The 72089-nt window shown below is 42.3% G+C and overlaps 3 protein-coding genes across 3 annotated transcripts; 1 reads left to right on the top strand and 2 right to left on the bottom strand.

Moving 5' to 3' along the window:
* Positions 1-1391: 1391 nt before the first annotated feature.
* On the bottom strand, positions 1392-39173 carry cfap221 (cilia and flagella associated protein 221; the record flags this gene model as incomplete). Its single annotated transcript, XM_080720347.1, has 19 exons — positions 1392-1481; positions 3145-3342; positions 6561-6668; positions 7602-7682; positions 9908-10041; positions 11592-11682; positions 13837-13935; positions 14619-14702; positions 20189-20276; positions 20749-20860; positions 22882-22999; positions 23476-23596; positions 27595-27754; positions 32472-32575; positions 33347-33447; positions 35399-35494; positions 36128-36214; positions 37782-37882; positions 39047-39173. The coding sequence occupies 19 exons, from the start codon at positions 39171-39173 to the stop codon at positions 1392-1394; spliced, it is 2100 nt and encodes a 699-aa protein (XP_080576473.1).
* A 5584-nt stretch (positions 39174-44757) lies between these two features.
* LOC308280087 (secretin receptor-like) lies at positions 44758-55762 on the top strand (the record flags this gene model as incomplete). Its single annotated transcript, XM_080720349.1, has 11 exons — positions 44758-44848; positions 46519-46625; positions 47229-47335; positions 47741-47873; positions 49225-49378; positions 50066-50126; positions 50334-50403; positions 50522-50613; positions 51721-51859; positions 53738-53779; positions 55562-55762. The coding sequence occupies 11 exons, from the start codon at positions 44758-44760 to the stop codon at positions 55760-55762; spliced, it is 1197 nt and encodes a 398-aa protein (XP_080576475.1).
* A 2794-nt stretch (positions 55763-58556) lies between these two features.
* On the bottom strand, positions 58557-62595 carry LOC308280592 (acyl-CoA-binding protein-like). Its single transcript, XM_080720922.1, has 4 exons — positions 62495-62595; positions 60390-60510; positions 59183-59245; positions 58557-58673 (listed from the first exon to the last, which is right to left on the bottom strand). The coding sequence occupies exons 1-4, from the start codon at positions 62498-62500 to the stop codon at positions 58597-58599; spliced, it is 267 nt and encodes an 88-aa protein (XP_080577048.1). The 5' UTR covers positions 62501-62595; the 3' UTR covers positions 58557-58596.
* Positions 62596-72089: the final 9494 nt, after the last annotated feature.

The raw sequence follows: 72089 nt of genomic DNA on the forward strand, positions 1-72089 counted from the left end.
CAAGCCCAAATCCCCAAATTTACAAAACATAGCGACTAAAAATGTATGAAATTTAAATTCAAGGCAATTTATTGTTTCACTGTAGTACTAGGCTCTGTCTAACAACCCAACATAGGCCTATAGTATTCTGGGAGAACACAAAGCTGCTGGCTATTGTAGAATTGTTTGATAACTAATCATATAGAAGGCCTATGTCATTATTAGTAGGCCTATATGTCTTCAACTGGGAGTCAGGGACCCCAATCCAGGGTAATTACAGGGGGCCTGCCAAATATTTGTGTGATACAGTAGGCTATAATGCCTAGCCTACAGCGAGGGTCCCTGCTTGATCTCTGTCTGAGCGGGGTCCTTGACCTGAAAAACAATAAAGTCCCTCCCTGGTTTGTATTATTATATTATATTATATTATATTATATTATATTATATTATATTATATTATATTATATTTAATCCAGGATTATGCAATTTTTATAGCCAAAATGTTTTAAAACAGACCTACAAGCTCACAGCGCGTCGCATCCACGACGCATTGTGAGCTTGTAGGTCTGCTATTTTAGGTGCGACACCCTTGTACTGCGATGTATAAATTAGGCTTCTTTCCCAGAGCAGAACTAGCAGCAGAGAAAGTGAGAGAGTTGCTTGCATCAACAGGAAAGTTGTAGAACAGTGACAAATACTTTCTTTTAAACGCAAGCAGTAGTCCTACAACACCCAGCAACATCGTTGTTGTGTGTGCAGTTAATATAGCGCAGAAGATGATCTCAATCAATTGTCCGTCGGAGATTCGCTAAGAAACGGCTGTTGATTACATATCACTCGATCAGCCTGTGCTACTCTGTGACAACAATCAGCGCAGCGGACTTGGATGTTATAAAGCTAAGTACTGTACGACTAATCTTGCAAATTTTTAACCCGTGGGGCTGCTAGTTCGTCTGTGTTGATTCACTGGCATTTCGCTGCACTGTCTGTCTCCCTGGTTGCCTGCATGCAGAGTGCAGATGTTGTCCGTCTGTCCGAGTCGCAGCTCGCGTTAAAGACTGGCTTTTGGGGAGGGGGTTGAACGGCTGATGATGGTGCATTCATGGCGCCTCGGAAACACAGGATAGAATGAAATACTATATGGAAGAACCGATACAATCGCGGAATTTACCGATCCAGACACTAACGGTACGATCCATCACGATTTCGGCCGTCTATTGTACCGGTACACACTGAATGAACCGATTCAACCGTATCGCGGATGTTTGTATCGCGATTACGATCCGTACCGGTATATCTTCGCATCCCTAGTATACAGTGATACAGTGCATACTTTATGGATACACGGATAAAGCAACATTATAGATAAGGGACAGCCTAGAAAGAGAGGGATTGCGTGGAACATTTGACTGTTACCTGGGCAGTGGACACAGGTGATACTCCAGGTCGCTCTCTAGGTATTTAGGGGCGAGCTTGTAGGTTCGGAGGCCTGGAGCTGGGTTCTATTTAAAAAAGAAAAAAGAAAAGAAGAGAGAAGAAATCACCCCGAGAAGTAAGCAGTGCTATTTATGAGTTAATTAAAATTTAGGCCTAGAATTATTGAATGCTTTAACCAGTGAAAAATAGCAGATATACAAGCTCACAGTGCGGCACCGAGTGCCGCGTCGAAAAAGTCGTGAAAATGTATACAAATCTTTATGTATTTTCAAAGCGAACGTTTGTAACACAAATTTTGCTTCTGGGTGGTCCCTGGAACTAAATATTTTGAGATGCAGGTCCGTGGCCAAATAAATATCATTTTGTGGGTCCTTCACATGAAAAGGTTTGAGAACCACTGACATAGTAGTCTCTCAAGAACAGACTAACTGAGCTCCATTTAAGTGAAAAACACCTTTTCTTTGACGATGGCCAGCCAGACTGCTGACATAGAAACATAGGTTTTTCAAAAAATCTTAGAAGGATTCAAAAGACACTAATAGAATTGTGTCAAAATGATAATTTTCAAGATTTTTCAAAAATAGCAGATCTACAAGCTCGCAGCGCGGCACTCGGTGCCGCGCTGTGAGCTTGTATATCTGCTGTTTTTCAATAGCTAAAGCATAAAATAATGATACACAATATGTGTACCCGTTCTAAATGGGTTAAGCGTCTCGCGAAGCTTGGCCAATGTGACCCTGGGCGTACAACACACTTTGTGCCAGGATGTAGGCCAGATGTAGGCCACGCTTCAGAGCTTAGTTCCTTCCAGCACCTCTCAAAAAGCACAGCCTAAACCTTTTAGCCATTTCCAATTCGTACTATTTTTAATAACATTTTAAAACAATGAAACTAGACCGATCTGCAACCCAACATTGTGTGCTAGTAGATTACTATTTTAACTATTCAACTATTCAAATATTATACAATACAGTCAAAAATGCCCAAAACATTTAGGCATAAGGGGTAAGGCAAGATACTATTCAACTCACTGACCAGTGAACACTACATTTCTCTAGTTGTTTTGTTATTTCTTTTGAATTTTTTCACGTACAGTAGCACGAGTAAGTAAACATAAAGAGCGAGTGAAAAGAAAACCCGGGGCACAAGTTTATGTTGGTGCCCCGGGGTCAACCAGTGTTGATTTTGTCGACTAAAACTATGACGAAAAATGTTTGTTGACTGTGTATTTTTCACTGACGAAAACAAAATAAAAACGAAATAAAAACTAAGCTGTGATGACTAAAACTAAGACTAAATATATTGACAATTTTGTCAACAAAATAAAAACTAGACTAAAACGTTAGGGAGGAACTCGTGGAGAAGAGAGTCATTTTATGTTTGGTTGCTCTCAGGTGTTGCATGCTGAAAATAGCAGATCTACAGGCTCACAACGCGTCGCAGCGCGACACGTTGTGAGCTTGTAGATCTGCTATTTTCAGCACAGAGCCAAGTGTGTCATTATGATGCCATCAAGGCCTGCCAAAATACATTTCAGTTGACTAAATCAACTGTAGATTTAGTCGCCTAAAATCTTATGATATTCAGTCGACTAAAATTTTACTAAAACTAAAACTTTTCAGGTGACTAAATTATGACTAAAACTAAATGACAATTTGTTCAAAAGACTATGACTAAAACTAAATCAAAATCTGCTGTCAAAAACAACACTGGGGTCAACCCCCTTACAAAGATCCTGAGTGGGTTTGCGGGAGCTGCTTGGCGGAGGAGGAGAGCTTGGGCGGAGAAGCTCAGGGTGACGTGGTCTTCTGGCTCCACCTTTGTCCCCTCTTCCTCCTCCTCCTCCTCCTGGCCCTCCGCCGTCTCAGGCTTGGTCTCCGCCGAGGCCAGAGACCCCCCAGAGGTCACCTCCGGCAGCAGCTCGTCCTGGAAAAGAAAGAGCAATGTGCAGTGAGGCTGAAGAGCGGGTAGATGGACGCATGAGAGAACGGGTACACATTATTGTGTATCATTATTTTATGCTTTAACTATAAAAAAATCACACCCAATGTGAAGTGAGCGGTGGTCGTGCTTGCATAAAATCTTCAGACTAGGATTTAAGTCTAGGATGTACAGGCTATGCTACACACACACATTTTGCTATGGCAAAACGCTGAGGAAAAAGGCTACAGACATACGACATATGACATCACTAGACAAACATGATGCTACGCACACACATTTTACTATGCCAAAACGCTGAGGAAAAAGGCTACGGACAGACGCACAACTACGGACACACACACATTTTGCTATGGCAAAACGCTGAGGAAAAAGGCTACAGACATACGACATCACTAGACAAACATGATGCTACGCACACACATTTTACTATGGCAAAACGCTGAGGAAAAAGGCTACGGACACACGCACAACTACGGACACACACATATTTTGCTATGGCAAAAAGCGGGCGCATTATTAGCAATAATGTCATAAAATGATGTCATCATACAACATCGTTATTAGCCAATTACATCAGATGTAATTGTCCTTTTAAATGCTGTTATTGTATTTTCAAACACAACACCATTCGGCAACTTCTGGAGAAAAACAACAACAACGAAAAACTACCTTCTAATAGCCTCTATTGTAAATGAGTTGGCTGGTTCACAGTGGTGCTGGTGCGTGAAATGATTCGCTGGACGATACATCTGGAAGGGGGACCTATAGAGTTCTGGCATGCTGCTGTGGTAGTCGGACACAAGCTGTACATATTTGGAGGATTCAACAGCAACCCGGACAACAGTGGTCAGATTGAAGTCCACATCTTCAACACAGTGTCTTTGCGTTGGAAGACGTTGCCCCCAGTGACAAATGGAAGAGGACAAAGTCCCATTGAGGTTCCCCCCAGACGCTGGGGCCACACAGCTGTGCTGGTAGAAGACATTGTCTACATCTGGGGAGGATGCTATCCTTACTGCGATGTGCTTTATGCCTTGGTTGTCGACACCCACAGCTGGTTCAAACCCAACATTTCTGGGACTATTCCAGGAGCAAGGAGGTTCCACTCAGCCTGTGTCCTGGAGAAGGTCATGTATGTTTATGGAGGAATCACCCAGCTGGCTGGATGGACTAATGACTTGTACAAGTTGGACACCATCATCATGGTCTGGTCTTTAATTAACACCAGAGGAACTCCACCACCTGTTTCAGAAGGTCAATCTGCCACCATCATTGGGACAAAGATGTTTGTATTTGGGGGGCGTGGGGTCGGATACTACAACAGCATCAGGGTGTTTGACACAGAGACCAACCGCTGGCTGAACAAGTCTTCTGGACACCTCATCCCAGAAGAGCGTTCATGTCATTCAGCCTTTGTCTACAATGGAGAGCTGTACATATTTGGTGGCGCGAACACAAACAATTACTTCAATGATCTGTGGAAATTCAGTCCAGAGACTTTCTCCTGGAGGCAGGTTGAGCCCAAAGGCAAAGACCCCTGTAGGATGTATGAGATGTGCTGTTCCATGGTGGGAGATTGTATTGCCATCCATGGAGGTCAATTCACTTCTGGTGACCTGTACATCCTAGACTTAAATCCCAGCCTGAAGATGTTATGCAAGCTAGCAGTCACTCAGCATGGTCTGGAGCAGTCTGAACTCCCACATGACATCAGGTGGGAACTGGCAACCATGACTACTAACAGTAACAGAAACAAATGATGACCCCAGGACCTTCCAGGACTCTTGATCAATTCCAAAACTTTTCCAGTACTGGATTTTTTTTTTTCTAATTTCAAAATATTTCCAGGAATTTCATGACTGTGAAAACCCTGTAAATAACACAAGTGCCAACAGGGTCCAAGCATAGAAGATGGTTATGAGATGATGATGATGATGATGATGAGGAAGATGATGATGAAGAAGAAAAGGGTCATGACTTCCAGGAGAATATGCAGATGAAGAAGACACATTAAAAAGATACAGAATATCTTGCATTGTATAAGTGTGTATAAGTGTGTATAAGTGTGTATAAGTGTGTGATGGAGATTCTCATCGATTTCATAGATGGATTCATAGACTTGTTTGACAATTAACCACTTACAATCATACATCGTCAATACTTAGTAAACTTGACCTTTCACTCTGTACTTGGTCTGCTCTTTTTCCCCTCTACACCAAACCTATTTGCCAAAAATAGCCGATCTACAAGCTCTCAACGCCTCGCAAATAATTATCCTATCACACAAGGTTTTGTGTGGCCCCCCTGCAGTAACTCTGAGGAACCCGGACCCCCTGTTGAAGACCCCTGGATTAAAATATCACCGGTAGAAGATTTTTTTTTTTTTACAAAAATAAACCGGTGTATAATTACCCATAAACATGGGTCGGTGTAGATGCCCGGTGCCTGCCCTCTCCCCCCAGCTACCAGGAAGAGGCTCTGACAAACAACATCCACCTTTTATACTCTTCACTCACTGTCTCGGCCGGCCAGTTGTTCTGGCTTGTCTGTCTCTCCCGTTTTCTCTCTCTGTCCGTCGCTCACCTTTCTAACAGCTCTTCCTCAAGTCTCTCAGTCCCCTCATCATGCCCTGTAACCTCCAACTCCATCTCAGTCTACGTCTAATCAATTTCTCTCTGTTTCAGCCAACTCCGCCACCCTCTCACTCCCCGTCTACATCCCTCTTTGGGAAACTGTGCCCTAGAGGGTCCTCAGAGTTTTTTTTTTTAATATTAACCACTTGAACCCTACTAGCGTCCATATTCTGAGAACTTTAGCCAAAAATAGACGATCTACAAGCTCACAACGCCTCGCAGGCGAGGCGTTGTGAGCTTGTAGATCGGCTATTTTCGGCAAAGAGTGTTGGTGTAGAGGGGAAAAAGAGCATACTAAGTACAGAGTGAAAGGTCAAGTGTATTAAGTATTGACGGTTCAAGTGGTTAAATATCTGAAAACACAAATTGACATGAATCCACTGATGATTGTGCTGTCAAAAGATGAAACTACGGTATATGGAATCTATTAACATGCTGTGGGGGTCCTTGCTTCATCTCTCTCAACTAAGGGGTCCTTGGCCTGACAACGTTGAAGACCCCTGCTGTATAGTTACCAGAGCTCCGGTGCGTAGGGTTCGGGCCAGGCTGGTGGGTATGTATAGTTACCAGAGCTCCGGTGCGTAGGGGTCGGGCCAGGCTGGTGGGTATGTAGCTGGTGTACGCCTCGCATGTCGACACTGTCTGGTATCCCATCTGCTTGTAGCGCTGAGGAACCTGCAACACAGCCACAGCCGCGTTGACGCCATGAACAGTGCAACCCACAGAGATGCTTTCATCAAAGTGTTGAAATGCATCACACGCTCCTTCTAAAGCTCTCGGGAAAAGGACACAACAAACTGACGTCATTCAGAACTTTTGATAGGCCGCCTCAGAGCTTTTTTCGCATAACTCGTGCACCCTCCTTAGATGTGACGACTCTCCAAACAAAAAAAAAGTTTGGAGTCAAGTGTGTGTGAATAGAGCAGTGAATCTTAGGACCAAATGGATCCTTGGACCCCAAAACGGGTCTGAGAGTGTACAAATGGAACAAAACGGACTGCCACACACTCTCAGTCATATGGGCAGGGGCGTCATAAGGGGGGGAAGGTGGGACTGAGTTACTAGGGCACAAGGTGGAGGGGGCCTTAATTATTTTATACATCGGCAATTGAAAAATAGCAGATATACAAGTTCACAGCGCGGCAACAAGCTTGTAGATCTCCAATTTTTTTAAAGTCGTGAAAATGTGTGCAAATCTTTGAATATATGTGTTTTTAAGCGAACATTTGTGACTCAAATTTTGCTTCTGGGGGGGTCCCTGGAACAAAATATTTGGAGATAGGGGTCTGTGGCCAAAGTAGAGAGATGCCTGCAACAAAGCAGAAAGCCCACAGCACACCAATTTCGGTGCTGTGGCCAAATACATATCATTTTGGGGGTCCTTCACATGAAAAGGTTTGAGCACCACTAACATAGAAACCTTAGAAGGATTTGAAATATTCAAAGACTTGCACACATTTTCAAGATAAAAAAAAAAAAAAAAAAAAAAAAAAGATCTACAAGCTCACAGTGAGCTTGTATAACTGCTATTTTTCAATAGTTAAAGTACCCAAGGTCTGTGTAATGAAATGAAGAAGAACCACTGGTATAGAGCTGCTTGTACAGTACCTGGAGGTTGAAGTAGGGGATGTTTGGCTTGACGGTCACGTCCATGGGCTCCACAGGAACTGGCCTTAAATTAGAGGGAACCTGGGAGATGAGAGGAAAGGATATTAATGCTACTTGTTGTATACAAGCCTGCAGCCAGGTCTATTGATGAACACTACAAGGGCTCTCAATTCAGTGGGCGTCATTGCATATACATTTCCATTGCCAAAGCAAACATGAAACAAAACAAACATGAATCAAGAATAGTAAATGTACTCTATGTATAAAATCGGCTATTTTAAGAGGTTTGGTGTAGAGGCCGGAAAAAGAGCAGACTACGTACAGAGTAAAAGGTCGAGTTTATTAGGTAATAACGGCTCAAGTGGTTAAATATCTGAAAACACAAATTGACATGAATCCAAAATGCACTGATGATTCTGCTGTCAAAAGCTGAAACTATATGGAATCTACAAAAAGGTTGAAGACCCCTGTACTACAGCGTCACACAAAAGTAGCAGATCCACAAGCTTGAAACACGTCACAAAGCGACACGGTTTGAGCTTGTAGATCGTACTTTAAAAACTGATTATAATTGCATCTAACGATGCTTCTCCTCCATTCACGTTTGGTGAATGTAACCTTGGCCAGGAACATTTGATCCATCAATCATCAGGTGTTTCGACCCTTGAACCGCTACACCCTCCTGATGGCAGGGTCGGCAGTGGAGGCCAAATCACTGCCCATCTCCTCCTCCTGGCCAAGGCTAAACTCCTCTCTCCTGCTCTATTTATTTTTAACCAACAAGAGGCTCCTCTGCATGGGGAGGTATTGGGTGGGTCCCTCCTGAGGTCTTGAGGTGACACAGATGCGTAGAGTTCTCCAGTACTGTGGGGTTATTCCTGCCTGGAGCTCTCCTTCGTCTCACCAGCTCACCAACCAAGCTGTGCGCTGCACCTGTGACCCCTCTTCTCCACACTTGGTCCTGGCTTGATGTATTTTTGCCTTTTGTGTTCCTGCAGATGTTCTCGCAGTGACACATTACTTCCAATTCCTCCCCAGTTGATGTTGTTTAGCCGTCTCGTTAGCTGTGATTAATTCCTGGCTGTTACCGTTATGTTTGTATTGTTGAGTCTCATATACTCTGCCCCTCTCGGGAGACTCTGAGGGTATCTGTATAAATGTCTGTAGCTTGAGTTGGTGCCCTCTCGCGAGCGCTGTGCATGAGGTTGCTAACCTCACACACCCACGCCAGACTTCTCCTGGTCGTTGTCTGTCTCTCCAGCGTCACCAACCTTCCTCGGTTTCCATCCAGACTTTCTCAAATAGTAACAGTTTTTGGACATGTGAGGTTTCCAGCCGCCAGGGACGATAAGATGGTGAAACACGGTCCATTCCCACACATTTCATGCATATTTGATATCTGTGGCTATGTGATGTCTTCTATTTGCACAGGAGACTGAGGTACTCTGCCTTTATTTACACACACACCTTATGTATATTTGATATTGTTTCGTTTTAATATACATTTTTCCCCCCTCTTCTATTTGTATTATTATTTAATGTAACTGCAATTCATGGGTAGCTTGTATAAAAAAATACAAATAAATCTTTTAAGCCCCCCCCCCCCCCCCCCAACAAAATAGAATTGTTGAATGTGCACATTATTGACGAGTCTTCGAGCATACCTTTCGTCCCGGTTAAATAGGTTTTAATCAAGCAAATTGGTCTACCGAGAAACAGCTTCGGTAACCCTTTTTTATTTTTTGCTTCGTTCGCTGCTTAATTACATGCAATTATCACTAAGAGGCAGGTGTGAGAGTACAAGTAATTGTGTGTCGTGACTACAACGCCAGTTGGGGAAAGCTGTAATCTCAGAGAGTTGAGCTCAAACAATGAAGGTCTCCATGATTTTCATTTTGTATTACACTTGTTGTGTTCAGGGGTGTCACCAAATTCTGGGCCCTGGGATTCCCTGGAACAAAATATTTTGAGATGGGGGTCCGTGGCCAAATACATATAATTTTGGGGGTCCTTCACATGAAAAGGTTTGAGCACCACTGACATAGAAACGGGTTTTTCAAAAGACCTTTGAAATATTCAAAGACTTGCACAAAATGTTGAGCCTGTATATCTGCTATTGTATTTTTTAATAGTTAAAGCACAAAATAATGCATAACAATGTGTTCCCAGTCTAAATGGATTAAACCCCCTCCTCCCCCTATGAAGAACATTCATGGGGGGCCCGCAGTGAATCCTTGTACCCAGGGCCCAGAATCTGGTGCGACGCCCCTGCGTGTGGGCAACGCGCCAGCAGCAGCACCACCTACCGGTCGGTCCTCGTCGTCGCGGCAAAAGACAGGAAAGGAGAAAGGAAGCACTCGGCCTGGTGAGACCTCCTTCTTCGGACGGCGCGTCTCCTCTCCCCCCACGCCTGGGAGGGACGTCTCCTCTCCCCCCATGCCTGGGGGAGACACGGCACGGTGAGTCAAAGCAAGCATAATAATGTGGGAAAAGTGCAATAAAAAACAGAACATGTACTTTTGGGGTCAGTGAGCAAATGTCAGCCACGTATACTACTTATGTATGAATACATGCAGCGGTTGCTATAAATAAATAGATGTGTATCCCCCTGCAGGAAGCGTGTCCCATAGGGGTGTAACGATATAGTAACTGCATCGAAATATCCTTTTTAACTTTAAAAATCGAAGTAGATCGAAATGAAAACAGCTAAAATCGAATCGTATCGTTTTATTTTGTATCGTATCGAATCGGCAGTGCAAAGAATAGATTGTATCGATACTACCTACTTGGGCATTGTATTTAGCATTTTTAAGAAGAAAGATGAAAACGAGGGGTTTAATTACTTTACCTTTCCATATAGCCACACTGGTCTATCGATAAATGTGTGTAATCTCTGGGTTCATGTCAAGGTGCAGGTTTGTCAATATACAATGTCCATGTATTTGGCAGATAATCACTTTGTTTACTTATTTATATCCATAATAATACATGTTTCCCTTAAAAACCTGCACTATCCACACCTTTCACACAGATTTAATGTGTTTGTTAAATAGTTACTATATCATTAAATCGTTAAATCATTAAATCGAATCGTATCGTATCTCCGTGAATGAACCAATATCGTCCATGTATCGTATCGTCAACCATGTATCGTGATATGTATCGAATCGCTATTAAAATGTATCGTTACACCCCTAGTGTCCCATGTTCTATGAACCCTCCCGGGGCATCAAAGGGGGTTCCATTAGCATCACGCCGGTGGATAGAAATTCAATACCGGGGCATTGCATGCAGGGGCGTCACACCAAATTCTGGACCCTGGGTACAAGGATTCACTGCGGGCCCCGCCCATGAATGTTAACTATTGAAAAATAGCAGATATACAAGCTCACAGCGCGGCACCGAGTGCCGCGCTGCGAGCTTGCATATCTGCTATTTTTGAAAAATCGTGAAAATGTGTGCGAGAAACCTATGTCAAGGACCCCCAAGATGATATGTATTTGGCCACGGACACCGATCTCAAAATATTTAGTTCCAGGGAACCCCCAGAAGCAAAATTTGAGTTAGAAATGTTCGCTTAAAAAAAGACATATATTCAAAGAATTTCACACATTTTCACAACTTTTCAAAAATAGCAGATCTACAAGCTCGCAGCGCGGCACCGTGAGCTTGTATATCTGCTATTTTTCAATAGATAAAGTTATTAGGGCCCCTCCACCTTGGGCCCCAGTAACTCAGTCCCACTTTCCTACCCCTTGTGACGCCCCTGATTGCATGAACACACTGTAGTCAATTCTGTAAGGACCATGTAGGCATCATGTCAGAGAGTCTGTTTACTCTCTAATCTTTGTGTGATGGGGAACATCAGTTGGTGCAGAGGGGAAAAACAGAACTGTCATATTGTGAATCCAGCATATTCATAGAAAAGATAATACATGTCAAACAAATCTATGAGGCCATCTCTTTCTTATGGCGTTGAAAGACACTTACCACCTGTGTGTGCAGTGGGTAACTTCTTCATATTGACTGCCAGTCTCTTCAAAGAGGCCAGTCTCCGGCTCATACGGCAACGGACTGTCACCTGAAAAGGAACATGAGCTGTGATGTACGTACAGTTACTTAATGTACTTAGTTGCTTTACACCATTGCCAACATGTTACTGTTTTTACAATAGTACTTGTAGTGTTTCTGCTTGTATCCTTGTCAAATTACTAGAATTACGATAGACCACGGGTTCTCAACCTTTTTAGGCAGCGACCCCCCAAAAAACATATTTTAACTGGGGAACCCCCCAGCCACGCGTTGCAAGGCTTTGTGAGCATGTAGAGTAGATTGTCTATTTTCACAATTTATGCCACAAATATTTGACAATTTGGCCAATGTTTAATTTGTCATTTTAGAGGTATTAACTCATACCCTGCCAAACCCGAGGAACCCGAGAATTTCGCGATGTCCCTCCCTGCCACGCCCGAGGAACCCGAGAATTTTCGCCATTTTGAAAAAAAAAAATGTTTTGGGACCCCAAAAACGTTAGTAGGCATGATAGCGATCGCGAAATTGCTTGTTTAACCCCCATACAACCCCCATACAACTCAGGTAGCAGACCTCCAAGCTCACAACAGTGTAAAACATAATGGCTGCTATCTCATGAATGCCTGAACGGATTTCCATTCGGATTTTTTTGTTTGAAAGCTGTGAGCAATGTGGACACACGTGGTGCATTATCTAGGCATGGGTGTGCATGATCCGTGCACTATGAATTACATGGAAGTCTATGGAGACGAATGGCAGTTAAAGAGTACGAAGGTATTGTTAAATGGCAGCATATGAGTTAAAAAGTCCTTAAATTGTCCCTTTAGAAATGTGCAAATACCCTCTGTCTATACGCTTAATCTTCATGTCGGTTTGTTAACTGTTGAGAGAGAAAACAATGTTGCACATTAAGTTAATCATCTGGGGACAATAATTTGGGGACGGGTTGAGAACCACTGCAATAGACAAAATTCAGCCACTAGATGTCATGTCGCACTTAAAATACTTTAAGGTTTATTTACCAGATTCATGTCTATAGTCAGTTTGATTCATAACGCATGTAAAAATAACTAGCACTGACGAAAGAGATGCTCAGCATACAAATATTAAAGACAATGACAGCTAGTTGAAACATGGGAGTTAAGACTGCACAAAAAAAGGCAGAAATCCTGTAGTTTGCAACATTGCTACAGTATGTGGTGGCTGCCTCCAAGCACTTTAGGTTAAAGACCTTACCCAGTGAGAACAGAAGCACACATGGCTAATGTGGTGGTGGTGTAAAGAAAAACATAATTCTGGACCAAAGATTTGGGAAAATCTCACAATCATAATATTTTGGAGCGAGGAAAACCATGACTTTCCTTCCAAGAACACTGGGTATATTTTATAATTATTAGTGTTAGTAGTAGTAGTAGTACTGTGTTTGTATGGGCAGTGGTAGAAAGCAACTAATACAATTTAGGCATTTAGTAGACGCTTTTAATCCAAAGCGACTTAAAATAAGCAGGTAATACATCAATATAATAAGCAAGATAATACTCTATGTCAGTAAATCAACAACAATGTAACAAATGCACAGGAATATCAATCTAGAAAAATAATACACGCACCTAATCAGTAAAAACTAAAAAATATTTCCTAAAAATTTCGATCTAGCTTCATGTATGGTCATTGAGGGAACAGTAGTGCTTACAGTAGTGCTATGGATTTAGGTGGAGTCTGAAGAGGTGAGTCTTCAGTCCACGGCGGAAGCTAGGGAGTGAGTTTACTACACTTACTGTAAGAGCATTTCGGAAAAACTGAAGCGAACGTCAGCTCACGTTCACCTGAAGCTCAGTCGAACCGGAATGCTTGACATGAGCAGTGAAAGTAGAGGAATACATGAGCTGACACCTACGAGGTCAGAGGTTCAGGTCAGTGCTGGGGGGCTCCCTGGCATCAAGCCTACAGTACACACACTGTAAGTAACCTGAATGACTCATGCATTTATCATGGGGTGACTGGAGATGTGTGACAGTGCTGCCTTAACTTAGCCGGGAGGTCAGTCGCCCAGGGTCAATGCACAGCGGGAGCGCGCGTGTGTGTGTGTGTGTGTGTGTGTGTGTGTGTGTGTGTGTGTGTGTGTGCACGCATCCATGTGACATGCTTATTTATGCATGTGCACGTATGAATAAGCATGTTAAATGTGTGTGAATGTGCATACCCTGCGTGCAGCCTGCTGGAACTGCCTCAGCGCCCTGTGCCTGACCTGGAGCAGACCACTGCCGTAGAAGTGGAACGGCGGCGGGGTTCCTGCGGGCTCCTGAGGACAGCAGAAGAAACGGTAAACGCGGTGAGCGGTGAAACCGAGCAATAGTAAATCTGGTGGTGTAAACTAAAGTAACAAAGTACATTTACTTAAGTGCTGCACTTTAGTAACATTTTGAGGTATTTGTATGTAATTGAATATTTCCAATTTCCAATACTACTCCACTACATCTTGGATCCAAATATTGTATTGTACTATTGCTCTACTACATTTAAACTTTAGTTATTAGTTACTTTGTATCTGCAAGCTCACAATGCGTTGCATCGTGACACATTGTGAGCTTGTAGATCTTCTATTTTCCAAAGATTTGTATACATTTGAAAACTTAAAATGGGACATTCTGCATAATGACTACTTTTACTTTTGATACTTTAAGTACATTTCACAGCCAATCACAGCGTGTCCTGGCATACAACAAACTTTTTTACACGTTTTCCCCCCGGTGTTTGGCCGGACAACAAACTTTGCGCTATTTGTGCCAGGATGCAAGCCGGACATTGTAGACTTGCTTCAGTTTAACTAAGCCCGGTACATTTTTTTACGCGTTTTCCCATTGGTTTTTGACCGGACAAAGTCAGATGTTGGAGCTATAGTTCATGTTCCAGGAGCTTCTGGAACAGAAAGAAAAGTAGAGGAGAAGAGAGCATTTTGGAAAAGAAACAGCAGTTCATATTCACCTGTCCAGCTTCACAAAGCACCCTTCTTATGGAGAGTTTAGTCTTGTCCAAGTGCACTTCATCCCTCACGTCTCCTTTCTTTACCTATAGAGACCATTATAACAACAGTTAGTGCTAGGAAATAACAACACTTTAACAAATAAAAAACTGAGTCGCAGCAGGCCTTGCAGAAACACTGACCTATTCACTGACCTATTCCACAAAGAGTAGTTTCACAGTTCACAGTGCAATGTCTGACCTGCTAAGTTAAATGCGTTACGATGCTCTCTCACTAGCGGCGAAAAAGCTATTACACGGCTATGCCTGGCCGCTGCATTGCTGCTATTCTCTGCTATTTTCAAAAGATTTCCAGACATTTGAAAACTTGAAACACGACATTCTGCATAATAGAGTACTTTTACTTTTGGCACTCTAAGTACATTTTAATGCCAATACTTTGGCACTTTTACTCAAGTACATTTTTAATTCCGGAATTCTACTTGTAACAAACTATTTCAAGATGGCAGTATCGATACTTTTACTTAGGGTTGTTCGATGTGGCCTAAAAATAAAATCTCGATTTATTTCTCCGAAAAGTCGATTTTCGATTCCGATTTAGATTTTTTTTGGTAAAAGAATGATACATTGTTTCAACTATGTTGTTTTCTTTTAAAAAATGCAAGGACATGATTTTTTTTATTATTGTTTTATTTAAAAAAAAAATGTATATAGCCAAATAGCAAAATCTAATGTGGTGAGCCCTGCCCAGTCTGACGTGCGCTGCACGTGCATCAAAGAAATTACACATCAGAGATAAAGTAGTATTAATTTGGTGTCGGACCTTGTCGTCCTGCTTTAGGAGGACCGGGCTGTGCACTTTTTGCCCCGTGCAAGGCTCCAATGAGTAAGAATTACCCTAATTAAAGTGAAAATCGATTTTACGATTTCTTATTTTGTAAATCGTCCAAAGGAAAAAATCCAGATTTCGATTAAAAATCGATTAATCGGAAAACCCTACTTTTACTTAAGTAAAACATTTGAGTACATTCTCCAGCACTAGATAATGAGGAGAAAGTTGATCTCTTTTTTGTTTTGGAGGGGGTGGTGGGGGCAATGTGGATTTAGTATTCAGAGACTAATATAAAAGGCAAGAGAACATTTATGATTATGGATGGCTGCTGCATGGCTTCGACGAGTGACCTTGTTCAAACAAAGATGTGTTGTAAAATCCCAAGCGTACATTTTTACTCTGTAACACTGTATGTATCACTGGTGACCGACCGTATATCGCTGTTGCCATGCAGAAACCTCTTATCTCCATATTCTAACTTTCTTTTATTTTGTGTGAATTAATGCCCCTGCTTGATCATACTACATCAGGGCTGGGCAACTTTGATGATGGAGAGAGCCACTAAATTTCACACTCACTCCAGGGGACAACATTGCATAATGTTACGTCCTACTTTGTCATTCTAGTATGTCATACAAAAGAAGCCAAAATAGACAATCTACAAGCTCAAAACGTGTCAAGGAGCAGCTCAACACAACGCGGTTTGTTTTGAGCTTGTAGATCTGTTTTCTTGCACATAAAAAAGACCACTATACAAGTCAACTACTAATATAGACTAAAATAACGGGTCATGTTTGCATGTTTGGAATTGTAACAGCCGAAATAAATAATATACCAGTATTTGGATATTACCCTGCAGGCCGCATTAAGTGAAGGTGGGGGCCGCCAGTTGCCCATGTATGTAGGCCTACTACATCATCACACAAAAGCAGCAAAAGTAGCAGATATACAAGCTTGAGCTTGTTGTTTTATTTGAATCCTGAAAAGAACAGTTTGGACATGAGTATGTCCAAACTGGTATGAGGTTTCCACCCGACAAGAGACGACATCATACGCCTGTTTGTGTCCAACGGTCATACATAAATCATCTCAATGTGCTGCGAGCACCCTTGACATTCATGTTATTAAAACGTACTGAACCACATGAACCCTAGGGCAGTGTTGATTTTGACAGCAAATTTACATTTAGTTTTAGTCATAGTCTTTTGAATAGAATTTCATTTAGTTTTAGTCATAAAGTCATATTTTAGTCGTCTGAAATGTTTTAGTTTAAGTCTAGTTTTAGTCGACTAAATATAGGATTTTAGTCGACTAAATATACAGTTGATTTTGTTGACAAAAGATTATTTTGGCAGGCCTTGATGGTGATTTTACACTTGGTTGCATGCTGATAATAGCCGAGATCGGCTATTTTCAGGATGCAACACCCGAGTGCAACATAAAACGTGTCTTTTAGTTACTGGATCTCTTCTCAATCTCCACCAGTCCCTCCCTAGAATTTTAGTCCAATTTTTATTTGTTGACAAAATTGTCGTCTGTGAAAAAAAGGTAGTCGCCGGACATTTAAAAAAAAAATTGTCATAGTTTTAATCGACGAAATCAACGCTACCCTAGTGTCGCTATTCTGGTCAATAACGAGTTATTTGGAATCCCACGTTAGTTCTAGATTCTCACACACACACACACACACACACACACACACACACACACACACACACACACACACACACACACACACACACACACACACACACACACACACACACACACACACACACACACACACACACACACACACACACACACACACAATATATATATATTTACATCACTTGTAGGGACATTACATAGACTTCCATTCATTTTTATGCAAGTCCTGTGGCCGTACCCTAACCTCTATCCCTAAACCTAAGCCCTAACCCTCACCCTAAACCTAACCCTAAACCTAACCGTTGTGGGGACCTACTATTTTGTCCCCACACTGTCAGAGGTCCCCTGCAGGTGACTGTGTGAACATGCGTTTAGTCCCCATAAGTATAGCTAGACAAGCTCACACTGTGCACAGCCAAATATTCCGCTGATCTTTCTTTATCATAAACAGCACATAATGCATGTTCTTTTGCTATATCTCCACCATTCTCTAACCACTTGACTGGAGATTGCAAATATGTGTTTCGTCTACATGGTTCCACCCACTGTTTAGTACTTTGGGGGCTCCTCTGTTCCCTTCTACGCCAAATCTCTCTGTGCGAAAATAGCCGAAATACAAGCTCACAATGCAATGCGTCACCAAATGTTTGACTGTAGTTGACGCGTTGTTGATGTGTGCGCGCGCGCACGTGCGTATGTGTCATGAGCTGATGTGTGTTTATAAACAGTCGAAGAGGAGAGGAGATGCAGGAGGAAGTGCTGTTAAGTGTCCATGTGACTTTTGTCAACTGTTCCCCCACACACACACACATACACACACACACACACACACACACACACACACACACACACACACACAGTAACAACATTCATTTTCTTAAGTACTGTACATAAGTACATTTTTTGAGTATTTCCAATTTCCAATACTTTTACCTCCACTACATCTCAGATCCAAATATTGTACTTTTACTAAATTAATTATTTGAAAACTTAAGTTACTAAATTACTTGGAAGGATTTGGATTATTATTACAGAACATACATTAACCACTTCAACCCTATGCATTCCGACCATTTGAAAATAGCGATGCATTGACCAGGCTTACTTGCAACAGATCAGTATTTCTGCATTGCAATATTATAGTTTTAGTTAAAGCTATACTGTGTAAGATGCCCAACTAGTGGTCATTAGCCCTATAGCAAACCGCGGTCGCGTCCGCGTCTTTCGGCCGTTTTTCGTACCTTCAGACCCCCGCGTCTGCCTCCACCTCGCTGAGATCTATCTTTTGAGGGGTCCCTTGTTCCTGTGCGTTCAGTAATTCCAGAGATACGGACTCCTTCACCCTGCCTGGTAGGCGAAATTACCTAGAGAAGGGATGGTACAAACGGGCGACAACAAATATGGCTGCCATAGCGACCCCACTTCAAGATGCGCTGTGATTGGCCGGCAGTTGTATAACCCTCGCTGTGATTGGCCGGTAGTGTGATGACGCAATTTTGGCGCGAGATCCGGTCCACGGCAAGGATCGCAGTTTACATATATAGAGAAGGCTTTACAGGCTGAAATTCACGGAGTGGGTGTTCTAAAACTTTAGCGATTTAACAGTTAGGACAATTTTAAGATTTGTTTTATAAAAAAAGTTACATGGTACAACTTTAAGTAACAAATGTAAATACTTTTTTCCACTACTGTACACACACGTACATGCACAAGCACTCACACAAACACGTGCACATGCACATGAGCAGACACAAACACGCACGCATGCATGTGCACACACACACACACACACACACACACACACACAGTCACACACACACACACACACACGAAAAAGCATGCACACACACACAAATATGTTAATATTTCACCCGCAGACATTATTCTGGCTTAAGATGCTAATTTCCATGGCAGATCTCAATAAAGTCAAGTCAGAGGATGAGCCGAGAGGGAGAGCAGACAGGCAGACAGAACCCTGTGCTCAGCGCTCACACACCAATCCTTCTGGTTTCCATAAACTAATAAATACAGTAGCGCCCAGGGGCGTCACAAGGGGGGAGGGAGTGGGACTGAGTTACCAGGGCCCTAATTATTTTATACAGCTATTGAAAAATAGCAGATATACGAGTGCCGTGCTGCGAGCTTGTAGATCTGCTATTTATTTTTTTTAAGACGTGAAAATGTGTGCGAATATATGCATTTTTTAAGCGAAAATGTGTAACTAATATTTTGCTCCTGGGGGGTCCCTGGAACTAAATATTTTGAGATGGGGGTCCGTGGCCAAATACATATCATTTTGGGGGTCCTTCACATGAACATTTTTGAGCACCACTGACATAGAAACATAGGTGTTTTTTGCACACATTTTCACGACTTTGACAAGCTACATCTACAAGCTCGCAGCGCGGCACAGAGCTTGTATATCATAATAGTTTGTATATCATAATAGTTTGTATATCATAATAGTTAATTAAACAGCCCAGGGCCCAGAATTTGGTGCGACAACCCTGGTAGCACCGTGCATGCTCTGCTAGAGGTTCCAGGCAGTGTTCCACCTCGTGTTGCTTCGTCCGAGAACCAGCGCTATTCGTTAACAAGATGTCTTATTTATAGGTCCATTATCTCTGTGGAACAACCTGCCTCGAAAACCTCCACAGCACGTACGGTATACATTAACTCAGCCTATTAAGACTCGAGGCCGGTTCTACCAATGTCTTCTAAATCCTTCCAAGGTTTTTGAAAAAAGAACTCTCAAGCTCATAGCATGGCACTCTATGAGCTTGAGCTTGTATACAGTATCTGCCATTGTTGAATGGCTAAAGTAGGCTATAAAATAATAGTTAAAGTTGTTAAAATCTAACGTGACATGCTTTCCAGGTCGACACACACACACACACACACACACACACACACACACACACACACACACACACACACACACACACACACACACACACACACACACACACACACACACACACACACACACACACACACACACATTCTCTTTTTTTTTCTAAATTCACATTTCACGTTTCACACAGGGAAAAGGCAATAACCGCCCGGAGCAAAAACAACCAACAAGTCTCACCCTGTATTCATGCAGAGCCATCTCTCTCTCCTCCAACACCAGTCTCTTGGTCTCCTCTGCCACGGGGTCTTTGCCCAGACGAACGTGCCTGGATAAGAAACAACAGATGTCTTTAATCTAATGTGTAGGGCAGGGGTCTTTCTATGTTTTCAGGCCAGGGACCCCTTAGCTGTGAGAGAGATGAAGCAGGGACCCCCTCTACATACTGTATAAATGTGTGATGCAGATTTTCATCGATTTCACAGATAGATTCATAGACTTGTTTGACAGCACTTGTCATCAGTCTATGTTGGATTTGTGTTTTTACCGTCAATACTTAAAGGACCACTTCACCTCTGGGACAACCAGATCTTATTTTATTGTTGTTTGGTGCACGATCAACACAATCCCGAGTTTTTTGGTTTTGTTTTCAATCTCTGTTTTGAGATATTTTAGTATTTCAGCATGACTAGTGATGCATTTTGCATTATATGATGAGAGACCTTAGTGTCAACCCCTGTAACTGCATAAAACAAAAAAATAAATAAACTCTTTGCAGCTGTTGTAGAAGTGAAACCCACCATCGGAGGTGGTTGGCTCTCTCCTCCTGGCTGTCCTGCTGGACTCGCTTCATGAACAAAGCCTCCTTCACCTGTCTGTTCTGCATGTCGGCCGTGAGGCCACACGTCATGGCTGAAAACGAGACACATATAGCCATACAATAAACACACACATACTGTACATGGAGGGCAAGGGTATGGAGAGCCATAATCAAACTGATGATCCATAGATGAGAAGTGAAGTAAAGCAACATTTAGCTGGACACTATGAAACAATGGACACAACCGATGTGCATTCCGTAATGTCGGGCAGAAACCTCATATCTCCAAGTTTCAAATTTGAACGTTCTTTCGTAAAGTAAAGCCCTTGTAGGAGCCAAATGGGGGTAAATGGTATTTGGGCACTTGGTTAATTGGTTGATTGGGTAATTGATTGGCTATTGATGGAGGAACCTCATTGGCACCTCGTTTCATGGGAGTGTCTCTGTAGGTGGCCTCAGAGGTAACAAAAGACAGTTCTACCACTTTTTCGAGTCACGTGTTCAAATACTGGATTCTGATTGGCTAAATTCCGGAGGTTATGAGAGAACTACTGCCGCAAAGTTGTGTGAGGACTTGTCCGAGATCAATGAGCCTCAGTGTACATCCGGGGACTTCAGGAGGTAGTCGGAACACCTTTCCCCCAACCAACAAATGACCGTGGCAACGGTCCTATGTTCACTAACGTGCATGCTATAGTCGCCGATTTATTTGGATCCAATGCAATCCGCCAACTTTAAAGCCCCTTTTCTCTGAACCTATGCCTTTCTGGAAGCGAACAGCCTCTATTTACGGCCGGAACGGTACTTCTAACTGACGTTAGCTTAGCTGTAAGCTAGACGCATGGATTAGTATGGAGTTGGCGCCATCTGTTGGTGAGTAGAAGATGTTGTTGGTGGAACTATCTGCTGTCTCGCGGAAGTTTTATAGGCAATAATGATTGTAACTTAAGATCCTTGCAAGTTACAACTATGTGTTTTCTTTCATGTATAAGGGAAAAAGTGGTAGAAAAGCTATTTACCACTCGGGGTCGGACATTATGCTCTGATAATGTCCTGTGTTAGGGTGTTATCGGACTCGGCTTCGCCTCGTCCGATAACACCCTAACACAGGACATTATCAGAGCATAATGTCCTCTCACTCGGGGTAAATTGCTTACTTCTTCCATGCTCACCTTCAAGGCTGGTTGTGTGCCTGGAGGTACAGTAGGGTGAGCTGGGGGACTGAAACTTTTGTTGACCGCACTAGTGCAATTTTCATAGCTAGAAATCACACGTTTATTGTTGTAATCTTGCGCACTGCTATTTAATTTCATACACAGATTTATTGCATTATTTTGATCGCATAACTGTAATAATCGGTGTCACTGAAAATTATGAGTAAAGCATTTTTAAACTTATGAGCGATTTTGTGGATGTGAGTGTTTTAGGGTGCGCGTCATACAGTCTTTTAACCTCCCATGCTTAGCCTACCGGCTGTTTAACTATTGGGGTTACTAGCAGCCGCATCAGCCCTGCTTCATCATACAAAACTGTCGCACAAAACTCGTGAAAATAGCCGATCTTCAAGCACACAACAAGAGGCGGCGCTGTGTGCTTGCCTTGTAGATCGGCCATTTTCACTATTGTAAATCATTTAGATGAATACAAAACAAACTGTTTTGGACAAGCAAGGTTTCCACCCGACAACAACGATTTGCAAATCAAATGATAGTTTTCAAGAGACGATAAAGTGGCTGCACGCACCTGTAAGTGACAATATTTTATTCTGGACGCAGAGAAGCAGGTAACTGCCTTTTTCAGGGTATGAACTGAAGAACCCTGAAGAAGACAGTTAGCTGCCGTAACGTTGGTTTTGTGTTAGGTTATATTTTGTATATTAGGTTAAAACCCCTACAGTGCATTTCAGTACTTTGGTCTTAGGGGCACTTCATCTGGCATTCTGTCAGGGTGTAATAGCCAATATCATTAGTTACAGTGATGTAAGATATTACTTACAAACGGTAAGCCATTCATAATATTACTTTAGATACATACTAGGTCAGATAACTATAGGAGTTAAACAAACGTGTATGAAAGCCAGGAGATGCAGTGGTTCAGTGTGGGAGAGACCGACCTTCCCTCAAGTCTCTGGAGGTCAGTTTATGGGTTGATTTGATCAGCATCTTGGCCACTCCCGCAGGGGTGGAGACATCCACCGGAGGCTTCGGTTCGGCGGCCTGATCTCTCACAGCCTAGAAAACCATGCAAACCCAAGCGTCACCCATTTAGGCCATTTCATATTAGGCAAACGTTCAGCGGAAATGGGCAAGCATTCGATTTTTTTAATAAAATGGCTGTCCCGTAGATTCAATTTGTTTGGCTCGGCGGCGGATTTGAACGGGGAAACAAAGTATTAATCAAGGTTATTGGGTATCCCGAGGGCCTGGATTCAGCAGCCCAAAAATACCCAAATTACACACCTCATACGCTCATATTGGCCATTTTCCCCCCCCCTTTAATCCCAGGCCCTGGGTATCCCGATACCCCCAACTTTGATTGGCTCCCACAAAGTATGTCAAGGGAGTTGGGTTTTACAAAGTTCAGAGGTGATAGTAGACACCTTTATGAACACATTTGTGAAGAAAGCTAGTGATTTAGATTTAGTTCCCAGATTGGTCTAGCAATAGGCTAACTGTCCCTAACAAAGAGAGGATATGTAGATCCGTACCTTCAGTGTGCCTGCCTTCCTGGTGGACCTGCGTTTGTTTGGAACTATGGGAGGCACTTGGGGGGCAGGTGAGGACGCGGAAACCGCTGCGTCTCCTTGACCCGGTCTGCTCTCCAGCTTACTGTGAATGTGACACAAAACGTAAAAGGTACCGTTCACTGTAAATAGAGATGGGACGTGCCACGAACGAATCGAGTCTTTTGAACGGCTCTTTGAAATGAACGGTGGGATCCGGTTCGCAGTAGGGAGCCATTCCTTTCTAATAAACAGTTGTGGACAAAGTACAAACATTCTTTACTTAAGTAAAAGTATCAATGTACTGCAATGTAGAAATGCTCTGCCTCAAGTAGAAGTTTGGAATTAAAATGTAGGCTACTTAAGTATTGGTATCAAAATCCACTTAAAGTACCAATAGTAGAAAGTACTCGTTATGCAGAATGTCCCATTTCACAGGTTTTCCAGTGAATTAAATGTAGAAAAAAAAAAACAAGCTCACAATGTGTCGCGTTGCGACGGATTGTGAGCTTGTAGATCGGCTATTTTCAAATGGACGAAATGTATACGGTATATGGCCGAAATGTATATAGGGTCGAAGTGATTTGTAATTATAAACAAAATCTACAAAGTAACTAAAATGAGCGAGTCTTTTGAACAGCTCTTTGAAAGGAACGGATCCCAAAGATCCGGCTCCGGCTCACTTCATAGAGCCATAAATCCCATCTCTAACAGTAAAAGACGCCAAGGTGAGTAGGATAGAAATACAGGTATGTGCTTTCATGTCCACTCGTAACATGGATAGTATTTTTTTTCTTCGTCTTTTGTCATATATATATGCGGACGTCAATATATACCAGTATACTGCATCACATCATATGTTATATGAATATGCTTCATCCATATACAGTATGTCATCCATCCGTGTGTGTGTGTGTGTGTGTGTGTGTGTGTGCGTGCGTGCGTGCGTGCGTGCGTGGGCGAGTGCGTGCGAACTAGGAAGAAGGAGGCATAAAAAACAACGACATTCCTCTAGTAATTCATATCTCCATCTCTCTGTTCTCTCTCAGAGTTTCTTAGGCGTTGTGGGGTAACAACAACAGACAGCGAGGGGAATCATGGCTTGTATGCAAAAAAAAGAAAAAGAAAAAACGTTGGGCACAAAGCATAATCCATCTCCACATCGCCATAGCGGCAGCTGCTCGGTTGTTTTTCATGAATTATTAACTCCTGGCCGAGATAACGCCACCACCACGGAGACAGCATACCCCCACTGGAGTGATGGATAGCACTGGCTTTCTCATGGGAACCGAATCAAGCATTACGCTTTTATACTGTTCAGTGGCATTTTGATGTCTGAATGAGTTGTCTATACGACAGTGGTTCTCAACCTGTGGGTCAGGACCCCCCAGGGGGGGTCGCCAAATTATTTTGGGGGATCCCCAGATGATTGACTTAATGTGCAACGTTGTTTTCTCACTCAACAGTGAACAAACCGACATACAGTTTAAGTGTATAGCGGGTATCTGCATATTTCTAAAGTGACAATTTAAGGACTTTTTAATACCTCTAAAATGACAAATCAAACATTGGCCAAATCGTCAAATATTAGAGAAAGAAATAGTGAAAATAGCCGATCTACATGCTCACAGCGCCTCACGTTAGATCGGCTATTTTCACAATAGCATAATACCGTGTCATACAAAATATAATGCCTCAACTCTTAGTGCTCGTCAGGGTGGGGGGGTCCCACAGTTAAAGTATGGTTATTTTGGACACTATTGACGACACTGTAATATAACTGGTGTTTAAAATGGCCATGGTTCCGTCTTCACAATATCCAAATTGAATGAAAAAATTAATGCTCAGGATTTGTCAGCGTAGTTAATTATCGTTGCTGTCGGTCAGAGACATCTCTATGAAAACCTGCAGCTCATGTGCGTCACTCAGTCACTCACGCTCCATAATATGGCCAAGGCAGAATTATTTTGCAAGTGTGTCTCGCGTCACGGCAACCATACTTGCAAATGAATTCCGTCTTTGTCCCTTTTATGCCCATATATGGAGATCACTGATGTAATCAATATTAAGCACATATTAATGCAGTGTGAAATGTTGCGAGCTTGTAGATCTGCTATTTTCAAACGTTTTGTACTTTTACTTTTGGTACTTTAAGTATATTTAGATGCCAATACTTTCTTACTTTTAAACTCAAGTCAATTTTGAATACAGGATTTTTACTTGTAACCGAGTATTTCTATATTGCACCACTGATAACAGCTGGGGAAGCACAGGAAAACTGTTCTACAATTCTACAGAAAACAACACAGGCCTGGTTTAGAATGAGTTACAGTAGCTTTAGTAGTTTAGTTGCACAGACTGAAGGACCCCCGTCGCCCCGTCACAAAGGAAACTGAATGAGTCAGATTTCAGAGTCCTCCTCGCACCGCGCGGCTCCCCAGAGGACAACATAATGACCTCATTCTGTGGAGCTGATAAAGTTGACAGCCCCATCTCCATTCTCCTTGATGTCCGCATGGTATTTGGAGGTGACTCATCAGTCATCATGGTAGGTTGGAAGTCCCTTGCTCAGCATATTAGCCCATTTAGAACGGGTACACATTTTGTGTATCATTATTTTATGCTTGAACTATTGAAAAATAGCAGATATACAAGCTCGCAGCGCGGCACCGAGTGCCGCGCTGCGAGCTTGTAGATCTGCTATTTTTGAAAAATCGTGAAAATTAGAATTTTGACCCGGTTCTATAAGTGTCTTTTGAATCCTTCTAAGATTTTTTGAAAAACTATGTCATCAATCTGGCCAGCCATCGTCTAAGAAAAGGTCCTTTTCACTTAACTGGAGCTCAGTTGGTCTGTTCTTGAGAGACTGCTATGTCAGTGGTTCTCAAACTTTTCATGTGAAGGACCCCCAAAATTATATTTATTTGCCCACGGACCCCCATTTCAAAATATCTAGTTTCAGGGACCACCCAGAAGCAAAATTTGAGTTACAAACGTTCGCTTTGAAAATACATATATTCAAAGATCTGCACACATTTTCACGACTTTTTCAAAAATAGCAGATCTACAAGCTCGCAGCGCGGCACTCGGTGCCGCGCTGTGAGCTTGTATATCTGCTATTTTTTAATAGTTAAAGCATCCACAAATGTTAGGCCTAAATGGGTTAGAATGGTATCTTGCAAAGACAGGGAGGTATAACACCTCCAACTTGGCTGAACCCCGGCCCTAAACTGTCATTTCGGCCTAGAAGGCTATCTTACAGTACCTTTAGAGCAGTGGTTCTCAACCTGTGGGTCGGGACCCCGGGGGGTCCCCAGATGATTAACTTAATGTGCAACATTGTTTTCCCACTCAACAGTAAACAAACCAACATCAAGTGTAAGTGTATAGACACAATAGAGGGTATCTGAATATTTCTAGTGACAATTTAAGGACTTTGTAATACCTCTAAAATGACAAATTAAACATTAGCCAAATTGTCAAATATTAGTGGCAGAAATTAGACGATATAGACGATCTACAATGCCTCGCAACGCAAGGCGTTCTGAGCATGTAGATCTGCTATTTTCACAATAGAACCGTGTTACACAAAATGTAATGCCTCAACTCTTAGTGCTCGTCAGGGTAGTGGGGTCCCCAGTTAAAATATGATTATTTTGGGGGTCGCGGCCTGAAAAGGTTGAGAACCACTGCTTTAGAGGTACTTATTTTCTCCCCGAAAGAATGGTCCAGAGGTTATTTTCGAGCAGTGCTCCTGGAAAAGGAGCTATAGCTCCAACATCTGGCTTTGTCGGGTCAAAAACCAAAGGGAAAACAAAATCTGGGCTTAAGTAAACTGAAGCATGGCTACAATGTCCGGCCTGCATCCTAGCGCAAACAGCTCAATCTTTTGATCGTCAGGAGAAAATCTGCTTTCTTGACCTTTCTCAGTCCCAGGACCAAGACAGGATCTAGCATTACTAAACATACAACGTTCGCGAGATCTGCCTTCTGACGGCGCCCACTTAGGAGACCATTTTATAGGCCAACTTGTGTACCATTTCGCCTCTAGTGGCTAAAAATCAGGATGCCGCATCTCTAAATAATTCATTATCTTTGGGTTACCTGGTGGCCAGGTGCGGGGCGGAGCGGCCAGTGACGGTGCAGAGGTAAGGCTTGGTGTTGAACTGGGAGACCAGCAGCTGCAGGGTGATCTCACAGGTCTCGTACTGCAGCGGACTGAAGATCACGGTGATCTCCACTTGCCCTCTGGCAGGGATCACCCCTGGAGAACAAGAGACACTTCAGTGACTCTAAACTATTTTTTTTAGGACCGCACTGTTATGATTAGATATTATGCACCATTAACTCATTTAGTGCCAGCGCCCTCTAGGGGCCATAGAATGCCAGGGTATCTCTCATAGGCGAGCGCTTTAGCTTCCAGGACCTCACCTTCCAGGACCTCACGTGCTCACGTTCATGCACGTCATGGAAAGGTCCCGGATGATAATGCTAACAGAATGGCTATTCCCATTTTGTCATCTAAAAGATCATTTTTGGCCGATTTCGCCGTAAATAAACCTCGCGCCGCTTCCCTAAAGACACAATCCAGAGATATAAGCCTTCAAAGATGTGGTCTTTCATTGGATTAGGCGGAGATTGGCGATTTCGTTCGCAAATAACGGCCGGCCGGGAGGTTGCTAGCTTTCGGCTAGTAGCTAGAAAAATCAGGCCAGGCTTCAGAAGGCCTCTTATCATTTTATTCATTTCATTAAAAAAAGCCGAACTACTTCGGGATCGGCACACTCGTATACTCATCGGAAGCGGCGCCGAACATTGGGTGAACATTGGGGAGCTCAAAAATGTATTTTAAACCATTTTTAATGGAATATATCGTCGGACAGAGTAGAATGGCTAGCTGGCTAGCGGCTAGCGAGCCAGGACCACCCACGACTCTACAAGCAGCTCGGGGTAAGTGAATTAATAAAAAAAAAATTGTATTGGATTGAAATAAAGCCGAACTAGTTCGGGATCGGCACAGAATGAGTTAAGACTCCCTAATCGGGAGATAAGTGTCGGTCACTTCGCATACACAAACTTTAGAAGGCAATCGTAGCCAATCAGGAGGGAATATGGGAAATGGGACAGATCCATGTTGATGAAACGAATTTAGAGAGACTGTGTACCACTTTGCGTGATTTTAGGTCAAAATCTGTAGGAGCAGTGTCCAGAAATGTGTTTTGCAAAAATGGGCCTAATGGTGGCGCTAGAAGAGGGACATGTGAGAAATCAGGTTGTGATTTGCCATCCAAGGAGTGTGTGTGCAATGTTTGGCATCGATAGGGCCAACAGTGCCACAGTTAAAGGAGGCATCCAGACCAAAATAGGACCCCCCCTGAATGAGAATGTTTCCCCAGACCTTCTTATCTGGTTAGGTTGATATGCCTCAATTCTGCCCCTGTTCTGAGATTTGTAGAATAGTCCCCACTGCTAAAACGGGCGTATCACCTCTATCCAAAAGCGCACATTTCGGCCGCTTCAAAAGATTTTTTTTTTATGAATCGTCCAGACATGCTTCCTAGACATACCAGACACGCTGTTGTAGCCTGTGAAGGGTTAATAGCCTGTTTACCAGGGCTAAGGAAAGCAATGCTGCCTCGAGCTCGAGACTTCCGCTCAAGCTCTCAGAGCTGAGGCAGGAAGTGGCCGTGCTCATTGCTTTGTTTACATCAATGCACGGAGCATCTCGCTAAAACACTGTGTGTGGTGACTGTAGGAAGCATGTCTGGACGATTCCTAAAAGATTTTTTTGTTTGGAAGCGGCCAAAATGTGCGCTTTTGGATAGAGGTGATACGCCCGTTTTAGCAGTGGGGACTATTCTACAGATCTCAAAACAGGGGCAGAAATGAGACATATCAACCGAACCAGTTAAGAACGTCTGTGGAAACATTCTCATTCAGGGGGGGTCCTATTTTGGTCTGTATGCCTCCTTTAAGAGTAGGGGAAAATGTGTGACGTGACGGACAGACGGGCAGTGAGCTTGGAGGTCGGCTATTTTCAGTGCATGATACCACACTGAACTAAGCATAATCATATCAATAATGGAGATGTGGCGTATGGCATGGATTTCTATACAGAGACGGCAATTCTTTCAACATAAGATGCGGCATTCTTGAATGCTGCCTTCAGGTACGTGTATGGCATGGAAAGAGGGCATTTGCATTTCTTTCACCATAGTGAAAACTGCATTTATGGTCTGGAGAGGGCACTTTTTACAGACGGATGAAAGGGCAGGGGCTCAAGCCCCCTTTGATGTATGTGTGCGCACGTGCCTGGTCAACTTTCAAGGCAAACTTTCGCTGCGATTCAGCGACACACACAGAATGCCATTACTTTAGTTATAGTCACTTTATATAGACACTGGAAGTGGCAGCTCAAGTGCAGGCTTCCGGGACGTGTTGTGATGCTTTCCAGACAAGCTCATCATAGCTGGATGTTTTTTGGGGGGAGGGGGGGAGACATGACTGCTCAGTGTCAACGTGGAGACATCTGTGAGACTGGAGGCCATCATGTCGGCGGTACCGTTGATTTACTGAGCGTCTAACAGATGCCGATCCAACACGCATTGAGGAAATGCGTACATCTACTTAAGTACTGTACTTATAGGTAACATGATGAGTTATTTTTTACTTTACTGGAGTATTTCCAAGTTTCAACACTTTTACTTCTATTTCCCCTCTACATCTCAGTGGCAAATATTGCACTTTTACTCCACTAAATTTACTTGAAAACTTTAGTTACTAGTTACTTTGTAGATTTTGATTATTATTACAAAACATACATTAAGCACTTCAACTCCATTTCGGCCTTTTGAAAATAGCCGATCTACAAGCTCACAATGCGTCACGTTGCGATGCATTGTGAGCTTGTACAATAGATCGGCTATTTTCAAAAGATTTGTATACATTTGAAATGTAAAAGCCTAGCATCCCTATTCTGAGGCAAACATTAGACAAAAATAGCCGGTCTAATAAGCTCACAGTGAACCTGTATCGGCCACTTTCGGCAAAGAGGTTTTTTTTCGGCAAAGAGGTTTTGGGAGACCAAAGGGCAGACAAAGTACAAGTTTTCTTTTGAGGGTTTAAGTGGTTAACTGTCTGAAAATACACATTAAAGCTGTACTGTGGAAGCTGCTCAACTAATGGTCAGTAGCGGTATTACTTTTTTCGGCCGGAGTCGCTCGTGACGGCCGTCACGAGCACCTCCGCCTCGCCGATACGCATCCGTAGAGCCGTCTCCCGTCATTTTTAGACCAGGATTGAGGGAGTAGCAAGCAAGATTCCTTCACCAATGTAAACACAGTTGCTGAGGGAAGCTACTTCCTTTAGAGACAGCAAGACTCGCTGTGATTGGCCGGTGGTGTATGATCTGCGCTGTGATTGGCCGGTAGTGTATCATGTGGGAGATGACATCATTTTGCCGGGAAATTCTCCCCCCCTCACAACTCATAGAAAACATATAAAGAGAAGGCTTCAGAAGCTGAAAATAACAGAGTGGGTGTTCTAAAACTTTAGCGATTTAACAGTTAGGACAATTTTAAGATTTGTTTTATAAAAAAAGTTACATGGTATAACTTTAACACGAATCCAGCACAACGCTATACAAGTCTATGAAGCCATCTATGAAATATATTAAACGGTTTAATCTGCAACACAATTTTATTACAATACAATATGTAGGGTAGTGTAGCGTCATCTCTCTCAGTTAAAACATTGAAGACCCTGTGCTATAGCAGTGTTTCTCAACATGCCGTCCGGGGGTCCGTAAAGAGTTACGGAGGATTTCACAGTGTATAGATTATCCCAGAGATACAAATCATATCATATATAGCGTCCATGGCCTAATGCATATCAAACCAGGGGGTCCTTGAAATTATGCAGGTTGAAATTCCCTGGGCGACAATAATAGCTCGAAAAACAAGGCACTTAAGTTATCGGCCCTGCATGGTTCCCCCCGCTGATGTGAATGTAATGCTAATTGTAAAGCGCTTCTGATAAAGGCGATATATGAATGCACCATTTATCTTTTTTATTAACCACTTTACAGTAGTTATAGTTAAATTGCAAAGATGCTGTTTGGGCAGTGGTGTAAAGTAACTAAGTACATTTACTTAAGTGTTGAGGTATTTGTACTTAAAGGGCCACTTCACCTCTGGGACAACCCGATCTTATTTTATTGTTGTTTGGGACACGATCAACACAATCCTGAGTTATTTTTTGTGTTCAATCTGTGTTTTTAGATATTTTAGTATTTCAGCATGACTAGTGATGCATTTAGCATCATCAGTGATGCGTTTTGGATCATATGTTGCAAAACGCATCACTAGTACATGCTGAAATACTAAAATATCTCAAAAACAGATTGAAAACAAAAGAATAACTCAGGATTGTGTTGATCGTGTCCCAAAAAACAATAAAATAAGATCGGGTTGTCCCAGAGGTGAAGTGGCCCTTTAACTAGAGTTAATTTCCAATACTTTTACTCAACTACATCTCAGATCCAAATATTGTACTAAACCTTAGTTACCAAATTACTTTGTCGATTTTTATTCTTATTACAAAACATACATTAACCACTTCAGACATACCGTATATACATTTTCACCATTTGAAGATAGCAGATCCAGATCCACAAGCTCACAATGCTTCGGGATGTGAGCTTGTGAGCACTTTTTTTCCGCCACTCTGTTTGGGTGTGCAACTGTGCATGCAGAGATGGGCGAAAAATCGAAAATACATAAAGAGTGTTTTGGAAAAGAATACAATAAAATCAGTCAGTACTTGGTCAAATACTGACCAAAATACTGTCACAAAGATACTATCCTGGTGACAGTATCCTGGTAAGTATTTCACATTGCATTTTTAAGTTATATTTCAAATACTTTATGTATTTTCGCCCATCTCTGTGTGCATGGCACGCTTCTTCTCTATGGGTGTGGTACCTGCGAGGGGCTGGACAGAGAAGGCCCTGTGAGGCTGGACGACGTGAACCTGGAACTCAAAGTCCACTGGACAGCTGCAGCTCAGAGGGATGATGTGGACCACACTGAGCACAGGACACATAGGGGACGTTAGAAGCATTTAGGACCTGGAACACAACCATTATGTTATGCTTTAACTATTAAAAAATAGCAGATATACAAGCTCACGGCACAGCACCGAGTGCTTTTAAAAATATATATTCAAAGATTTGCACAAAATTTCAAAATTAGCAGTCGCCCGCGCGTCATCAGCACCCACACCCTAGCTGGGGTTGGCGAAAGGGCCTTTCTGTGTGGAGTTTGCATGTTCTCCCTGTGTCTCCTAGGGTACATACCTCACAAAAACATGCAGTAATTCTGGTTTCTATACTGCCTCCCCCTGGCTATCTGGGGCTCCCCAGGCGAGGCAGAGGGAGAGCAGAAACTAGGATTACAGGTTAGGCAATTGGCACTGGGAGAAAAAATAATAATCGAGGGATAAAAGTGTAAAAAAGCTTGCGAGTGCCGCGCTGTAAGCTTGTATATCTGCTATTTTTTTAATAGTTAAAGCATACAATCATGGTTAAAGTGGTTCCAGGTCTTACTGTAATGGGTTAGGTGTAATGGGCTTCGTGCCACGCTGCAATTTTTGAAATATATAGAAAAGTGTTGAAAAAAACACAAATCTTCTCTTCTGAGGGTCCCTAACGGGTCCCGCTGCCAAATAGGCCTTCCTATTAATTTAGGGGTCCTTAGCATGAACAGGTTGTGAGAACCACTGCCCTAGATCCGTCCCACAACCTGGGCGTCTTTGTTTTCATCTTATAACACTCTGTTGAAGTGTTGAACGCACTCACCTCCGCCCTAGTGGCACGGCGGGCAGGTCCACATGGGTGGGGATGTTCAGGTCATCGATGACAGGATAAGCATGGACTGGAACTAACACATTCTCCTCTCCCTGAGAAGTGTGTGTGTGTGTGTGTGTGTGTGTGTGTGTGTGTGTGTGTGTATGGTGGGGAAGGCGAAGGGGAGGACAGAGAGAGATGAAGAGCGTTTTAAAAATGGAAGAAAATCTAAAGCTTTATCAGTTACCTCGGGTACTTTGATTAATTCGATTCTCAGCCAGAAAAAAAGAAAAGAATCTTCTAAAGACGCTCCACGCGCAGATAATACCTCGGAGACCAACCGCAGTCTTCTAAATATATATTTGACTTTGTTGAATAAATATTTGGTTGTTCCAATCTTAAAGCGCAGTACCACAAAAGCAAGCAAAAAAAAAAAAGAAAGGAAAAACTAAGTGCTTACGGTATGGTTTGTCTCTCTTTAGGTGAGTAAACATAGGAAGGATCTCTTGTTGAAACACAAACCTCAAAAGATCTTTGCTATAGTTGTGTGCTTGTAGATCTGCTATTTTCACTAGTTTGTGTCTGGGGCAAATATCAAATACTCTCTTAATTCCCAACCTGTGGTCCCCTGCACACCCATCGCTTTCCAGATTCTCAAGTGGGCTCCGATGTATTACAGTTTGTAACCACTGCCCAATTGTATTTTTACATTTTACATTGTATGACAGTGTCGCGACAATCTAGTACAAACTGCTACGATGCAATGCGCAGGGGTCATGGCCATGCTGGCTTGTGGTGGAAATGTGTGTCAAAATTGAATATTTGCCACTGACATACACAATGAGTGGACAATAATATAACCAGAAACACATAAAGAGCTAGCCCTGAATGACCATAATAGGTCTGTAACTCTGAGTGTGTTCAAATGGAACATTTTAAGGGGGTAAAACATTTGAGAACCACTAGCGGACTCCTAATGTGCCATAGTGTCATAGTAAAGAAATCAGTGTCATACGTACATGTTCTGAAGAAGACCTGGAGACTTGACATTCAGTAATTGGGTCTTATGATCAAAATAAGAACATTATAATGGTGTCAATCAAATCAAATGTTTTGATGCATTACCAAGTGCTGTCATTGCTTATTGTAAATGGCTCTGGATTAAGAGTTGTAAACATGCTTTGGAAATGCAAGCGTTTGGTTAAGTGGACGGATGAGTGGGCTGCAAACACTTTGAAGATGTTCAAGAGGGCCCTGATCCAGAGACGGTTGGAACCTTCTGCTGCCAGGCCCCCTTCTTTTCTCCCCCTCTACACCAGATCTCTTCACTACAACCTAAGGGCTACTTCTGAGGAAGGTTTAACCTAGTACAGATGTCTTCAACAGGGGGTCCGGGACCCCTAGGGGGTCCTCAGAGTTACTACAGGGGGTCCTCCAAATCTTTGTGTGATAGAAACCTTTTTTTATCTTTTTTTATATTAATCACTTCAACCCTAGCGTCCATATTCGGAGAACTCTAGCCAAAAATAGCCAATCTACAAGCTCACAACGCCTCGCAGCGCAAGGCGTTGTGAGCTTGTAGATCTGCTATTTTCGGCAAAGAGCTTTGATGTAGAGGGGAAAAAGAGCAGACAAAGTACAGAGTGAAAGGTCAAGTTTTTTTTTTAAGAATTGACAGTTCAAGTGGTTAAATATCTGAAAACACAAATTGACATGATTCCAAAATACACTGATGATTGTGCTGTCAAAAGATGAAACTATACAGAATCTATGAAAAGGTTGTGGGGGTCCCTGCTTCATCTCTCTCTCAACTAAGGGGTCCTTGGCCTGAAGACGTTGAAGACCCCTGACCTACAGTAGAATGATATGCCAAGAATAGGGACACTAGGGTTCAAGAAGTTGACGATGCACCCAAAACGGAAACGCAGCCTAAAATAATACTGCATTGTGCTGAAAAGTAGCGCAAATGACAGCTGGCTTTTTCAGCAAAAAGAAGGGGAAAAAAGAAAGAAATGACATGCACAGCTACACAACGTGGCACATGGAGCTCTGACGGATGCCAACCTTGCAGTGAACTCGAATGCAGTCGTAGAAGTAACGCCATTCGTCAGGCTGGAATTGGACCTTCACTGTGTAGGCGAGGCCAGGAATGAGTCGATACTTGATGACAGATGGAGAAAGGGTAGAAACGTTGTCAATGCAACAACCAGCCTAACTCAAGCCAAACAGCAGTGGTGGAAAATGTACTAAGTAAAAAGTAACTAAGTACTGTACTTGAAGGGGAAGACCACCCATTTTCAATATTGAAATATGTCATTAATATACCTTAGAGGAGTTGTGTGGAAATAGAAAAAAAAGTTCCCCCCGTTCTGTGTTGCCTAGAACTGGAAGATTGATTTGGGGGTTTGTATTGTAAAGTACAATGTGTGATGTAATGAAGTTGTACTTTACAATACAAACCCCAACATCGATCCTCCAGTTCTAGGCAACACAGAAGGGGGGGAACTTTTTTTTCTATTTCCACACAACTCCTCTAAGGTTTATTAATGAAACAGTTCAATATTGAAAATGGGTGGTCTTCCCCTTTAAGTACAGTTTTGAGGTATTTGTACTTTACTTGATTAGTTCCAGTTTTCAGTACTTTTATGTCTACTCCACTACATCTCAGAGGCAAACATTGTACTTTTACTCCACTACAATTATTTGAAAACTTTAGTTACTAGTTACATTGCAGATATAAATGATTATATTATAAAACATACATTAATCGACTTTAGTTTCTTTTTGAATTACCTTTTTCGTATACGTCGTTTTGAAGTACTTTGTTTGCGTGGCAATGATATGGATATTAATCACTTCAGAGGAGATGTTGATTAGTTTCTGCGGGAGAGGAGGAGGCGAGAGGAAATGAAAAGGAGGCACAGATTCAATCGGTTCGCGTCGTGCATAATTGAACAAACACATTTCAGAGTTCACAACAGGCCAGCATTCAGAAGGCCAGGGGTGTCGCACCAAATTCTGGGCCCTGGGTACAAGGATTCGTAGGGGGAAGGGGTTTAATCCATTTAGACTGGGAACGCATTATTACGCATTATTTGGTGCTCTAACTATTGAAAAATAGCAGATATACAAGCTCACAGTCTGAGAGCTTGTAGATCTGCTATTTTTGAATAATCATGAAAAGTCTTTGAATATTTCAAATCCTTCTAAGTTTTTTTGAAAAACCTATGTTTCTATGTCAGTGGTGCTCAAACCTTTTCATGTGAAGGACCCCCAAAATGATATGTATTTGGCCACGGACCCCCATCTCAAAATATTTAGTTCCAGGGACCCCCCACAGAAGCAAAATTTGAGTTACAAATGTTTGCTTAAAAAATACATATATTCAAAGACTTGCACACATTTTCACAACTTTAAAAATAATTGCAGATCTACAAGCTTGCACTCGGTGCCATGCTGTGAGCTTGTATATCTGCTATTTTTCAATAGTTAACGCACAAAATAATTAAGGCCCCTCCACCTTGGGCCCTAGTAACTCAGTCCCACCCAGTGTTGGGTGAATGGTAAAAGGGGTGGGGATGATTATGTGATGTCATTTAATCACTGTTTTTGGATCGGCACTTTCGACCCACAAGGTGTCAACCTCCAGGAAGAAACATCAAATACAAAGGGAATACATAATTGCTCTATAACAACCACACCAAGGGGTCTAATGAAGTACTTTCAACCTCTGTGACACATGAAAAACAGAAAAAGTACAAAACTATGGCACCGCGTCTTTAAAATGTCTGCTCTCTAAAGCACTTTAGATTGTAACTGTATATCAACCATTTGAATTAGGGTTCAACTGGTTAATCCTATATATATTAAAATGGCTTACAGGAGGATAAGGCGTATAAAAGGTGCTAAATAAATAAGGTTGCCTTTGCCTTGATATTAATGCAGTTGTTACATAACTACTTAAGCCCCCATAAACTTTGTCATACAACAAAGAGCGGATTTGTGCTATTTTCGTAAATGTTAAAATGTTTTTCTTTTTTCTGGGATAGGTCCCAAATGTGGCCAGAGCATTCTGTTTTAGTTTGTTGGGCTTAATTAAAAGTTAAACCTCCTCGTTCGGACCACACATTTCATAAAGCATGAAGAGATGAAGAGATCCCCCTCTGACTTCTATGAAATTCCATCTCCTAGGAGCTGGGATAGAGAATTGAAGCCAGCCACCTGCTTGTGAAGTTCAGCCATGTGCCATCTGCCCACCCTGTGACTATCAATTTATTCCACTGTATTCGCCATGCACCGGAGGTTAAAAGACAAACGGAGCCTCTTGCCCTCTCCATTAAAAGAAAAACTGAGCCTCTTGCCCTCTCCATTATAGGGAGACGAGGGACAGTGGTTCAAATAAATCCCGACAGAAACTTGAAATGGAAAAAAAAAGTTCTCTCCTCACCAGGACCTTGTGGTAATCCTTGCCCAGCTCGAACCCGCTGAAGTGGAGCGCGGGGGGCTCTGCTTGGATCAGACCGTTGCTCTTCAGCCTAGCATAGATCTCTGGAAGAAAGACAGAAAATGAACAGTGAGTTATAAATAATGATAACAGTGATATCTCAAATTTATAAAGCGCTTTTCTAAGTGTCCAAAGACGCTTAGGAAGAGAAAACTAGAGAAAGAGAAAACTACAAAAGAAAATCAACTTTATTAGGGGAAGAAAAAGAAAAGGATAAGACTAGGGTATGAAATCAATAAAAACTGTGGAGTTAGCTAGGGAAAGCCATGTTGAAGAGGTGGGTTTTGAAGGTTTGGATGGTTGGGGTTTCTAAGGGGCCTTTTCCACCGGCAAAGAACCGGTTCCAGAACCAGTGCAGGAGGTTCAACTTTCTTGGAACCTTGGTTCGTTCTTGCGAACCGGCTTGTGTTTCCACCAGATTGAACCATGATTGAACCAGAGGAACCAAGGATTTTGTGGTTCCCGTTCTGAACTTTTACGGTTCGGAACCAACTCTGGTTCCAAAAAATCAAAATCCCTGTCGCCTCAAGTGCGGTACTTGGTCCTGAGGACCTCAAACATTGTGCGTACTTAGTCTGCTCTTTTTCCCCTCTACACCAAACGTCTTTGCCAGAAACAGCCAATCTACACACTGTGAGCTTGTAGATCTGCTATCTTTGGCTAAAGTTCTCAGATTATGGGTTCAAGTGGTTAATATAAAAAAAAGGAGAAAAAAGTTTTTAAATATTGAAAAATAGCAGATATACAAGCTCACAGCGCAGCACCGCGTGCCACGCTGCAAGCTTGTAGATCTGCTTTTTCGCAAATCCTTCTAAGGTTTTTTTTTTTGAAAAAAAAAAAAAAAGTTTCTATGTCAGTGGTGCACAAACTTTTTCATGTGAAGGACCCCCAAAATTATATGTATTTGGACACGGACGCCCATCTCAAAATATTTAGTTCCAGGGACCCCCCCCCAGAAGCAAAATTTGAGTTACAAATGCTCACTTAAAAAACACATATATTCAAAGATTTGCACACATTTTCACAAAAAACAGCAGATCTACAAGCTAGCAGCGGGGCACTCGGTGCCACGCTGTAAGCTTGTAGATCTGCTATTTTTCAACAGCTAAAATATAAAATAATTAAGGCCCCTCCACCTTGGGCCCTAGTAACTCAGTCCCACTTCCCCCCCCCCCCCCCCCCTTAAGTTGTGACGCCCCTGGCCATACTTGACTCCAGAAGGTGGTTGTGGACGCTGGCTCTCCTGCTCTCCTCCACCAGCTGTCTGAGGGGAGTCGTGGCCCTCCTGCGTGGGCCAGACAGGCTCTCTGTGGGGCCAGACACAGCCACCTCCATGCTGGCTGCAAGATCAGATCCAACTCCTCACTCCCACGACCGTGCACACAAGACAAGAGGCCTGGAAGACAGTCAAAAGGGAGAGACACTGAATCTGTTCTCCTTGGTTCAAAGCTCAATGGAGCCAGACCATAAAATATAATCATACTAAGAGTCACCAATCAGCCAAAATGGCTATAAAATATAGCAGCAATCGCTCAATTTCTTTTTCCTGTTTTTTTTTTTAGTAGTATTATGCAGTGGTGGAAAAGGTACTTTTTTTTTTACTTGAGTAAAAGTATCAATACTGCAATGTGTGAGGGCACCCTTACAAGTAAAAGTCCAGAATTCAAAATGTACTTGAGTAAAAGTATGAATATATTGGCATCAAAAGTGTACTTAAAGTACCAAAAGTAAAACATGTTTTCAAACAGTCTGAATGCCCCAGGTATGAAATGGGGCTGAAGTGGTTTATTTTAAAATATTATAGCCCAATTTATACCTGCAAAGTACCTCAAAGTTTTCAATTAATTGTAGTGGAGTAAAAGTACAATATGTGGATCTGAGATGTAGTGGAGTAGGCAAGAAGCAAAAGCATTGGAAATTGGAAATACTCAAGTAAAGTACAAAATACTTCAAAAGTACTTAAGTAAATGTACTTATTACTTTACACCACTGGTAATATGGTAGGCCTATAATATTACTGTTTTGGCAGAGAAATCCCTTACACTCGTTGCTGGGTAAAGTGATAATAGTAATAGTTACACTGGAACACTGGACATGATGCGATTTAGCCATCAACCAACCGAGTAGCCTAGCATAATAAACTCATCTCTAGGCAGATACCAAACAATACCAAGCTGGCTGATATTACCCTGATTATGAAGCTGACAGAGTCCAACGCCAAACCTTTAACGTCTAATAAGACGTTGAATTAAGTTGTTTGTATGCAAAGTTGCAAACATCTCCACGTTTCGCCGGCAACATTTGCTCATGGAAAACATTCAAACATTCACACACTTGTTGCTGGTTTGTTGTCGTCTCTCTCTCTCTCTCTCTCTCTCTCTCTCTCTCTCTCTCTCTCTCTCTCACCCCGCCCCCTCGCCACCAAACCGCCAAACACTAACGTTGCCATGGCGACGCCAGCTATTAATACTTCATCGCACGTCGGTGCCGCGTGTATATCTATCTAGTCTGCATCCAGTTTAAGGCAAGACCCAAATTCAGAGTGAACTAAAAAAAACTCAAATCTTTGCTTCTGCCTGGGGCCAACTGGTACAACATAGTCTTCAAGTTCTATTTTTATTTATTTCTTTTTTATTCTTTTTCCCCTTTTTTTTCAGGAAAAAAAATAAAAATAAAACTTTGTCATGTCAATACCCCCAAAGATTAGAGTAGGCCTAAATAAAAATGTTCACTCCAAATTTGGGTCTTAATAGCGCGGTGCCCCGCTTCAAAAACAGCAGATCTACAAGGTGCAGTGCCAATGTAGATCTGCTACTTTATGTCGGGAGGCAGGACGAACGCAGGAGGGGCGGGGGGACTGCAAGCTGGAAAACTTCTGCTGTTGGAATAAAGATGACTTTATCTTTTAATATATTCAGCACCGAGAACAGCACCTTTACGTTTTACGATTCTTTTTCATGCGATAGGCCTATTTGCCTTAATTGTTACAGGATTGAAGCTTTGCTTTTATCTGGTTCTGATGATGCCGAGAGTTTTTCATTTTCCTTTTTGTTTGTTGTTCCTTTGTTGTTGATTTTATTTATTTTGATGTGAAACCGCCAGCGAGGAAAAACTACATAGACTGGAAAGGAACAAAAAAAAGTTTTCATGATGTATTCACAGGTGAGAGTGTTATTTGATATATTATAGCCTATAGGCCTACTTTATTAGAAGTCAACTTCCAATAAATGATTCAATCAATCAACTCAATCAATCAATCAATTCAAGGTAATTGATTACATTTATTACAGGCAAAATCCTCCAAAGGCTGTCACCCTCATGCCATTCTTGGGAAAGAGGAAGAAAGATGCTTGAGCAACTTGTTGCTTTTAAATACGTCCAAAGAACCTGGTGAGTCAGCCTAACTATATGGATGTCTGTCTTCTTATCATATTAATATATGCTATATAAAAGAGTTGCTATCACTTAATGTGCCGATGTTTGTTTAAAGTAAAGAGGGTCCACTCTGACGTTCACTAGTTGTGTCCATTCTGACAAGAGTCACTTGTTTGGTGTAATTCTTTACTGACATCTAGTGGTAGAAACGGGCATTGCATAATGCATGTTACACTGGAGGCATGCACTGCAGTGGTGGATTAGTAGGCAATTCATATGATTTTACTTGAGTAAAAAGTACAAACGTATTGGCATCAAAATAGGCCTACATTACAAAACTTAAAATTACTACTTGTGTGGAAAGAAAATGAAAAGTTAACAATTAAATGCAGAGTAACGAGGGTAAGTGATATTTTCTTTGTTAAATAATAATAAAATCACTCACCCTACCTATTAAAGGAGTAGTTCACCCCCAAAATGACTTTTTTTTTCTATTGATTAGTCATGCCATGGACAGTATAGTTCAATAATATTTTTTGGTTTTTGTCACATTCCTAAGACAAAAATTTGATTCAAGTAAATTTACCCCCATTGATTCCGGATGGTGACCCGTTTCGAAACGGGTCACCATCCGGAATGAATGGGGGTCAATTTATTGTTATCACATTTTTGTCTTAGGAATGCGACAAAAAACTTTTTTTTTTATTGAACTCTACTCTCCATGGCATGACTAATCAATAGAAAAAAAGTCATTTTGGGGGTGAACTACTCCTTTAATGCACTTATGAACCAACTTGTGCCATGTAGTCAGACGCAAGAAAAGATTTGTGTAAAATAATAAGTAATAATAATAAATACAAAATATATATCTAAATTGCTGCACCTTTGACGTTTGCCAAAAAGAGCTGTTATCACTATGTGTTATAGCTTAAAGGAGTATTTTACTTTCAAAATATTCATTTCATCGTCACTCAGGCTTTTGGGATATTTGATATTCATTGTATCAGACACGCCCCCTTCCTGTAACTTCAAACTCAATTTATGTTAGATTCATGGAAAACACCCGTCCTTGGTTCTGGTGACTCGTAGTGTCCTCCATTCAATTCATTTCTATTTAGGCTATTTATTTGTTATATCGTGACTACTAATTGAAGCCAATGGACGCCGAATCCGAATGGCCCGAATCGCATGGATGAGCCTTGACAGCACATGGTTGGTGCTACAGACTCCAAATTTCGCACACAGACAGCTCAGACCTTTGCCTACGTTCTTAGCTAGGCCTCGACCCGACCCGATACACAGTTTTTCGGATCCGGCACGAAAGATTTGGAATCTCCGTATGCGGAGATGACTGACATCGGGCTGTTCCAGAGCAAGCGCTGACTCATTGTGACATCACTTCATAAAAGGCTCTGACATCACATACGCTAGATGAGTCAACTAAAAATCTCTCTGAGTGTGGCATAAACTAAAGTCTTTCTTCCTCTCACTTCGAGGTGAGCAAAGTTCAGGGTGCTCTTCAGAGCGGTTGGGTTCACCCGATATGCGGTTTTCCGGAACCAACGCTAAAGGTTCGGAATCTCCATATGCGGAGTCCTGACTACTAATTGAAGCCAATGGACGCCGAATCCGAATGGCCCGAATCGCAAGGATGAGCCTTGACAGCACATGGTTGGTGCTACAGACTCCAAATTTCGCACACAGACAGCTCAGACCTTTGCCTACGTTCTTAGCTAGGCCTCGACCCGACCCGATACACCGTTTTTCGGATCCGGCACGAAAGATTTGGAATCTCCGTATGCGGAGATGACTGACATCGGGCTGTTCCGGAGCAAGCGCTGACTCATTGTGACATCACTTCATAAAAGGCTCTGACATCACATACGCTAGATGAGTCAACTAAAAATCTCTCTGAGTGTGGCATAAACTAAAGTCTTTCTTCCTCTCACTTCGAGGTGAGCAAAGTTCAGGGTGCTCTTCAGAGCGGTTGGGTTCAGGGGAATTAGCGGGCTGTGCCTTTAAGAGAACCAGGTGAATAATGTGGATAAGCCCGGGCAGTTCCCTCTCACGCTAAACTTAAATAATAAAGGGGAATAAGGAGCCCAGGGGCTAGGGAACTCCGGGGCGCTCTGTAAGTAAAGTAAGGGGTGCTGTGTCTGCAGAGATCTCCATATATGGGCATAAGTGGACAAAGGCAAACAGATGGTCAAAACGGGTCCTATGACAACAGGTATAATGGGGTTTGCATTAAAGGGTAGGGCCGGAACCGGTACTGTGTCTGCAGAGATCTCCATATATGGGCATAAGTGGACAAAGGCAAACTGATGGTCAAAACGGGTCCTATGACAACAGGTATAATGGGGTTTGCATTAAAGGGTAGGGCCGGAACCGGTACTGTGTCTGCAGAGATCTCCATATATGGGTATAAGTGGACAAAGGCAAACAGATGGTCAAAACGGGTCCTATGACAACAGGTATAATGGGGTTTGCATTAAAGGGTGGGGCATTCATTCCCTATTTTAAAATTCGGCACGTGTGTTTTTCCCCCTGCAGCAGGTAGTCGGGGGCACTAACAGATACAGAGATCTCCATACATGGGCATAAAATGGATGCAGACAGACATATACAGATATCTCCATATATGAGCATAAATGGACACAGGCAAACAGATGGTCAATACGGGTCCTACTGAGATCTCCATATATGGGCATAAAATGGATGCAGACAGACAGATAACTCCATATATGGGTATAAATGGACACAGGCAAACATATGAGTCAAAACGGGTCCTACAGAGATCTCCATATATGGGCATGAAATGGACGTAGACAGACAGATATCTCCATATATGGGCATAAATGGACACACGGCCAAACAGATGGTCAAAACGGATCCTATGACAACAGATATAATGAGGTTTGCATTAAAGGGCGGGGCATTCATTCCCTATTTACATTGTTCCCGAGTTGGCCAGGTCGCCGACTAGACGCTCGGCCGCCCGAAGGGCGGCCGAGCTTCTAGTTATTATTACCAGCCATCTGTCTTTTCCATCTGTCTTGGCCATATATGGATCCTGTTAGTGTGGTTCTCCTAACAGGGCATCATCTGGGATACAATCCCTTTTATGCCCATATATGGAGATCCCTGCTCTGATTATCTGACATCACTTTGATGTCACTGCGATGTCACAGTGATGTGTCAGGGGAACCACAGTGTCAGGCGTATATCAACAAAAAAGACTGTTAAGAGTGGTTCCCCTGACATCACAGTGACATCGGAGCATGATGTCAGAGTGACAAACCCATAGACCGTAAAAAAAGTGTACACATCCAGACGGATGCGGACAAGCTGTGCCGTTTCTCACAGTAAACTGCGACCTATGGTCGCAATTAGAATTATCATTTTAATAATGAAAAGAAAAACAAAATCAAGAAAATAAATACAAAAGTAATTGAAAAACACGGCCCCCTCACATATTAGGATGCCAGTATGAGAACCAGAACTGTAATTATAGCCTGTTGTGTGTGCTTGTACAGTGGACTGCATGGGAATGTGGGACCACTTGAACTGCTGGCCGCACGCCACCGCAGGAGACATGGTGTCACAGCCCTGCCCAGACTTCTTTAATTCTGCAGGTGAGACGCGCCACACACACACACACACACACACACACACACACACACACACACACACACACACACACACACACACACACACACACACACACACTGTCACACACACAAGCCTCGCTATCAGTCACAGAGAGTACCAGTTGATTATCTACTGTCTCTGCCTTGGGACTAATCTGTTTCCATTAGATGCTAAAACAGTTTGTTCTTCTCAGTAGCTATCCAAACCGCCATAAAGTTATGTACACAGAGTGGAGAGAGGGATGGGTCATACTAACAGACAGTAGATTTATGTCAGCAGACAAATGCCACGGTCGTCTCATCTGCGCAAACACTACCTTTTATTGAAATCAGGGGTGTCGCACCAAATTCTGGGCCCTGGGTACAAGGATTCACTGCGTGCCCCCCCCATGAATGTTCTTCATAGGGGGAGGGGGTTTAACCAATTTAGACTGGGAACGCATTATTACACATTATGTGGTGCTTTAACTATTGAAAATTAGCAGATATACAAGCTCACAGCACGGCACTGAGTGCTGCGCTGCAAGCTTGTAGATCTGCTTTTTGAAAAATGTTGACAATTTGTGCAAGTCTTTGAATATTTCAAATCTTTCCATGTTTCTATGTCAGTTGTGCTCAAACCTTTTCATGTGAAGGACCCCCAAAATGATAAGTATTTGGCCGCGGAACCCATCTCAAAATATGTTGTTCCAGGGACCCCCCAGAAGCAAAATTTGAGTTACAAATGTTCGCTTAAAAAATACATTCAAAGATTTGCACACATTTTCACGAGCTTGTATATCTGCAATTCTTCAATAGCTAAAGTATAAAAATAATTAAGGCCCCCTCCACCTTGGGCCCTAGTAACTCAGTCCCACGTTTGCCCCCCTTGTGACGCCCCTGATTGAAATACCTAAAAAGGGAAAGTAAATCTGGGTGGCACTTCTTCACATGGGCAATACGTCATCATCTTCACCAGGGAATGGATTCTCAGAGTTTCCTCCCAGTTTGGAATGCATTACGCCACGGACACACACACACACACACACACACACACACACAACACACACACACACACACACACACACACACACACACACACACACACACACACACACACACGTGGTGTTGCAGCCTATCGATCAACAGTGTATGATAAACAGTCAGACACACAATAAACAGTAGCCTACAGCTTAATCCTTCTGCTATGTGTGCGTGTGCGTGCATGCGTGCACATAAATGCAAAAGGGATGGGACGATATGAACATTTCATATTGTTTATTGTGATAAAAGAAATCACAATTTACGATATTATCGCGATAATAAAAATCCTGGGGCAGAACATTTGCCAAAAAATAGCAGCTCTACAAGCTCACAACGCGTTGTGAGGTTGTAGATCGGCTATTTTTTGGCAAAGACATTTTGATAGAGAGTGAAAAGATGTGACTGTATCAAGTACGTATAAGTACCTTTTAGGGTTTAAGTGGTATATGCAGCTTGACAAAAAAAAAAAAAAGTGAATTGAGTGCATGATGTAGGACGATATCACGATAAATTAAATCTCCACAATACGGTTAACGCGAGTGTTTTTTATCGCGATAAACGATAATATCGCTTTGCGTCCCATCCCTAAAGTGAATGTGCATTGATGGTATTTTTTTTGTGGAGTTCCTCAGGTCAATTGTCTCGTAATTGCACTGTGAAAGGCTGGTCAGACCTCCTGTCTCCTCATGAAGACGCCTGTGGATTCACCTTCAATGAGATGTTCCACTCCCTGCCAGAGGTTTGACAGCTTCTTAGCACAGTGGTTCTCAACCTTTTCAGGCCGCAACCCCCAGAATAACCATATTTTAACCCCCCCCCCCCCCCACCCACCCTGACGAGCACCAAGAGTTGAGGCATTACATTTTGTGTAACATGTTTTTTATTGTGAAAATAGCAGATCTACATCTACAATTTCTGCCTCTAATATTAACACTTTGGCCAATGGTTAATTTGTCATTGTTGGTTTGTTGAGTGAGAAAAGTTAAATAATTTGGGGGTCTGAAAACTAGATTAAAATCTTACGGGAGGGACCAGTGGCGAAGAGATCCAGTAGAACTAAAAGACATGTCATTTTATGTTTGGTTGCGCTCAGAAAATAGCCGATCTACAATCTCCATTTAGTCCATTTTGATACCAATACTTTTGCACTTTTACTAAAGTCAATTTTGAACTTGACTTTTACTTGTAACAGAGTATTTCTACATTGCAGTATTGATACTTTTACTTAAGTAGCAAAATGTGAGTAGCCTACTTTGGTATCGAGGGCACTGTATCTCTGGCTATCTTACATACCAATCCCTTATAATATATGGCATCATCAGTGTGTTCCTTTTGTCTGCAGTCTCCAGACCACATGTACTTCCACTATGTGAAAGCTATGTACACAGCGGGATACGCCCTGTCACTCATCTCCCTCACCGTCGCCGTGGCAATCCTCTGTATGTTTAGGTAAGCAGTCTGCATGTTGTTCACCAGCCTTGCCAATGTGTCATTTATGATTCTATAAGATATCAGAGTACAGAACGTTCTTTAACCAATTAAGACCTGGAATTATTTGATACTTTAGGTATTAAAATATAGCAGATATACAAGCTCACAGCGAGCTTATATCTGCTAATTTTGAAAGTTCGTGAAAATGTGTGCAAATCTTTGAACATGTGTATTTTTAAAGTGAACATTTGTAAATTTGTAAATTTTGCTTCTGGGGGTCCCATGGAACTAAATATTTAGAGATGGGGTCTGTGGCCAAATACATTATCATTTGGGGGGGTCCTTGACATGAAAAAGTGTTTTTTCAAAAATATATGTATTTCACAATACATGTTCCAACTCAAACATCTGCATCGTGTCCAGGAAGCTCCATTGTACCAGGAACTACATTCACATCCAGCTGTTTGTGTCCTTCATCTTGAGAGCCATCTTCATCTTCGTCAGAGACTCTCTGCTCTTCACGGATGAGGAGTTCTACCAGTGCGACTATTACCCAGTAAGAAAGGATTATTAATAACGCCCATAACATCTAGCACTTACTGAGTACAAACACACTGTTTGCAAAGTGCTTTATACGAATACATAAAGGGGAAGAGTAAAGTGTATTTATCAAGGAAGTAGGGCTTGTACTTTTAACAGACTATTTCTAAAATAGCGTGTTGACACTTACATTAAATATTTGTGAAAAATGGAAGTACTTCTTCTATCACTGACTTCTTTCCGTTTGCTGCATGATTAAAACGCATTGGATATGGTGTGCAAGGCTGTGCGGAATCCACACTGCGGATCCGAAAAGGAGTCATAAAAGGAGTCAATGAGTTTTTACCGCATGCGACAAGACGCACAAATCGAACTGGGTTCGATCTGGGAAAAAACGCACTGCCGCAGCCACCTGCCGCATGGCAAATTCGGATCCGGTGTGCATGAGGTTGTAGATCAATCATTGTTTTCTTTTAAAAAATGAAATCGTCCGTTTTCTCTGTGCGAAGAAAACGCGTCTGTGTGGAAAGTCCTTTACTCTGCTTCTTCTGAGACCAGTGGTGTAAAGCAAAATTTAGTACAAGTACTCCATTTTGAGGTATGTTTACTTTACTGGAGTATTTCCAAATTTCAGTACTTTTTCTTCTACTCCATTACATCTCAGAGGCAAACATTGTACTTTTACTCCGCTACAATTATTTGAAAACTTTTTTGATTATTATTACAAAACATTCATTAACCACTTCAGCCCTGTAAACATTTTGGCCATTTGGAGGAAAAAAAATGTCTGCAGGAAACCGGGTTCAAATCAAGGCTAGAAGAGTTCCGTAGTGCAGCTTTAAGTTCTGTGACAGCCCATATAATTGCTAAGGGCAACAGTGAAATCTCCTCTTCCCTCCAGCGAGCTGCTCTTCTCGCCAAAGCAAAGTATGAAATGAATCCTCTCTTCTCCCAGCACGCAGATACAGCCCTAAAATGGATTGATTTACGAGGTAACGCGCACTTGAGCATGTGCGCTTTGACAAGCTAAAACCACCAAGTAATGACAAATGCCATAAAGTCTTAACCATGACGAGCTAATATGACAGGCGTAATGCCTGCTGCAGACGGATCCTAGGCTGACTGTACCTCCAGATGGGTGTACCGTGTACTCAGTACAACTGTGTCCTTCAACCGTTCACACGTACTCTTTCAGTGACCCAAAAAGGGGAAACATTCAATTTTGAGGCATTTTTTACTTAACTTTATTTCCAACTTCCAATACTTTCCACTATATCTCAGACCCTAAACATACTGTATGTAGCTTTGCCTCACCTCCTGTCCTGGTCCTGTGTTCGCACGCGCATGTGTGTGTGTGTGTGTGGCAGGTGGCATGTAAGGTGGTGCTGCTGTTCACCAACTACTCCATTCTGGCCAACTACAGCTGGCTGCTGGCCGAGGGCCACTTCCTCTACACCCTGGTCAGCAGGTCTTTCTTCTCGCTCAAGAAACACCTGGCCTGGTACCTCGTCCTCGCCTGGGGTAAGGCTCTGCTTCTACACCTGTGGGAGGTCCCCAGATGATTAACTTAATGTGCAACATTGTTTCCTCACTCAACAGTAAACAAAACCAACATATAGTTTAAGTGTATAGAGGCTATATGCACATTTCTAAAGTGACAATTTAAGGACTTTTTTTAATACCTCTAAAATGAAAAAATAAACATTGGTCAAATTGTGAAATATTAGAGGCAGAAATTGTGAACATTTTCACAATAGAACTGTGTAATCCATCCAACCATCCATCTTCAACCGCTTATCCGGAATCGGGTCGAGGGATAACAGTTCCAACTGAGACTTCCAGATTTCCTTATCCCAAGCAACTTCCTCCACTCCCTCAGGGAGTATACTGAGGTGTTCCCAAGCCAGTTTGGAGATATAGTCCTTCCATTTGGTCTTTGGTCTGCCACGGGGTCATCGCCCAGTGGGACGTGCATCGAGGACCTTCTTAGGAAGGCGCTCGGGGGGCATCCGTACTAGATGCCCGAACCACCTAAGCTGACTCCTTTCCAATACAAAATGAAATGCCTCAACTCTTAGTGCTCGTCAGGGTGAGGGGTCCCCAATATGATTATTTTGGTTGAGAACCACTGGGGTAAGGGACAGCAGCAGTGTTGATTTTGTCTGTAAATCTTGATAATTTCAAGACGATCATATTTCTTTGTTGCAGGTACGCCTTTGATCGTTATCATCTCCTGGGGTTGTGCCAAATATTTTTATGAAGATGAAGGGTAAGAATAATATGAATAATGTGTCACTCATATTTTCCTCTTTGTTCTTAAAATCGAATTCAGTCAGCAAACAAAGTGCCACAGACCTCCAGTCTTATACAGTGACAGTGTATACAGTCTATCAAAAGTTATGACTAGTAGCCAGTAGGCATACTAATAAAGCATAATAAGTCACAAGATTATTTTCTTTTCATCCTATCGCCAAAGCTGCTGGGAAACGAGGACACATGAGTGGATCTGGTGGATTCTTCGAGTACCAGTGCTACCCTTCATATTTGTAAGTAAACATAGCTTCTTCCATTCTTTTCTGATTTGAATTTGTTTAAGTTTGATCCTCTTCTGAAGTAATTTGATCAGTGAAGTAACATGATAAACACAGAGTGCCATGGTTTCAGGTGAACCTCATCTTCTTCATTGGCATCTTGAGGATTCTGGTGGGCAAGCTGCGTCAGCCAGACGGACCCAGGAATGAATTCAATCAGTATAAGTGAGCAGTGGTTCTGGTCCCTCATATTGTACACTCCAAATGCTCTAATATATACAGAGAGAGAGAGAGAGAGAGAGAGAGAGAGAGAGAGAGAGAGAGAGAGAGAGAGAGAGAGAGAGAGAGAGAATGTAGGAGTCTCAGAAGTAATGTTGGAGTGCCCGTTGGGCAGATCTTTATGCCCATACATGGTGTTCCATGTTGGAGTGCCTTTTCGGCCAGATCTTTATGCCCTTATATGGTGTTCCATGTTGGAGTGCCCGTTGGGCAAGATCTTTTGTCTTGTCTTGTCTGTCCGACGTCTGTCAACAGTACTCTGACGTCAAAGTACTGACGTCACATTCTGGCCTGGACACGGAACACCATATATGGGCATAGGACACGGAACACCATATATGGGCATAAACTGGTGAAACAGTGCCCACATCATTTCTGACATCAGTCATACCGCCGCCTGTACTGCGCATGCGTCCCCGCCATGGTAACATCCGCATGCTGAAACAATGCCCAAATTTGGAGATGACTGACATCACTGATACGTCTGGGTTCTCCAGCTCTACTTCTGAGACTGCTACATTGAATCCCTCATATACTGTGCGCACCCCCAGGCAAGGTCCTAGTATATAAAAGCCATAGCATGGCTTCTGTGGAATCCATTTGACTTAAATCAGTCATGGCGGCCGAGAACTTTTATCAATCTCTATATCTCTTACACACTAGCCAAATTGGCTATTTTCGGCAACGAGGTTTGGTGTAGAGGGGAAAAAGAGCAGACTAAGTACAGAGTGAAAGGTCATGTTTATAAAGTATTGACAGTTCAAGTGGATAAATATCTGAAAACACAAGTTGACATGAATTCAAAATACACTGATAATTGTGCTGTCAAACAATGAAACCATAATGGAATCTATGTTGTGGGGGTCCCTGCTTTGTCTCTCTCTCTCAACTAAGGGGTTCTTGGCCTGAAAACGTTGAAGACCCCTGGTCTATATTTATCAGTAACAACACAGCATCCTCTTTCAATAAAACAGCCGAGTGTAAGGATACGCCCCCAGATGGCTTTAACCGTATTTGTGCCTTTTATTTGATGCAATTGTTTTCTCTGAGCAGGAGACTGATCAAATCCACATTCTTCCTGGTGGCACTGTTCGGTCTGCACTACATCCTGTTTGGCTTCCTACCTGTAAAACTCAACGGTTTGGTGTTCAAGATATGGAACTTTGCGGAGCTGGCTCTGTCATCTACGCAGGTATGATCCGTGTGCGCAGGGGAGAGTGGGGTAACCGATAAACTGAGACACTTTTTATATTTGCTCCCCTCTAGGCCAGGGATCTATAAAGTTTTCAGGCCAAGGACCTCTTAGCTGAGAGAGAGATAAAGCAGGGACCATATAGTATCGTTTGATAGCACAATCAACAGTGTATTTTGGATTCATGTCAATTTGTGTTATCAGATAATGTAACCATTTGAACATAATACACCAGTAAGACTCCCTAATCGGGAGATAAGCGACCGTTGGTCGCTTATCTCCACAAATATCACAACCTCCACCTCTCACGTCATACGGGTAGCCATAGTTACACCTGGAATGTTGAATCTCCATATATGGAGATAACCTACGCATCACACAAAGTCTGACCTCACCAGCCCATACTTGGGCATGGACGACTTATATCTCCATATACGGAGATGGCCATATATGGAGATACGATGACATCACAGAGTCCACAGCTGATGATGTGGCGTGATGTCATACAATAAACAAACAAGCCCTATATACTGATGCGATACGATGACATCACAGAGTCCACAGCTGATGATGTGGCGTGATGTCATACAATAAACAAACAAGCCCTATATACTGATGCGGAGATATGAGCAGGGCAAAGGTGTGACGTGTGACGTGTGACCGACCGACCGACCGACCGACCGACGGCCGGTGGAGGTTTTCATAGTAAACTGCTCCCTGACGGTCGCAATAATAAACTTGACTTGACTTGTACTTAGTGTGCTCTTTTTCCCCTCCACCAAACCTCTTTGCTGAAAATAGCCCATCTACAAGCTCACAACGCCTCGCAGTGCGTGAGCTTGTAGATCTGCTATTTTTGGCTACATTTCTCAGAATATGGACGCTAGGGTTCAAGTGGTTATATAAAGAAGGAGAAAAAGGTTTCTATCACACAAAGATTTGAAGGACCCCCTGTCCCCCTGTAGTAACTCTGAGGATCCCCTAGGGGTCCTGGACCCCCTGTTGAAGACTCCTGCTCTAGGCAAACTAAAAGATATACAGTATCAGTAAAAATGTACTAATTTCCTAGTAATTTGGGATTATTAGAATGTATCCAAGACAAAAGGCAGTGAAAATATGATTGTTTTTTTGTTTTTGTTTTTTTAAGTGGTCTTGTGTCTCAGTTTACCCCAGCACCGGAGTAAACTGAGACAGACCATAGAAATCAAGGTCGTAAAATGATTTGAGCAAGAGAATTTACTTTTACATGCAAAAATAAAAAGCATGTTTTCCACAGCACTCTCAGGTCGTCTCCTTCATGGCAAGGGGGGAATTCAAGAGGCTTGAAAATATAATGGTCATACAAATGTTTTCCATTGCCTAGATACAGGGGTGTCTCAGTTTATCCCACTCTCCCCTACGTAAGTACGTGTGTAGGTGCATGGATTAAAGCAAATTAAAAACTCACGACTGAAAAGTTTCATGAATAATTAACACTAAGAATTATGAAACTATGTTGAAAAAATTGCATATTGAGGCTTTAACCTTTGCCTTTATAAAAAATACGCAGAGACGCAGAGAAAATAGCGTATCCGCATGCTCACAATGTGTCACGCCGCGGCACATTGTGAGCATGTAGATGATCAGCTCTTTTCTCTGCGTCGCAACCTGCTTCCATAAAGACGACATAGTGGCTTCTATGGAATACAATCCATGCAATTCATGTGTTGAAACAGTTCCAAATCAAACTGGCCCTGGTGTTAGGATATTTCAATATCTGAAACAGCCTCTAGGTGTCACCAAAACATCACAAGTGCTAGAAGATAAACAGCTCTGCTCATATTGTTTTCTGCCAGATAATACGGTATTCAGAACATTTTACTCTTCTATTTCTCTAAGGGCTTTGTGGTGGCTGTTCTCTACTGTTTCATGAATGGAGAGGTAAGAAACTATGTTGGAAAGGGGACAGGGGGGTTTAAAGAAACCAGTCCAATCCCTCCTATCCTGCCTTATTATCTGACTAAGCACTATTAAAGGAGTCATCATAATGTTATCAAATAGTTGTACAGGTTTGATTTGCTATCCTTTCGTAGATAGAAGTTATATTCCTTTATGAATCACAACTTAACTGGGGACTCAGCTTCTTTAAATCTCACTGCTCTCATACAGATGTCTTTGGAACAGGTCAAAACAAAGCACTGAAATATTGACATCTTCAAGGTCTATCAACATCATGCAATGTTCAAATATGCCATTTTCTACCTCAAATGTGTTTTTTGTTTAAATAAGCGCTGAAGAGCTTTATATTCTGAAAGTACTCATTGCTATAGACTAGACTAGAGTCTCCCCGTCACTCCATCCCGTCCCTCCATCCCGTCCCTCCATCTCTTGAATAAACAGATAGGCTAATGCATTTTCAGGTTGGGATATCAATGTTATCCAATCAGGAGAGAGAACTCACACAGGACACCGGATAAACAATTGAAATTGGAAGTGATGACCCAAAGAAATGAGCAAAATTGGAAGTGGAAAAAATATAACATTGAAGCTGATAAATGGGTACTTTCTCCTGATTGGCTGAAGATTTGCCACCCAATGTAAAATTTATTTTCTGCTCATTAACTCATATGCTGCCATTTAACAATACCTTCGTACTCTTTAACTGCCATTCGTCTCCATAGACTTCCATGTAATTCATAGTGCACGGATCATGCACACCCATGCCTAGATAATGCACCACGTGTGTCCACATTGCTCACAGCTTTCAAACAAAAAAATCCGAATGGAAATCCGTTCAGGCATTCATGAGATAGCAGCCATTATGTTTTACACTGTTGTGAGCTTGGAGGTCTGCTACCTGAGTTGTATGGGGGTTGTATGGGGGTTAAACAAGCAATTTCGCGATCGCTATCATGCCTACTAACGTTTTTGGGGTCCAAAAAAAAAAAATTGAAAAAAAAAAAAAAATAAGATTTTTTTTTTTTTTACGGGATTCACGGGCGTGGCAGGGTGGTACAACGGGATTTTTAAGGGATTCACGTTTTTGGCAGTTAATGAGTTAAAGAGCTGGAGAGACGGGAAGACCCATGTTACTGAACAAACACTTGATAGCAATGAGTACTATCACAATCACAATGTTGTGCTTCAACCTTTTAACAAAAACATTTTTGCTCTAACCAAACATATCACCTTTAACTTTAATCATGTTTCCGGGGCAGCCTTCTTGTTCATTCCCAGCAACTTACATGACAATCATAGTCATATTTTAGTTGTCTGAAATGTTGTAGTTTTAGTTGACTAAATAGAAGATTTTAGTCGACCAAATCTACAATCTTGAGTTTGTTTACAAAAATGTATTTTGGCGGGCTTTGATACTTTTCTTTGAATAAGTTTTTCAATATTTTCAAATCCTTCTAAGGTTTTTTGAAAAACCTAAGTTACTATGTCAGTGGTGCTCAAACCTTTTCATGTGACGGACCCCCAAAATGATATGTATTTGGTCACAGACCCCCATCTCAAAATATTTAGTTCCAGGGACCCCCCAGAAGCAACATTTTAGTTGCAAATGTTTGCTTAAAAAAATACATATATTGAAAGATTAGCACACATTTTCACGACTTTAAAAAAAATAGCAGATCTACAAGCTCAAGCTTGTAGATCTGCTATTTTTCATGACTCAGTCCCACTTTTCCCCCCCTTGTGACGCTCCTGCTTCTCCTATAGGTGCAGCACGAGATCCAGCGGCGGTGGAGGCGGTGGCGGCTGGGGCGGGACCTCCCCCACCGGGCCTCCAGGGGGCAGCACCACGGCTCCATCAGCCAGAGCGGCTCCGCCCTCACACAGGTCACCCTGCTGCCCTGCGTGCCTCCCTTTGGCCCGGCGGCCAGCCAACAACACCCGGGGGACGCCGTCCACGTCATGTGACTCAACTCTTTTTCTCGTCCTAAATTTTTATCGCACGATTTTGTAACCTATTTTTTCACCCGGTGCCAAATGCCTAAGCTGTAATCCTGGGCTCTGCTCTCCCTCTGCCAACCTGGGGAGAGCCCCGAACTGAGCTCATGCCATCTTCAGTGCATGAGGAGTGAGTAGGCCGCTTCTTATCACCTGACAGGGGGGAGCTTCCCCGGTTGGACGTAGCACGTGGAAGGAACACGTTATTCCAATCAGTTCCTTTCCCCTCCATCAGTCGCCACGGATGGCCAGGAGGAGGAGGCATTATAGAGACCAGGATTACTGCCCGTTTTTGTGAGGGTACCTACCCTAGGAGACACGGGGAGAACATGCAAACTCCACACAGAAAGGCCCTTTCGCCAACCCCACCTAGGGTGTGGGCACTGATGACGCGGAGGAGAGAACACACCCCCAGCGCCCACAGCGGGAATCGAACCCAGGATCTTCTAGCTGTGAGGCGACAGCACTACCGTGCCCCCCTTGTGACTCAACTCTAACATCCCAGTCGCAAGCTTGTAGATGTGGCTGTTTTTAGGGCAAAGAGATTCGTGGTGTAGAAGGGGGGGGGGGGGGGGGGACCAAGGATGAACTTCTGGGTAACCTGTCAACGATGTATATCATTGCTGTCGGGCAGATGCTCATCTCATCTCCATATTTTTGCTTTATATAAATTAATGACCTACATGATCATACTACAGCATCACACAAAATCCTGAAAATCACGTTTTTTTAAATGAGATCTCCACCCACAAGAGGCGATGTAAAGTGGTTAAGAAATGACAGAAGATGGGAGACAACGCGATACAGAAACACATTCCCTTGGTGATTTGGCAAGAGATCTGCCTCTATGGGGCCTTTTCCTCCAAAAGAACCTTGGTTCAAGAACCAGTGCCGTTCAACTTTCTTGGAACCTTGGTTCGTTCCGCGAACCGGCTTGCGTTTCCACCAGATTGAACCAGAGGAACCAAGGATTTTGTGGTTCCCGTTCCGAACCAACTTTTACGGTTCGGTACCAACTCTGGTTCTCGGTGGAAAAGCTCACCTCTGGTTCATCCCATAGGCGGGAGAAAGAACCCTAAACCGGTTCTTTGCCGGTCGAAAACCACCCTTTGTGAATGTCAAATCCCTGCCCTGGATGTACAGTTAAGCCCTTTGCACACAGGACAGTTGCGTTTTTTTCGTTTGCGGCATGAATAAAACGCATTGGATTTGGTGTGCAAGGCTGTGCGGAAACGGCGCTGCGGATCCCAAAAGGAGTCATAAAAGGAGTGATGAGTTTTTTACCGCATGTGACAAGACGCACGAATCGAACTGGGTTCGATCGAGAAAAAAACGCACGGCCGCAGCCACTCGTCGCACGGCTAATTCGGATCCGGTGTGCATGAGGTCGTAGAGAATCATTGTTTTCTTTTTAAAAAGTGAAATTGTCCGTTTTATCCGTACGGATAAACGCGCCTGTGTGCAAAGGGCTTTAGTGTGAGGCGTACAAAGACAGAGAAACATCTGCCATGAGTCAGTGTTACAAATGCATTTCTAAACGAGAATGTGCCATGAACACAGTTGGTGAAATAAAAGAGCCCGTCCCAAGCGTCGACTTCTCCCCGAGTGTTGTGAAACTCCAGACTCTTACTGACAGATGGCTTTGAGCAGAGGAGCTACTTGGGAATCCACAAACGTACACCACTGATTCCCTGATATTCCAATAAAACGTTATCTCTATAAACCATGGCATGTTGGGAGAGCCCCCTGTCAGCTCGGGGTCACCGGGATCTCCTTACAAACTTTTCACCCTTGTGTGGGCACAGAGCAGCACGGTAATGTGGCTATGGTGGGATTTCTCTGCAAAGGGAAACATGTAGGACAGGGTTTCCCAAAGTGGGTGCCGTGGCACCCTAGGGTGCCGTCAGAATAATCTGATAACATAATGAATCAATATCACTACATCAATATCACTTCACTATGCTTAGTAAAACAGACCTGATTTGCACTGCCATAATGACATATTTTTTCAGTAAAATAGTGTAATCAATCAAATAAATAATAATGATTCTATGAATGTATGGCATCACAAATGCAATGTCTACAATTCCAAGTGCTTGTCAGGTTCCCTAGCTCTGGTTCCTAAGGTCCCCTTGGGGTCCCCTAACACCACATGCCTTGGACCATGGACTGAGTGGCAGGTTGTGTGAGATGAGAGAAACTCTGTCTACTGTATGCTCTTATTCAGGTCTTCATGCCATGATCGTGTAATCTTATACAAAATGTTTATCACTGCACTTGTTTTCTTATCAAATCAATGTCAAATATGCTCCATCTTTTAGTCAAAAGATTTATTCTTGCATCATGCAATTCATTGTGTATGAATTAAATAAATTACATTGGTAAGAGGGTTGGCAAATCATCACTGACATTTTGTTCTGACCTTAGTGGCAGGACTTGCACACATGAAGGTTTTCTAGACCGCAAATCCCGTCCCTCTGGTAGTCCAAGAAATACAAAACAATCGGCAAACAAAATCTTCGCAAACGCTAGCCCAGCCCTTGCCTGGTCACGTGAATTCACATCATTATGTGTCTTGCGAAGGACCCAAGGCAAAGATTTGGGGAGGGTAAAGCCTCGAACAGAGTCAGGTCCGCGGTGTAGTGCGGTGTAGTCTTTTTGAGTCATAAAACTACAACGTTAACGCTCAAAAAGACTACACCGCACTACAACGCGGACCCGACTCTGTTCGAGGCTTTACTGTTTTGGAATGTTTTATCAGTGACAACACTAGGGGACTATTGTTAATACAGCATCGAGAGGATTCACAACATGCCATATTTTGCCTTCAGCTCCTCCACAAAATTAATGTAGGCAGTCATCGCTTCGTCTTTGGACAGACCTGGAAAACACAAAACACTGGTTAGGAGGAATAGAAGAAGCAATCTTCATGTTTTAAATCAGACCCTCTTCTCTCTGTCAACAGTGATCTGATTCAGATGTAGCCTTCTTTATCGTCTATGCTCTGAAGAAGAATATTTGAGAAACCTGTCAGCTATGTCATGTATCTAATAAACTTGTGATTTACTGTAGTTCTCTGCTCAAGTCTTTTGGGATACAGTTATTTTTCTGTCTGCAAAACAGCTTGACAGCTCATGAACAAAACAATTTTTTTTTAAACTAATCTGGAACTGTAAATATTGACTTGTAGAATACACTTTAGACTGAATCAAATGTATTTGACTGTATGTGTATTGGGCTTGTACATAATTTCAATTCTAATCCTAATTCCTAACTGTAGAACTCCATCTCTTTCAGGGAAGTCCACAAAACGGCTGTAGAAATGGCTGATAAAGCTGTATCCCAACCAAGTGGCATGAACCATATTGTCCACTCGTTTTATCAACCAACCTTTCTTTTCGTTCCAGGCATCCCATTTTGCACGGCCGGCAAAGTCCAGGAATCCTGGACGATCTGTGGAAAAAACATTAAAGTTTTGGCTAACATATTTTTGATCTAGTGTGAGTGAGAATGAGCAACACACATTGCACTCGCTGACCTGTCGCTCTCTGATATGTCATATACTGTATCTCTAGAAAGTACATATAATACATATACATATAATTCTGAGGGTCCTTGACATGAAAAAGTTTGAGAACCACTGATTATAGAAACATGAGTTTTTCAAAAAACCTTAGAAGAAATGTAGAAGACATTTATAGAATCGGGACAATATATTCAAATACTTTGAATCGAATACTATTACTACTATTAATACTATTTTCACTGAAGGGATTTGATGTAGGGGAAGGGGACCCAGTATAGACCCCTGGAGGTCTTACGTGCTCAAGTAAATGAAAGATTCAGCAGATATGTCTCTGTCGGGCAGAAATCTCATATGTAAAAAAAAAAAGAAAGTAGCAGATCGACAAGCTCAAAATCCGTCACTTGAGATGGGGTTTCAAGTTGCAGATCTGCTACTTTTGATGCTTGTGTGTGACTGTGTTTGACGCTGTAGTATGATCACGTAGGGCATTTGTTTACGAGAAAAACACAAAAAGTTAGAATATGGAGATCGATGGAGGTTTCTGACCGACAGCAATGATATATCAAGTCGATATGGAACCATTTGTATAAAGTAACTAAGTTCATTTACTCAAGTACTGTACTATTTGTTTTACTTTATTTATGTCCAATTTTCTGTACTTTTACTTCTACCCCACTACATTTCAGAGACAAATATTATACTTCTAGTCCACTACAACTATTTGAAAACTTTAGTTATCAGTTAATTTGTAGACTCTACAACAATTATTTGAAAATTTCCGTTACCACTTACTTTGTAGATTTTTATTTTTATTACAAAACTTCAACCATATATGCATTTCGGCCATTTGAAAATAGCCAATCAACAAGCTTGTAGATCTGCCATTTTCAAAAGATTTTAATACATTTTATACTTTTGAAAACTTGTGAAACAGGACATTCTGCATAAGTCAATAATGTTGTACTTTTGCTCAAGTCAATTTTGAATTCCGGACTTTTACTTGTAACAGAGTATTTCTACATTGCAGTATTGATATTAGTACTCTTCCCACCACTGTGTAGAACAACTCACCATGGCTTACATCCCCAACGGTGGTCTGCTTGTACAGGCCGTAGAGAGTCGACAGCTCAGCATTGTTCGGTTTCGTCTTCAGTTTGGTCGCTTCATCTGCGGCTTTCTCAAAGCTGGCCTGCTAAGATCACAATCACACACATAGAAGAAAACACACAATGTGTCACCTCTTTTAGGTAATGTGCCCTTCTGTCTGCTCGTAACGCAAGATGGACACGATTAACTGTAGCTGCGCAGCTCAGAGTCAGAGAACCTGTCAGGTAGGAAAAGTAGGATTATAAGTAAGGCTACTATGATGGAAGGATTTCAAATACCTCCTCTCCTGTGAAACATAATGCTCATGCTAGTGCTGAAACTAGCACAAAGTTATTTGTAATGTTATATAAACTAGTCCTGTGCCCGGGGGGATATGCACACCCACAGTATATGAATGATTGAATGTAGGTTTCTCAGAAGTAATGTTGGAGAACCCAGACCGGTGCCCGTAAGGCAGAACAGTCACCATTGATGTTCAAGTTGTGCAATACCCGTTGTATCAGTCTGTGATTTCAGTACTATGAGTATGACGTCAGCATGCAGGCTGTTACCATGGTGGCGACACTGTTTATTATTATTCAGCATGCAGACAGTGGACACCATCTCCAAATTTGGGCATTGTTTCAGCATGTGGCTGTTACCATGGTGGCGACACTGTTTATTATCAGTGATGTCAGCATACAGACAGACAGTGGACATCATCTCCAAATTTGGGCATTGTTTCAGCATGTGGCTGTTACCATGGTGACAACACTTTAGTATCAGTGATGTCAGCATGCAGACAGAAGTTCTGTAAATTAATAGTTAGATTAGATTATTTCTTCAATAAATCAGTGAGAACATTTTCAAATTCCTTTTTCATAATTGACTAAATAGTGAGGTTAAGTTCATAAGTCCTAGAATATAAGAGACAGCTTCATGATAACCTGCTGAAGAGATGGGAGAGGAACAATAGCCCGAGATGCAACCATGAACAACAGGTGTGGTATCACAATCAGTTTGACTCATGCCAGGTGTGACTGCTTACTTAAACCTGACAACAAAATATTATACGTAAGAATCAGGTTCTGCCAATAGTACCAATACCATTTAAAACGGATGCATAGTTCTGTACCATTTAGAGCAGTGTTTCTCAAACTTTTACATTTCAAGGTCTCCCCTTAACTGACACAGTGTACAAATGGAACCAAATGGACCCGTTAGCGTTCATTTGGTTCCATTTGTACACTGTCAGAGTTACAGACTTACATGGGTCAATTTAGACCTCCCCTAAAGGAACCCACAGAGTCCCTGGAATCCACTTTGAGAACCACTGATTTAGAGATGGTTGCAGTAAAATATGGGCCTGAAATGGTACATTTTGACACTTTAACTGATCATTTTCAGCTTCAGTGTATTGTATGTGTTTTCAGTTTGTGTAACAAAACGACACAGCGCAGTGCATACCCACATCACATTTAACATCACTGACACACATGTGTAAAGTAATTCTTGTTCCTCAAAAAACACATAAAAACACTTAATTGTTGTATTGCTTAACATCTTAGAATCTACAGACATGGAACAGTTGCTTTAAACCAGGGGTCTTCAACTTCAGGCCAAGGACCCCTTAATTGAGAGAGAGATGAAGCAGGGACCCCCACAACCTGTTCATAGATTCCATATAGTTTCATTGTTTGACAGCACAATCATCAGTGTATTTTGGATTCATGTCAATTTGTGTTCAGCTATCTAACCACTTGAACTGTCAATACTTAATAAACTTTCACTCTGTACTTAGTCTGCTCTTTTCCCCCTCTACACCAAACCTCTTTGCCAAAAATAGCCGATCTACAAGCTCACAACGCCTCGGAGCGAGAGGCGTTGTGAGCTTGTAGATCGGCTATTTTTGGCTAAAGTTCTCCCAATATGGACACAAGGGTTCAAGTGGTTAAATGAATAAAGAGAAAAAAACGTTCTATCACTCAAAGATTTGGAGGCCCCCCTGTTCAAGACCCCTACTTTAAACCCATAATATTCTAAAACATTTGAACAAATAGTCAACTCATAGAAGCCAAGACATTACTTACAGACATGTTGCTAGAAAGACGGGCACACCTTGCAGTACTGTGTCCCAGACCTCCCCAGGTAGGCTGTCCAACCAGTCCTGCAGCTGCAAGACGTTGGTCCTGGCTGCGCCCCTATTGGCTGGATTAAGCAGGAGGAGGAGTCAACAGACAGGTCAGACTGTGAGTTGTGCAACTCACCATTCCTCATTTGGGTCTGGTACCACTTTTGAATGTTGAGTGCAGTGTTGTCAGGAGAGCAACCGCCACACACCAGATATGGTCAATTTCATCAAGAGCTAGAAAGTTGGTCTTCTCTACAGCAGTTGGTCTCAAATGTTTTATTTCAGGGACCCCCACAGACCAATGTCCATGTCCATGTGGACCCCCTCAAGAAACCATGAGCAGATCACATTGAGGCCTTTTCCACCGGCAAAGAACAGTTTCGGGTTCTTTCTCCCGCCTATGGGACGGCAACTTTCTTGGAACCTTGGTTCGTTATTGCGAACCGGCCGCAAACCAACTTTTGCGGTTAAGAACCAACTCGGTTCTCGGTGGAAAAGCTCACCTCTGGTTCATCCCATAGGCGGGAGAAAGGCCGGTGGAAAAGGCCCCAATGAGAACCACTGCCCTATATCAGTGGTTCTCACACCTTTTTGTACCAAGGACTGCCGATGAATGTCTTTGGCTGCAGACCCCCATCTGAAAATGTTTTGTGCCAGGGACTCCCAGAAGGGAATATTTATGTAAAATCTTTCCGCTCACAGCACTGTGAGCTTGTAGATCTGCTGTTTTTTGAATGGCCAATGTATACATGGATGAAGTGGTTAAAATGATGGTGAGGCTCCAGTAACAAACGTTGACCCCACTTTGAGAATACATTTGCATCTATTCCACACAGCATACAGCCATAGAACATACAATGGATTTAGGTGGATGGATTAATCTTGGCGGTATTCTAATCTGTAGCACTATGTGTACTCACCCTACGATTAATTGCTGCAGTCTTGGGTCAGCTCTTGTCATCTGGCCTGGGTGTCATATTCATTTGAAAGTTCTGGTAGTTCTGGTATACATTTGCCGTGTCTTGCATTCAGTGGTGTAAAGTAACTACTCAAGTACTATACACGAGTACAATTTTGAGGTATTTTACTTTAGCGTACTAGACTAGAGTACAGTGGCGTCAGTTCAGCAAAAGCTAGGGTATGGCAAAGATGGGAGTCCTCATGGAAAAGAGGCATTACATTTTGGATAACACGGTTCTATTGTGAAAATAGCAGATCTACATGCTCACAACGCCTCGCAGCAAAAAGAAACAACTTTTGTCAGTTTTTTACACAGGTTTCTACGGTTTCTTGGGCTGGATATGGCAGCCTGGAATGGTTGTTCAAGTGCAGCTAAACTTGGCATGTTAGTAAACGTGCCACAATTAACATTAATGCATTGCACCTGTGCAGCTGACCTGCGGAACCTGGGAATATAGCATTCTGTCAAGGGAGATGGGGAGAATAAAGTGTGGAGAATATAATTATAATACCTTGTTAAAGTGACCATTTTGTTACATTTTGGATTTGTAGTTATTTTACTGTAATTTAACAACATAATAACCAGCGCAGATAGACAAAGAGACATTCATGGATTTGCCATACCCTGGACCCAGGGTATGGCAGCTGCATACCCCTGCCATACCCAATTGACGCCCCCTGAGTATTTCCAATTTTCATTACTTTTACTCAAGTAAATCTGCTGCAAACCGCTCCAATCGCATTGAATTGCATTGGTACTGATACTCTTACTCAAGCAAAGAATGTGAATACTTTTTTTCCCCACCACTGCTTGCATTCCACAACGATCACATCATCATCTGTCGTCTCTTGAACAGAATGGACGGATACATGCAGTCAGAGGCGTCAATTGGGTATGGCAAGGTATGACAGCTGCCATACCTTGGCTACAGGGGGGAAACTAAAATGTACTTCTTAAAATACATTCATCATGCCTGTTGCTAAGGTATGGCAACATGACTGGTGTCTTGCATGCGTGCGAAGGCACCAGTCATGTTGCCATACCTTAGGTCAGGGGTTCTCAACCTGTGGGTTGGGACCCCCAGGGGGGTCCCCAAATTATTTTGGGGTGTCCCCAGATGATGAACTTAATGTGCAACATTGTTTTCTCACTCAACAGTAAGCAAACCAACATAACATGTACGTGTACATAAACGTGTATAGAGGGTATCTGCACATTTCTAAAGTTACAGTTTAAGGACTTTTCTCTAAAATGACAAATTAAACATTGGTCAAATTGTCAGGCAAAGATTTTGAAAATAGCCGATCTACATGCTCATAACGCCTCGCGTTGTGAGGCGTTGTGAGCATGTAGATCTGTTATTTTCACAATTGAACCGTGTTGTACAAAATGTAACGGCTTAACTCTTACAACTCCAAATGCTCGTCAGGGTGGGGGTCCCCAGTTCAAATATGATTATTTTGGGGGTTGCGGCCTGAAAAGTTTGAGAACCACTTGTAACGGACCCACAATTAATGCTTTTATTTTTGAATGTATATTTTCTTTCCTGTTCATTAATGTGGAGACAGGAAGTCCCTAGTATGGAGAAACTGTGCCAGCTGCTGGAAATGAGTTTGATTGAGACCCAGCTCAGCTGTGCTCAGGGCTGGATTAACCATTGGGCCGGTGGGGCCGTTGCCAGGGGCCCTTTGCTCTCAGGGGCCCTTGGGGGAACTGGGCCGCGTGGTCATTGACAATTTACTAAAATTAAATGTATACGTTAATTAAAAATCTAATGTGTGGGCCCCCACGTTGTTGTCCACAGGTGCTTCACTTAAGTGGCTGCCTCAGTTTAGAAGGAAGGCTTGAAGGAAACGGCATGATGTAAAGGTTTATGGTGTAAAGGTTTATGTCAAAGTGTTTGATACAAAAGGAAAAGGACAGACATCAAACATGGAGAGGGACAATCAATCACGGACACCACGGACATGTCACAACAAACAGCCTATTAGCGCCTACTGTAGCTGGAAAGGGGGAAAAGGTCATTTGTGATGTTTTTACTTGCACTATTGATCTTATTGTTGCATAAATGTAATGTATTTTCTAATAACGTGGTTTATGTATTTGTACAAGTTTAATGTTGCATGGAAAATGTATTATGGTACTTTTTGATGCATTTCTGGATTACTGATTTATGTATGTATTTTTGCTTTCTACATTGAGTTACCCAATAAAATGTTAAAACTCATCAGTCAAGTCTCCAGCTGGGTCCGCTACACCACTGCCTTAGCTTTTGCTGAACTGACTCCACTGCATGCAGTACATGTTCCTATGCACACCCAGCACAATCTGTGCACACAGTGAGCATGGAGAGGACTGCACCAAGCCTGGAGGAATGCATGTCACGTTTGGTATGCTCTTAAAAGAGACGAGCATCATGCAATAAATCAGTGCTTCTCAAACTGTGGGTCGGGACCCCAAAGGGGTAAATGATTTTTGGGGGGGGTCCCCAGATGATTTTCTTAAAGGAGTAGTTCACCCCCAAAATGACTTTTCTTTATTTTGATTATACTCAAGCCATGGAGACTTACCCCCATTGATTCCGGAAGGGGACCCATCCGGAATCAAGATGTAGATCTGCAATTTTTTACAAATTTCACCCTCCTGAACATGAGCCAATCGTGTGTGTGTGTGTGTGTGTGTGTGTGTGTGTGTGTGTGTGTGTGTGTGTGTGTGTGTGTGTGTGTGTGTGTGTGTGTGTGTGTCTAACTATACTTATGGGTCCCCTGCAGGTGACCTCTGACAATGTGGGGACAAAATAGTAGGTCCCCACAATGGTTAAGGTTTAGGGATAGAGGTTAGGGTAAGGCCACAGGACTTGCATACAAATGAATGGAAGTCTATGTAGTGTCCCCACAAGTGATGTAAATATTGTGTGCGTGTGCGTGCGTGCGTGCGTGCGTGCGTGCGTGTGTGTGTGTGTGTGTGTGTGGCCAGCGGTATTTTTGAAAAGAGTGGGATTTGGAGACGTACCAAATGTAATGCTTGTATCACAAAGTGAACGATTCTTTCACGTATCTGCTCAGCTAGATCTTAGTGTCTCCCTGGTGTTCAGGGCGTGCCGGGCGGGGATTCTCCACCCGAGTCCACATAAGGTCCACCGTAACCTGGTGATTGTCCAGTAAAGCGACCAGGGCATCCACGGTGGTTGGGCTGCTCCTCTACAAAAGTTGCAAGATCCACTTTGTTTACACGAGTGGTACCTCTTATAGTAGTTTCTGCAGTGTCTTTTGTTAGTCATGGCTGCCAGTTCCCACTTGATGTCATTCGGGAGTTCCGACTTCTCCAGACCGTACCGAATAACAGCTAGCTTGCATAGCACCTTGAGACCAGGACTTAAAGGGATATTCCACTTTCAAAAAAACTTTTTGTCATTGTATGGTCTAATCAGGCTTGTATGAACACCCTGAACAGTTTTTAATTTTCTTCATTCAGTATTTAGATATTTGATGTAAATGTTATCAGGCCCTCCGGCAGGCCCAGGCCCCAAGGCCTCTCCCCACACACACTCATTGTAACTTCAAACTCCATTTTAACCATGATAGATTCATTAAAAACACCCATTATTTTTTCTGCTGACTCATACTACCCTCCTAATACGTGAGCAGGCCGTGTTTTTTCCATAACGTTTTTCATGTATTTTTTATAATTCTTTGGGAAAATGGAAACAATTAAATGCAATAAAAATATATAAAAAATACATGAAAAACGTTATGGAAAAAACATGGCCTGCTCACGTATTAGGAGGGTAGTATGAGTCAGCAGAAAAAATAATGGGTGTTTTTAATGAATCTATCATGGTTAAAATGGAGTTTGAAGTTACAATGAGTGTGTGTGGGGAGAGGCCCTGAGCCTGCAGGGCCTGATAACATTTACATCAAATATCTAAATACTGAATGAAGAAAATTAAAAACTGTTCAGGGTGTTCATACAAGCCTGATTAGACCATACAATGACAAAAAGTTTTTTTGAAAGTGGAATATCCCTTTAAGTCTAAGGTGTACAGGTCATCAGTGATGAAGCCGTTTGATCCTCCAAAGAAGAAGATACGATCTCCCACCATGCCACAGCTCAAATTGAATGCACACGGGCCTTTGCCCTTGGGCTTTAACATGCTCCAGGAGCACGTCTCTGTATTTATTTTCCACAGATCATTGTAGTGACCACAAAGTATGTACAGCTCTCCATTGTAGGCAAAAGCTGAATAATAACCTGCCCTTATACCAAGCTGTGGAACAGTCACGCTCTGCCAGCAGCTGGTCTCTTTGTCAAACACGCTGACGATGTCCTGGTACACCTTGTTCACTCCCACGCCTCCAAATACAAACATCTTTGTCCCGATGACGGTGGCAGAGTGACCATGCATAGGATGTGGCGGAGTACCTCTGGTGTTCACTCTAGACCAGGCCATTGTGGAGGTGTCCAACTTGTACATGGTGTTGGTGACTCTACTCTCCAACGGGGTGCATCCTTCGTTCAATCCTCCAAAGACGTACATGACCTTCCCCCAGACACAGGCTGAATGTCCCTTCCTGACCACTGGAACAGTCTCACAAACCTGAAGCTCTAACCATCTGTGGGTGTCGACTTCAAATGCAGAGATATACCCCCAACGGCACACCGCACCCCAAAAATAGATAATGTGGTCTATCAGCACAGCTGTGTGGCCCCACGGCATAGTGTACGGAACTGGCGCCTTATCAGCCACATTGCCTAGCTCAAGGGGACGTTGTCCTATATGCAACGTCTTCCAGCGCAAAGACACTGTGTTTAAGATGTGCAAGAACATCCCCTCACACTGGTCGTCATCATCGGATGAGCTGTCAGGGAAAGGGCCCCTGTCCTGCAGAACCACTCTTCCAAAGCAGTACAACTTTAGCCCTACTGTTACAACAGGACCATACGATCTAGTTTTATTTGCATATGGGTCTGCTTCCAGATGTAAAGTCCAGTGCAACATTTCAAACACAGTAAAATACAAAACAATACACGTCCGCAAGGTTCTCAAAAATCAGTGGTCTAGGTCATGGATAATACTACTGTATGCCATTGGTTTCTGCACTGATAATATATACAATTCAGCTGGGTTTGCTCTTGTCATCATGATGAGGTCATAAGTCAGCCATGCCCAAATATTGACTTTGCGGGTCAGCTATGCCCCAATATGGAGTCTTTAATGTTGTGTTTTGATAGCGCAGCACCTCATGGCACGTTACGGTTTTACCTGCATTTGCATGTGTTTCCATAAGGACTAAAGGTGGTTGCACACTGCACTGCGTGTTTTCGTTGCGTTTTGGAAATCCGAAATCCAAAAGCCAGGGAGAGAGAGAGGAAAGAGAGAGAGAGCAAGGGACTCAGTGCAACAGCTGCGAAAATCGGAAAAAAACAACCCTGGTCCGAAAATAAATACGAAACGGGCGGGCAGTGTGCAAACGTGATTGACATAATGTGAGGTTGTTTTTTTTTTATTCACACGCTCTGAAATTCACCCCGATATTCGGCCCGAAAAACGCAGCAGTGTGCAAATACCTTAAGTCCTAAGCCATTTCTGCCTAATAGACACCCTGGACAGTTATTTGGGCTCAATATAAGTAGGAAAATGAGCCTAGATGTTGTTTAGGGCGGAGTTGCCCTTTAAGTGTCTTGCTCAAGTAGGTATAGTGGCTTACTGTAGTGGCTTACTGTACCATGCAAAGTAAACGGTGCTCAAACAGTATCAAACAGGTACATACCGTATCTCCTTGTATGGACTGTTGTGTCTGTGACGTCAGCTATCTCCATACATAGAGTTCTGTTCTCATACGGACACTGGTGGGAGATGCCATGGCACATATTGAATGCACACTAGGGGTGGGCGATATGGAAAAATACAATATTACGATATTTTCCCAAGCTGTATCACGATACACGATTTTATCACGATTCTTTTTTCACGTTGGTTTTATGGTTATTTTTCAAGTTACTTGACAAAAACTAGACTCTCTGGGTTCCTTTTGGGAGGTCTAAATTGAACTTTACAAGTATGTAACTGAACTCTAAGTATACAAATGAATGTTTCATTTGTATACTGAGTTAAGTGGAGACCTTGACATTTTAAAGTTTGAGAACTACTGATTTAGATCAAAATGTATGTTTAAATTGAATTGTGCAATGAATCTCTGTATTAACGATTAAACAGGATTTTTTACAAGGCTCCCTCAATTGTATCACAATATATACGATACCTCCGAAAAGGCATATCGTGGAGACATTGTATCGTCTCAATGATAATTATCACCATATCGCCCACCCCTAATGCACACATGCCTTTGCCCTTGGGCTTTAACATTCTCCAGGAGCACGTCTCTCTATTTAATTTCCACTGGTCATTGTAGAAACCACAAAGTATGTACAGCTCTCCATTGTCTCCATCTCCGGCCCAGTAAAGGAGCCAGGAATTAGATTTAGGGGTGGCAAAATCACAATTAATTTCTGGATTCTTGGAAACACTGTCTGTGATTGAGAGACATCAAGACAGTGACTTGGACGATTGTTAAAAAGGCAGGTGACCTGGTGTACAAGATACACTACTACACCATGGGTCGAAAATAGCAGATCCAAAATCTCACAAAGCCTCTGCTTGTTGACTACTTTTGGCGAGGAGGTTTGGTATCGACGGTTTAATTCAATTCAATTCAATCTTTATTATCGGACTCAGGTCCATAGAACAGGGTACAAGACATAAAACACTGTACAATACATAAAAGAAACACAACAGCAATAAAAAATCAATAAGAAGATGTAAAAATAAATAGTACATATCTTAGCCCACAGGAAAAACACACAGGCATTTTAACCAGTGTACCCCTTAGTCTGGATGTATAGTGTGAACTGCTCATAAGGGGGCTTGAAAGTGCCACAATGATGCCGTTAGTAGATACATCCAACCGTTTCATGAATTTGAACATTAAGTTTCTTAAAAGTGCTTTAAAAGTCCTCACTCCAGCAGTGACAAACATCTCACTAGCACTGCCCCCTCTGGGTTTTTTAAGGAGTATTCTCATAGCATCATTATATGCAACTTGCAGCCTATGCATACTAGATTTCTTATAAGATGACCAAAGGTGAGCAGTATAGAGCGGTGTGCAGTATGTCTTAAACAATGACACTTTCACTTTAGTAGAACATTGACTGAACTTACGAGCAATAGTGTTTGCTTGAGCATACAGTTTTCTACACTGTCTGAAGATATCATCATCATCAGTCATTTGATCAGTAATGAAGTGACCAAGGTATTTGATTTTATTCCAGACTTCCAGATTATTGTCTGATAATTTAAATAAGTGGTTACATGGCTGAAAATACACATAGGTGAAGGCAATATACGCACTCTCTTGAGTCATTTCGTCATGAAGATTATTTATTTCATATGATTATGCACAGCAGTATAGTCTCACCAGAGAAACAGACACGTTTCGGCCTGGCGCCCTTCCTCAGCGTTTCAAAACTTGAGTGTTTAGAACAGGAAGTGACTTAAATAGTCAAGCAATCAGCTGTGCCACATCAGGCAATACAATATTCTCACATTCTTAAAGAACCAGTATATATAAAATACTTAAAAGGTTTAGTTTTTACACAAGTTACCACATTCATTATGATCCCATAATTCAATTCATTCAGAGAGAGAGAGAGAGGAGGTTGAGAGAGAGAGTCAGAGAAAGAAAGAGCCCCAGACAGTCACAGATACGGGTTTTCAAGAGCAGAAAAAGATAATCAACATAATGGACAGTTATATATATGTGTGTGTGTGTGTGTGTGTGTGTGTGTGTGTGTGTGTGTGTGTGTGTGTGTGTGTGTGTGTGTGTGTGTGTGTGTTTTTAAGAATCGTAGTGTTTTGCACCCTCAGTGCTCGTAGGTTGGGAATCGATGATCTGAAGCTTAAAGCTGCATTACTCTCGACTTAAGTCTCTATCAGTAGCTATTAGTAAGGGGATTTTATAAGATATTTGACCAATCTGCGAAGTAAATCGTTACCAAGAAATTTCTTCACCAATGTGTTTCTAAAGGTGTGTAATAATATGTACTAAAAGGTTGAAATTCAACTCCCGGGGGAAACCTCACAAAAAAACTGATTTGTGTTTGTGTCCCATTAATTTACTATACAGGAAAAAAAAACACAAAACATAAATCTGCTTTAAGTAGCATGTGAGGGGTCTAACTAGGGGGTTTTCATGATGCTGAATCCATTGCAAGCATTTGTTTTGCACGAAAAACATTCCTTGGGCTAAAATCGGACCCACAAAACGATGGTTTAGTGATGAATCATCACTTTTCACCATTTTGTGGGGGCCATTTGTCACCCATGGAATGTTTTTCGTGCAAAACAAATGCTTGCAATGGATTCAGCATCATGAAAAACCCCTAGTTTGACCCCTCACATTTTACTTAAAGCAGATTTATTTTTTGTATTTTTTTCCTGTATAGTAAAGTTAATGGGACACAAACACAAATATTTTTTTTATGAGGTTTCCCCCGGGAGTTGAATTTCAACCTTTTAGTACATATTATTAAACAC

Source organism: Nannobrachium achirus (assembly GCF_963921795.1).
Source record: "Nannobrachium achirus genome assembly, chromosome: 24".
NCBI classification, from domain to species: domain Eukaryota; kingdom Metazoa; phylum Chordata; class Actinopteri; order Myctophiformes; family Myctophidae; genus Nannobrachium; species Nannobrachium achirus.

What these genes read in the sequence shown, in the direction of transcription:
- LOC308280592 (XM_080720922.1), bottom strand. An exon ending in CGTTGGGGATGTAAGCCATG is followed by an intron (nt 59,246 to 60,389) that starts GTGAGTTGTTCT and finishes TTTTTTCCACAG; the next exon opens with ATCGTCCAGGATTCCTGGAC. An exon ending in TGCCTGGAACGAAAAGAAAG is followed by an intron (nt 58,674 to 59,182) that starts GTTGGTTGATAA and finishes TGTGTTTTCCAG; the next exon opens with GTCTGTCCAAAGACGAAGCG.